This window comes from Pseudorca crassidens, chromosome 2 (genome assembly GCF_039906515.1).
Source record: "Pseudorca crassidens isolate mPseCra1 chromosome 2, mPseCra1.hap1, whole genome shotgun sequence".
NCBI lineage: Eukaryota > Metazoa > Chordata > Mammalia > Artiodactyla > Delphinidae > Pseudorca > Pseudorca crassidens.
In genome coordinates, this window is record NC_090297.1 from 20,507,048 (window position 1) to 20,577,260 (window position 70,213).

The 70,213-nt window shown below is 46.2% G+C and overlaps 3 protein-coding genes across 7 annotated transcripts; all 3 read left to right on the plus strand.

The window, feature by feature from the left end:
- The first annotated feature begins 16,042 nt into the window (after positions 1–16,042).
- LIN28A (lin-28 homolog A) lies at positions 16,043–28,166 on the plus strand. Its single transcript, XM_067711773.1, has 4 exons — positions 16,043–16,073; positions 16,539–16,723; positions 27,034–27,218; positions 27,950–28,166. Exons 1-4 carry the CDS (start codon positions 16,043–16,045, stop codon positions 28,164–28,166), a joined length of 618 nt encoding a protein of 205 aa, XP_067567874.1.
- A 4,414-nt stretch (positions 28,167–32,580) lies between these two features.
- Positions 32,581–61,000, plus strand: DHDDS (dehydrodolichyl diphosphate synthase subunit). Of its 5 annotated transcripts, XR_010940489.1 has the most exons (10): positions 32,581–32,715; positions 33,439–33,554; positions 35,600–35,716; positions 38,105–38,247; positions 41,004–41,120; positions 41,947–42,048; positions 48,330–48,444; positions 50,981–51,088; positions 58,699–59,014; positions 59,652–61,000. XR_010940489.1 is itself a non-coding variant. In XM_067724944.1 (9 exons), exons 2-9 carry the CDS (start codon positions 33,492–33,494, stop codon positions 58,936–58,938), a joined length of 1,005 nt encoding a protein of 334 aa, XP_067581045.1. In that variant the 5' UTR covers positions 32,581–32,715; positions 33,439–33,491; the 3' UTR covers positions 58,939–61,000. The 5 variants fall into 5 exon arrangements, 4 of the variants coding, with proteins under 4 accessions (XP_067581045.1, XP_067581051.1, XP_067581049.1 ...); XM_067724944.1 differs by having other exon boundaries at positions 58,699–61,000; XM_067724950.1 differs by having other exon boundaries at positions 58,702–61,000.
- A 1,131-nt stretch (positions 61,001–62,131) lies between these two features.
- Positions 62,132–65,903, plus strand: HMGN2 (high mobility group nucleosomal binding domain 2). Its single transcript, XM_067724952.1, has 6 exons — positions 62,132–62,341; positions 63,345–63,389; positions 63,592–63,621; positions 63,988–64,038; positions 64,472–64,567; positions 65,063–65,903. The coding sequence occupies exons 1-6, from the start codon at positions 62,327–62,329 to the stop codon at positions 65,096–65,098; spliced, it is 273 nt and encodes a 90-aa protein (XP_067581053.1). The 5' UTR covers positions 62,132–62,326; the 3' UTR covers positions 65,099–65,903.
- The last annotated feature ends 4,310 nt before the right edge of the window (positions 65,904–70,213 follow it).

Consider the following 70,213-nt stretch of genomic DNA (forward strand, 5'->3'; position numbering starts at 1 on the left):
TTGCTTCTGTTTTATGTTTTGGTTTTTTTGGCCACAAGGCATGTGGGATCTTAGCTCCCTGACCAAGGATCCAACCCGCACCCCCTGCATTGGAAGGCAAAGTCTTAATCACTGGACCTCCAGGGAAGTCCCCCATTCTATTATAAATAAATGAATGAATAAATGGAGAAGGAAAATCTCTTCTAACAAATGTAGAAAGATAACGTAATTAGAAAATCACATTTGGTAGACTTCAAAATAATAGTCAGTTTAGCCAAGGATTAATCAATGGATGCTAAAACGATGGGATGAAAGTTTGTGAGAAACCGGATCTATGTCATCACAATGTATGTCCCTACAAGATACTCATTGAATACAAAGGGAAAAAAAATAGCAACTTGGCAATGGAGGAAACTGACACCTCAACCAAGTGATTCAAGTTCAACATACAATGGTTCAAATTAATATCATTTATCCCCTGATATGATATACTGAGAAAGATATACCAGCTTCTGTGATATTCCTGCCAAAAATGCAAATTTTCAATCTAATCATGAGGAAACATCAGACAAACCCAAACTGAAGGATATTCTACAAAGTAACTGGCCTACTGGACTTCCCTGGTGGTGCAGTGGTTAAGAATCTGCCTGCCAATGCAGGAGACACGGGTTCGGCCCCTGGTCCGGGAAGATCCCACACGCTGCAGAGCAACTAAAACCGTGCGCCACAGCTACTGAAGCCCGCTCACCGTATCTAGAGAAAGCACGCGCACAGCAATGAGGACCCAACACAGGCAAAAATAAATAATAAATCAACTAATTAATAAAAAAAATTACTGACCTATTATTTTTTTACATGTCATGTCACAAAACACAAAAATCAAGGAATGATTCCAGATTAAAAAGACAGAGATGTGAGAATTTAATGGAATGGATGATCCTGGATTGATTCTGGACAAGAAATAACATTATTAGACCCTTAACAGGACAATTGAAAAAACTCGAGTAAGTTCTGTAGATTGTAGTGTATCATCCTGGCTTTGATAATTATGCTATGATTATGTTTGAGAATGTCCTTGTATTTTTATTTTTTTATTTTTAATTTTTTTTTTTGTGCTACGCGGCCTCTCACTGCTGTGGCCTCTCCCGCTGCGGAGCACAGGCTCTGGACACGCAGGCTCAGCGGCCATGGCTCACGGGCCCAGCCGCTCCGCGGCATGTGAGATCTTCCCGGACCGGGGCACGAACCCGTGTTCCCTGCATCGGCAGGCGGACTCTCAACCACTGCGCCACCAGGGAAGCCCCGTTGTATTTTTAGAAAACATTCTCTGATGTGTTTAGGGATGAAGGAACATTACGTCTGCAATTTACTCTGAAATAGTTGAGTATACATAGAGAGATGGGGAAGGGAGAGAGAATGATAACAAATGAGGTAACTTTTTAACAGTTGGGGAATCTCCGTGAAGGGTATACAGGAATTCTTTGATTCTTCTTGCAACTTTTCTATAAATCTGAAACAATCTCAAAATAAAAAGTTAAAAGAAAACATTTTACCATTAATTTTCTCATTGGCTTTTCATGTAGAAGTTAAAAGCGAAGGTCTTATTACATCCTTATTTTACAAATGTGGGTAACAAGGGTTTGGAGAACTGAGCGTACTGGCTCAGGCTGTTCAATTAGTGGTGAATCAGAGTTTGAACCCAGATCTCTATGCCTCAGAGCTTCTTGCATGTGGGTCTGAGGGATTAGTATGAGCTAGTACCGATGGGGATGTGCCCCTCTTTTAGGCTCTATCTATCCTAAGAAATTACAACATTCAAAGCATTCTCACCTCTCCCCGCCCATCTCAAAACACCTAAGCAACTCAAGTGGACTGGGCACCCTTTGTCTACAGCACCACCTGGGAAAGGGTCCATGGAGACACGTCTGACTCGGGACTAACACACATCCATGAAGTAGATATCAAAGCCACTGAGGCCCTTAGAGCTGATGGATGGGTCATCGTAATGAAGGAATGAACTAGTGGGTGAATGGACATTGGCATGCACACAGACTTTCATTTCAGCCTAAATACCTTGGATAGTTGAAGGTGGCTCCTCTTCTGGGGACCAGCTAAGGAAGGGCTGAGGAGGGGCAGCTCCAACGCTCTGTAGCCCTCAACATGCTTCTCCACCCCTCTTTCCAAAGGGCCCCTCCCTGGCATTCCTATAACCCATGAGCCATCCACCCAATGTGGGCCACAGGGAGACTGATCAAAGGGAGAGGAAGGATCCTGGGGCCAGTTAAGGTCTGGAGCCAGCAGTCAGGCTCTGGGGTCCCACTCAGGCAGATGCAGGTCTTATTGGGCCTGGAGCTTTTGCAGTTTAGGAGGCCCGCTTTAAGAAAAGAAATAAAAGATTATAAATATAAAATATATAACCCAAGTGAACATTTATTTAGAATGAGAAAAGAAGTCATGATGAATCATAAATTTTATTTAACATCATAAAATATATTTGTATTAACTAATATATTTGTATTAACTAATTGTCTGGCACTCCTCTATACTACTTTTTAACAGACTAGTGGCTGGTATTTCAGATTTCCAACTGTGATTAAATATCTCATTTGTGGGGAATTCCCCAGAGGTCCAGTGGTTAGGACTCTGCACTTCCACTGCAGGAGGCTTGCGTCTCCAATCCCTGGTCAGGGAACTGAGATCCTGCAAGCTGTGTGGCCAAAAAACAAACAAAAAAAATTAATTCATTTGTTCACATTTTATAAAAATATGTCAGCATATGACTTGGCTCCCTCCACAGCCTTGGGAGGGGCCCTGAGTTTTCAACTAAATCGATTTCTGTTCCACTCCTTCTGGACAAGTTTTGAGCTTAGGGAGGGCATGAACAGGAATTCTCCCTCCCAAGCTTGGTTACTCTAGAAAGGCCCCAGAGACCTGCTGGCTCTCACTCCTCCCCTTCTCCCCTGAAAATGCAGTTCTCAAGAAAACTGAGCCTTGGAAAGTTGAGGGCTCTAGCTGTGCGTGTTCCACAATAGAAGAGGTTAAACCTCTGACCAAAGCTGGATATAGCCACAAGGCAGGCTTCTTTCCTTCCTTCTGAAGGGGCCCTGATTTTTCCTGCTTCAGGTTTCTGAAGCACATTGTTCCATTTGTCTGAAACACAACCCCTGCACACCCCACCTTCACCTCTTTTCCACATTGTCACCTGGTCAAGACTTAGGCAACTGTTAAGTCTCAGTTTAAAGGGAAGTTGCTCAGGAAGGCTTTGTCTGATCCCCTTTCCCTTAAATTAAATCACAATAATTATCTATTCACTGTAATCCTACCCTGCCAGCACCACGAAGCCTAGGACCTTGTTTGTCTGTCCTTCCGTCTCGTTGGTGCCTGTATTTTTGCAGTCCATGGCGTACTGTCTGGTGCACAGTGCCTGGCACACAGTGGTGCTCAAACAGTATTTTTGAATGGGAGAAGGAAAGAAAGGACTTGACTCTGATGGGTGAGGAAAGGGGAAATGTGGGGACGGAACGCCCCCTACTGGACACGTGGAGTACCAGGGACCCAGGACTCCTCCCTGCACTGGGAAGAACAGTGTGGGGCGGTAAATTCCTTATCTGTGGGGTGGTCTTGGGAAGACTCCTACAGATTTATTCCCTCTCACTTCTATCAGCTCCACCACAGCTCTCCTCCCAAGCTTCAGAGCAGGGTCTGAGCTCTGCACCCATCCTCCCCGACACGGCAGACCAGCCCACACAGCTCCACAGGGACCATCCCCTGAGCTTCCCCAAAATTAATATCCCTCCCTCCTGGACATTTAGCTTCCAATAGAATAGGCCCAGATTCTTCCATCGATCCCTTTTTCTCCTCCTCCCTAATCAATCAATCAGGAGTGATTGGCTAGGGCACTGGGGTGGATGGATGTGGGAAAGGAATGGTGGGCAGGGAGCATGGAAAGTTGGTGGGATGGGGGTGTGGGTGGGTGAGTGTGCTTCCGAAACAGGGTCCCGCTAATATTATGGCCAGAACAATGGGGTTGTTCTTGGAGGGATGCGAGGGATGAGAAGGTACCTGGGATGAGATATTTAGAAAATGGTGAATGAGGAATTCCCATCGACTGCCTTGACTGAAAAAGCATAAAATTGCTCCACATTGGGACTTCCCTGGCTGTCCAGTGGTTCGGACTCCGCACTCCAACGCAGGAGCCGTAGGTTCAATCCCTGGTTGGGGAAGTAAGATCCTGCGGGGTGCAGCCAAAAAAGAAAAAGAAAAAAACTTGTTCCAGATTATACAGCACGGGGGTCGGGGAGGGAATCACAGAAGGAGTTTGGGCTAGGAGAAATATAGGGTTCCATTGAGGGAGGAATGGGGCTCAGCAACCGAGATGGAGGCTCAGATAGGAGTTTAGGGGTTCAGTGAGGGGAGTCAGTGCTAAAAATATGGGAGGAGACGGAGAGGGCAGAAGGAAATCTTGGGTGCCGGTAAGAAGGGGAAGAGGGTGGGGGTCAAGGAGAGATAGAGGTCTCGTTCTTCCTCTGGTGGGGAGGGGAGAACCGACCACACCTGTGTCTCTCCATAACGGTTCCCATCCCTGGCCCCTCCCCCAGCAGTGCCCCAAGTGGGGCTGGGGAAGAGTGACAGTTACTTAAGGACCCTGAGTCCCACTTGCTCTTCTAAGCATCCTGTGGTCACTGGAGGGCTAAAGGGGGCTGAAGCCAAAGCTTGGGTTATTGATCTCTGGCCCCAAAGGTCAGCTTCAGGGGCAGAGGGAGTGGAGTGGCCATAGTGGGAGCCTCCAGAGACCCCGCAACAGTGGGGCTGTGCTGCACAGCCTGGTTTCCATGTCTGCATCCTTGGCTTCCCATGATCCCCCAACACACACACACACATACACACACACACACACTCATACCTTCTCCATCCAGTCCTGTCTGACACTTCTGCCTCTGAGATGTCTCAGACTTTTTGTGTTTGGATTTTGGAATAACTAGAGAGTATAAAGCAGGGATTTAGATGGAATTATTTACTACTAATCCCACCCCCAAGACAAAACCCTAGGAGTCCATGAATGCATCAGTGAACTCAGTGGGAAAGCACCAGTCTGGTAGTCAGGAAGGATGGCCACAATTTGCAGTGTGGCCTCAGGCAAACCACTTAACCTCTATGGATGGATCTTAGTTCTGATGTATAAAATGAAGGGGTTTAATCAGATGAGCGCTAGCATTCCTTCCAAATAAACAATCTAAGATTCTAAGGAATTAACTGGGAACAGGGACAGTAGGGGTTAGGGTAGGAATTAGGTTAGGTTCAGAAGATGGTAAAAAGAATTCTTGGACTTAGAAATAAAAACTGGATTCTAATTTAGGCCATTATTAACTATGGAATACTGGGCAAGTCATTCATTTATTCATTCAACAAACATTTAATAAGCAATTACTCTATTCCAAGTTTTGTGCTGTATGCTAGCCACACAACAATAAGGCAGACATAGTCCTCATGGAGTTTACATTCTAGTAGCCAGTGTGAGATAAAGATAAATTAAAAAATATAATAAAGTGGGGGCAAACAGTCTGTTAAAGAAGCGCAGGGTACTATAAGAACACATGAGGGACTTCCCTGGTGGCGCAGTGGTTAAGAATCCGCCTGCCAATGCAGGGGACACAGGTTCGATCCCTGGTCCGGGAAGATCCCACATACCGCGGAGCAACTAAGCCCGTGTGCCACAACTACTGAGCCTGCACTCTAGAGCCCGCAAGCCACAGCTACTGAGCCCACGAACCACAACTACTGAGCCTGCGTGCCACAACTACTGAAGCCAGCACATCTAGAGCTCGTGCTCCGCAACAAGAGAAACCACCGCCATGAGAAGCCCACACACCACAAGGAAGAGTAGCCCCCGCTTGCCGCAACTAGAGAAAGTCCATATGCAGCAACAAAGACCCAACGCAGCCAAAAAATAAATAAATAAAATAAAAAATAAAAACCCTTCCCCCAAAAGCCATCGGGGAGTTTGGGTCTTTAAAAAAAAAAAAAAGAACACATGAGAGTGGTGTTGGGTAAGTGAGTGGGTGGAAGCAAGGAGATCCCTGGACAAAGTGTGACATCTTTGGAGCCTAAAGAATGAATAGTGATCAGCAAAGTGAGGTAGGAGAAATGGTGCTGCTGGCAGAAGGTAAGCATGGGAAATGCCAGGGAGGAGAGAGCAAGGCATTCGGAGGCCCTGGAATGCTAACTGTGAGAGGAGTGAGGAGCGTTAAGTTTGGAGGTAAGTCTGGTATTGGGGTCAGAGACCTGTCTCACCTGCAAAACTGAGATAACCACATGCCAGTCATGCCTCCCTCCTTTCCAGCAGCCCTGTTTTCCAGGGTCTGGTGAGATAATGCGTGGGAAAACACTTTGTGGTTGGAAAAGCATTGTGCAAAGTAACGCACAGACAATGGAAAGGAGCTATGGATCACTGAGGATCAAGCTAGGTAAATCTGGCTTTAGGCTAACTTCCACAGGAACGGTGGGAAATTAACCAAAACTGAGGCATTGAGCCTCCAGTAAATTTGTCCAAGGTCACACAACCGGGGAGGGCTGGGACTGGGGTTTGAAGAGAAAGCTTGACCCCAGAGTCTGCTCAAGAGGGAGGGGACTTGTTCTAAAGACCCCAGTGGGTAAAGGCTATCGACCTCAGCTTCAATTCAACGGAAGGAAGAACTTTCTAAGCGTCCTAAGTATCAGGGGATGGAGAAGGCTTCCAAAAGCAGTAAGCCCTCTGCTGCTGGCGGTTTGTAAGCTGAGTCTAGAAAATGGTTGATACTAAGCTTGGGATCTGGCAGGGAGTCAGCCGATCTGTAAGGTTACTTTTGGCTCTGAGAGACAGGCACTCAAGGATCCTGGGTCTCCTTTCTCTTTGTCCCACACCCCATCCTTTAACAGAACAGCAGTGGGGGCATCTCTTTGCAGAAACCTCAAAGTGCAGCTTGCATTCACGAGAGGCTGGAGGAAAGAAGGGACAGCTTCCATGCGTCTGTCCTTCTCTCGCCCGTCTTCCACCATGGCCAAACCACAGGAGCCCAGTGGTGAGGAGAGGGAAGAGGTGGTCCCCTGTTATCTGGAGGCTTTGACTCCAGAGTAGCTTATATGGAGTCTGGCTCTGTCTCAGATGTCATCACTGACATGAAGTGTGGCTTAGTAATTAGGAGCATAGCCTACAGCATCAGACACCTCCTGTTACCCCATTTGAAAATGAAGATAGGGCTTCCCTGGTGGCGCAGTGGTTGGGAGTCCGCCTGCCGATGCAGGGGACGCGGGTTCGTGCCCCGGTCCGGGAGGATCCCACGTGCCGTGGAGCGGCTGGACCCGTGGGTCATGGCCACTGGGCCTGCGCGTCTGGAGCCTGTGCTCCGCAGCGGGAGAGGCCGCAGCAGTGAGAGGCCCGTGTACCGCCAAAAAAAAAAAGAAGGTTGTTGGGGGATTATATGAGCTAATGTAGGGTCTTGACACAGTACCTGGCATGTGGTAAACACTCAAACATTTTAGCTCTTATTTTGTTGTTGTTACTTGCTGGGAGAATTTGAGGAAGTTATTCAAACAGTCAGAGCTTCATTTTTCTCTTCTGTTAAGTGAGGAGATAACATCTCCCTCATAGGGTGGTTGGAGGGGACTATGCTCGGCACACAGCAGAAGTTAACAGATGTTATTTCCTTCCTTCCACTAATGGACGGGAGTCAAAGATACCATGACACCTTTTGTGCTATTCTTGCTCTGTAATTATCACAGATGCAGCAAGTACGAAAATGCCTTAGAAATCATAAATCTGTACTCCCATTTAATAGATGGGGAAACTGAGGCCCAGAAAAGAAGAGATTTGCTCAAGGTCACACAGTGAGTTAGTGATAGATCTAGGACTAGAACCAGAACTTTCTTACCATACAATTCTATCTCTATTATTGACAAAATGTTGAATGAATGTGTGACTGAAGATTGAATGAAGGGAGTACAGGTCTCTCCAGATGTCTTCACAGGGACGGGGAGGACTTGCTGACGTGGGAACCAAACTCCGTGGCTGTTCACTTTCAAGCCTCCTTGTTTTCATTTCTGCTGTTCCTCTTCTCTGTAATGCCCTGCCCTCCCCTGGCTTTCAAATTCCTATGCAAGGTCCAGTGCAATGCCACCTCCCTCCGGGAAGCCTTCCATAACATATAAAATGAGTCAGCTTTCATTGTTTCCACAGTGCATTACGTATGTCTCTATTATATGTCCCAGCCACAATCTGATGGGATATATTGGGTTGGCCAAAAAGTTCATTCGGGTTTTCCGAACAAACTTTTTGGCCAACCCAGTATATCTTTTACACGTCCTTTCCACTAGTTTTCTCCCCACTACACAGACAGGGAAACCAAGGTACAGAAACCAATCCTGAATTTGAAGCCCCATTCTCTGACTGAAAAGGGGAATACTAGGAAACCTTAGTTTCTAGTTCTTATTATTAGCTAGCTATGGAACTTGAACAAGTCACTTGGACTTTAGGTCTTGTTTCCACATTTACAAAATAGGTTGGGAGAAGATAAAGTCTGAAGATACTAACTTATAAGCCTCTTCTAATAGAAGAAGTGAAGTGTAGATTATTGAACCTGAATGCTAATTCCAGAGTCAACCTACCAGGGTTTTAATCCTGACTCTCACTTACTCCGTGACCTTCAGGGAGTTACTTAACCCCTCTGTGCTCAGCTTCATCTGTAAGATGGGAACAATAACCATGTCTATCTCATATATTCGGTGTGAGAAATAAATGAGCTAATCTATGTAAAGCACTCAGCACAGTGCCTGGCACATGGAGAACCTTCGAAAAGTGTTAACGGTTGTAATTTTTTTTTTAATTTTTTTTAGTATTTATTTATCACTTATTTGTCTGCATCAGGTCTTAGCTGAGACACGCGGGATCTTTGCTGCTGCAATGTGGGATCTTTAATTGCAGCATGAGAACTTCTTAGTTGCGGCATGTGGGATCTAGTTCCCCGACCAGGGATCAAACCCAGGCCCCCTGCGTTGGGAGTGTACAATCTTAGCCACTGGACCACCAGGGAAGTCCCCAACGGTTGTAATTTTTATCCCATTGATACCGCTGGGTTCACAAGCTCAGCATCTAGAAAAGACATCTCCAACTTCGATATCCTCAAAGCAAGCCAAGTGTCTTTTTTCATTCTGCTAGGGGTCAGCAGAGCAGAGTGGTAAGGAGTATGGCTTTGAAACAATCAAAAAAGTAATGTTAAAAAGCAGTAGGCTCAGACTTGTAAGGTCCAAAATATCCCCCTCCCTTATCTCCTTTCTTTTTTTCCTTTTGTTTTTTTTTTGGCCATGCTGTGCAGCTTGCGGGATCTTAGTTCCCTGACCAGGGATCGAACCCGGGCCCCTGGCCTAAACACTGGTTCACCAGGGAATTCCCCCATGCAGCCTTTCTTAGGTGGTTGCTTGAGGATGCTCATCAAGTGTGAAGCAAGAAAAAAAGATCCAGGAAAGAGTAGCTGTATCCACTGTAGTGAGAGGTTGTGAAGGTGACAGCTGTGAAGCAAGTCCGGAGAGCAACCAGGAGGGAGGGCTTCAGGAAAGGGCTTAGTGGAAAAGATAATATGATGGAGCCCTTGAAAAAAGTTGAGGATATTTCAATGACAAATATTGTGGAGAGAGAGAGGAGGTTAGAGAGTCCAGGGAAAATAAAACAGAGTATAAGAAAAGAAACGTTGTCCTAGTATACTACTGGGCAATGCAGTGAACATTTCCATCCTCATGACAATGTAAACACTGGTCATCAATCTAGTTGAAAATGGTGATTTAACTGTACTGGGAAGAAGAGGAAAGGAGAGGTAGGCCCTGTACACAAGGTAAGTCCTCAACCACCACAACAGGAAATCAATAGATAATATCTAAAATTGATAAATCAGGGAACAGAGGTACATGCCTATTACTTAGAGACACGGAAATATCCTCCAGAAGAAATGACCTGTGGGAGTGGAGGGGGTAGGGTAGTCAGGGTACTGTTGGTTTTCATTATAATTCTTTCAATACGAATTGATTTTTTTAACCACATGCATTAATTACTTTAACTGCTAAAAAAAAAAGAAGAGGAAGAATATTTGAGTGAGTCGCTTAACTCCACTGAGTCTCAGTTCCCTCTCCAGTAAAATGGGATCATAGTAGGATGGATGAGGACAGAAAGAGACAATATACACAAAGCATTCAGCTCATACCTGGTATATAATCAGCTCTCAAACAGTAACTGCAGCATCAGGGAAGAATAAGTTAAGGACTAGGCTCAAGTTGTCTTGCAGAAATGACAGCACTTGGTGAGATACCCTGCCTTTTGCCTCCATGGTACGTGACAATCATTGGACACATGCAAATGGACACCAGGTGAAAGACAGCTGGCTGAGTTGTGATTCACAGGCCAGAGTAGAGTCACAGTGAGGAACATTGAAACGATCAGCAGCCATGAGGGAAATTACAGTTTGGCTTGGCAAGTTCCACTGCAGGAGGACACCTGGTGAGTTACAGTCTCTGGACAGTGGGCTATAGCAGGCTCATCATTTCCTCCTCTTGCTTGTACTTTGTGGGGGATATGTCAGAAGGAAAAGATTTAGAGGCTGTCAGGGTGAGGGTCAGAGGTCAGCTGGGGTCAGGAAGTCTATTTCACTGAGGTCACTCTAGTCTCCTTTCAAAGTAATGAAGCCATTATTGGTGAAAGCAAGTGCCTGGCGTCTTGCTCTGTGAAGCAAGGCCCACATGGGGAGCAGGACTGAAAGAAGGAAGGGGACTCCCTTGGCTCATCCTCCTTCTGCCAATTCAACAGGCCTAAGAGGTGAGAGGTGCACAATCCTGCTTGATGTAGGAAGCCCTGGTCCTTGGAGAGGGATGAAGATGACAGCATGGGGTGAAAACAGATTGTTTCTCAGAGCAGTTAAGAATGGGGTCTCTCTCTCTCTCTCTCTTTGTCTCTCTCTCTCTCTGTCTCTCTCTCTCTCTCTCTCTCTCTCACACACACACACACACACACACACACACACACACACACACACATCATATCACTTTAGAATGTCAGAAACGGAAGAAACATTTGTCTAAGAGCTAACCCATCTCCCTCATTTTACCCTTAAAGCATAAACCTAGGTGTCTTTCTTGAGATCACAGGACAAATTAACAGGCTGGAACTATATATATTATACATTTTACTTAATTATTTGTTTATTATCTGTCCCTCTCCTCTAGAATGTAAGCTCTATGAGGGCAGGAACTTCATCTGTTTTGTTTACTGATGTATCCCCAGTGTTGCAAACAGTGCCACCTGACTCATAATAGATGCTCAATAAATATTTGTTAGATGACTTAGTGAATGAACCGATGAATGAATGGAAACACTGCACACATCGTATTCCCTTCCTCATGAATAACAGAGCATACCACCATACTAAAGGCTTTACAAAGTCCTGTATAAGAAACCTACTTAACATACCATTTTCCAAATGATTTCACTATAGAGACTTTTTTAAAATGGTAAGATGTATTAATGATCTCATGGAACTAGTATCCTGAGGGACACATTGCGGAAAATACTTTTTTCAAATGCACACCATCACTCATATTAGCATATGGTCAAGGCTTTAATTCCAAGCAACCGCCCTGGACCTCACCACAGGGTTCTCAAAACACTTCAGAAATGTGAGCTGGATGTGGATGATTGCCCAAAAGAAGACCTGTTTTGGCTCTTGTCAGCTCTTTGATTTAGAAAGTCAAGGAGTTTGGGGGAGGGTGATCAGTAGAAATGGCAGACTAGAGCTCTGGCCCAGGGAAGAGGAATCACAAGCTTGGGTCCTATTTACTAATTATATAGAACATATAGTCTCCTCTCACAGCCATTTTGTTTGCACATGTCTTGTTCTTCATTGGTAAAATGGGGACAGTACTAGTCATGATAACAACATACTGGGACTGTGGAAAGAATGTGAGCTTTGGAGTTAAACATATGGGTTCAAATATGTCTCTGCCATGTATTAGCTGAGTTACATTAGCCAAGCTGTATTGATTCATTAGGCTTGTTTCCTCCCCTGTAAGGTAGAAACATTAATACCTATTACTTAGAGTTATTGACAGGCTTGAATTAGATAAGAAAAGTGCCTGTATTCTTGATAAATAATAGCTGTTATTATTATTACCTATCAGAATATAAGCTCCACAAAGGTGGGATTTTTGTTTGCATTGTTTACTCCCAACACTTAGAACAATGCCTGCCACAGAGGAAGTGCTCAATAAATATAAATATTTTTTAATGTTGATGAGTTATTAATATTACTAAGACCTCTTTCAACTCTTCCTTTTATGGAGATATGAGCCTACACAAGAGAAACTTAGCAAAGTACTATAAAGGGGAGATGTTCTTTGTGTTGATACTAGACAACTTTGTCTTTTCTAAAGCGCTCCCTTTTCTTCCTTTTACCTAGATAATATTATTCCCAGAAACCAATACACAAGAAATTTGCAATACTTAGCTATATCATGTCTTGTCCCCCTAACTAGACTGTAACTTCTTGGATGGCAGGAAATGTTTCTTCTTTACTTTTGGGGGTACATTTTTGGTCATTACACTACTTAGTGCATATTATGTATCTGATTCCTCCACCAAATGTGTGAGCTAGCACAATGACTGGATCATAGTGGTTACCTAATAAGTTTTCACTGAGATGGGGACCCAAGAAAGGGAGAAAGTTTAGTCAGGAGCCTCCATCTCCCACATGGAAACAACCCAATGCAGATGAGGAAACAGTTATGCTGGGAGCCATGTGTCCCTTCCTAAATCATCCTCTGCCTCCACATGTGCAACTTTATGGAGTCCTGAGCCTTCCTGGGTTTGTATTGCTTAGACTTGAGAGAGGCAGCCTAGAAGAATAAGTATTATGACTGTTGTAACAACGTTCATTATTTCAATCAAAACCTATTCAGACTGGTATATATAGAATGCATAAACAACAAAGTCCTACTGTATAGAACAGGGAACTATATTCAATATCCTGTGATAAACCATAATGGAAAAGAATATGAAAAAGAATGTATGTATATGTATAACTGAGTCACTTTGCTGTACAGCAGTAATTAACACAACATTGTAATTCAACTATACTTTAATAAAAAATAAATTTTAAAAAAACCTATTCAGGAAACTCTTCTTGGGTGTCTTCTGTGGGCCAGCCACTGTGAGAGATGTGAGAGAAGATGCAGATGTGAGAGAAGATGCAGAAAGAAATAACACATGAATGGTCCAAATCCTCAGGGGGCAAATGGTTCAGCAAGTTCTAGATCACAGAATCAGGTGCACAATAGCTATAATAATAGTAATAATTTTCATTGTTAAGAACTAACTATATGTCAGACACAATTTTAAAAGCTTTACTTAGATGATCTAACTTTATCCTCGTAATAACTCTGAGAGTTAAATCCTCATTATCCCCATTGGGCAGAGGAGGAAACTGAGGCATAAAAAAGATAAAGAAGTTGCCCCAGGTGTCAGAGCTATAAATAGATATTCAAACATAGACAATCTGATTTCAACGTCTGTGTTCCCATGAAAAGTGCTAATAATTAGAGAAATAATTTGAAGAAAAAAGATTAGTCTCTCTTCTAGTCTCATTTTATTTGAATCAAAAATATTATTTCCTCTTTCCTCACTCTCTATGGCTACTTGCATAGTTATACCCATTTTTCTGAAGGGGAGCTTGAGATACTTGCGCTGCTCTCACAGAATCATGTACGTCTGGAAATGCCCTCTCTTTAGCGTTCAGAAAAGTCTGTTCCTTCGTCTCAAATGTGTCAGGGTCATTGGGGAGTTGAGAAGAACCAGGTTTTCTGGGAAGGACTTGGAGGTGAGAACTCAAGAAGGCATTCTCAAAGCTGGGAGCTGGGAGCCAGGAGAGCGGGTCTCTATTCAGCACCGTGGACAGAGCTCCGTGCGCCTTCAGGACCCTGGACAGAGAAGCTGGTCGAGCCTGCCGGGAACAAGTCTGACTTGAGAGCAGACCAAGGGAAAGCAGAGCGCTAAATTCCCGTATTCCTTCTTTTCTTCAGCGAGACCTCAGTCACCTGCTCCTGAATCTTAGGAACAGGGGTACAGAGAGTGAGTATATTTTAAGGGGGCTAGTAACGGGAGGAGATAAGACTTGGGTGAGGAGTATTATATATATAAAAAATGGCTTTGGCTGATGTACTCCCACAACTCTTGGAAGATCTAAATCAGGGTCCTCAGATGGGAGTGTGGCATTGTGAGTGATATTTTTTAATGATTTGTATTTTTTTAGGCTGAGTAGCAAAGGGCCACTGTTGTCCTTTTTATCCCAAAGTCCTATCCCCCATCTCATACTGAAGTTTTAGTCTCTTGGAGAGCACTCCTGGCAGGAAAGACAGAGAAATAGTCTCTTCGCAGCCCCTTGCCCTCCTCCCCATCTTCCCGTTCCCTACCCCCACTCATCCCCGTTCTCTGTTTCTCAAGTATACTCGTGCGCGCGCGTGCGCACACACCCACACACACGTGCACGCGCGCGGGTGCAGGGTGAGAAACACGAGAGCTTCCTGCACACTTAGTGGAGACGACTGAATTCCGAGCGAGCGGATGCCCCCGAAAGCAGGCTCTGTCTCTTTAAATGGGTTGTAGCAGTGGGGGAGGGGAACTGGCCGGAGCTGGCATTGTCCAGTTTGAACTGAGCACCGGAAGTGAAGGGGCAGGGCCAGGGCCGTGCACTGAGCCCCGGGCCATTGTCCATCTCCGACCAGGGCACTAGCCACCCCCCTGGCCAACCCTCTTTATCTTTTAGAAGGGGAGGCTAACTCTTCAAATGAGGAGAGCCGCTACTCCAGTTCCCCCACCAACCTCACGATAGGGAAGAGAGCGCACTTCAGGATGGGGCTCAAACGAGGAGGGTCTGGGAACCTGAGAGTGTCGGGATCCCAGCAACGGATAGGGATAGGATGGGAATGGGGGCAGGATGAGGGCAGCTGGTGGAGAGAGGAACACCCTTCAAGCCTCTTTGGGTTCCTCCTGTTCTCTCAGGGAACTCCACGTGGGGTCAGTTTTAGACACAGGCAACAAGGAAGGATTCTTTACGAAGAATCAATTTAGGAGCGCTTTGAGAGATCCAGAAAAACTCAGTCGGAAACGCAGGGAGGCAGAGACATTCAGTTAGTCAGAGACAGACTTTGAGAGGCTGCACCTAGGTCAGGAGTGGAGATCAGCCCTGTTGGGTCTCCAACCTCCCCCCTGCTTCCCCATCCTAGGCTTCCTAGTGTCCTGAACTCCAGGTCTATCTAAGCACACGGAGGTGGGGGTGAGAGCGGGTCAGCGCTGAGCTGCCGGGTCAGCTCTGAGACCTGAAGGGGAAGGGAGGGGGAGGGGCGCTCAAGGGCTGGGGGAGGGGGAGGGCTCATCCATTTCTCCTTTGACAGGTGGTTTGTGTCTCTGATTGGCCAGCGCTGCCAGGCTCACACCTCCCTCCCCCAACTCTCTGGAATGTATAATTATCTGCAAGGGGGGTGGGGGTGGTGTGTGAGTGTGTGTGGGAGCAGTCACGTGGTTTTAAAACTACCCCCCCCACAGGCCCCCCACCTGTATGCTGCTTTGGGGACCCCTACTGAGTCCTTAAAGTGCAGGATCCCCAATTCCCGGGTACTCAAGACTTCTAGGGCTGACGGCCCCAATCTCCAGATGTGGGGGGGGCCGGGGGGTGTCAAACCTCAAGGTTCTGAGAAGGGACACCCCAGAGGTGTCAGAGACCGATGGGGCGGGGGTGGGGGGTGGGGGCCGGAGCTGGAGCCGGAGGGAAAGGGAGGGGAGAGGAGAGGGAGGGGAGGGGAGGGGGCTGCCCGCGGGGGGTTGGGTCATTGTCTTTTAGAATTTGGGAGCCTTTGAAAAGCCGTGGGCCCTCCCACCGCTATTGTGCTGGGGAAGATGTAGCAGCCTCTTCTCCGAGCCACCCCTTTGCCTCCGGACTTCTCTGGGGCCAGCAGCCGGCCGACCTGGGGCCCGGGGCCGCGGGCTCAGCCGACTACCATGGGCTCTGTGTCAAACCAGCAGTTTGCAGGTTCGACCTCGGGACTTACTGGGGACAACTTAGGCTGCAGGGGCGCCCAGAAGCCACATCAAAGGGAGGTGGGGGAAGTGTCCCCCAGGCTAGCCGAAGGACCCCAAGTCTGCGGCCTCCTGTTTCAGGGGGCGATCTCTGGAGCAAGGAACCCTGGTGTCCCAGTGCCGTGCAAGCTGAAGCTACGGGGGCGGGGGGAGAGAAGAGGAGGGGCCTGTCTGGCCGTCTGTCCCCGGGCAACGTGTAGTGGGAAGATGAGCAAAACTTTCGGGGCACCACTGGCCTCAGTTTAAGCTTGGGGAGCGCGGGAGGCAGCCGGGACAGGTATTTTCTCGTCGGCATCTTGGTAGCTGCAGCGCCTTGGGTGTCCACCCGCGGGCTGCACGCTCTGGTCTCCTTGCCGGGGTCTCTGGTGGGGTCCTCCAATTCCGTGGCCCCCCAGCTGAGCGCCCTCCCAATCTCCAGGTGGCGGCGCCAAGGCGCCGGAGGAGGCGCAGGAGGACGCGGCCCGGGCGGCCGAGGAGCCGCAGCTGCTGCACGGAGCCGGCATCTGTAAGTGGTTCAACGTGCGCATGGGATTCGGCTTCCTGTCCATGACTGCCCGCGCCGGGGTCGCACTCGACCCCCCGGTGGATGTCTTTGTGCACCAGGTGAGACCGACCCCTGTAACTTTGCCGCGGGAAGGGGATGTTGGCGCGCGGATCCAAGGGTGGGCAGACGGCCTCGGCTGTTGGGTTGAGGGAGATCAAGGGCCCTCATTGTGCGCTCCCATCTTTGCCGTGGCACCCCAGTTCTGAGTCCCCTTTAACTCCAGCGGGACGAGAGCTGGGGGCAGAGCCGAGTATCAGCACCCCTACCCCCCTCCGGGAACCCCTCTGGTTTACCACGTGTCTGTTACCTCTTTCCCCTGGGCAGGGGGCAGGGGGCAGGGGGCAGGGAGATGACCCCATGTGGCAGAACTAAGGTTGTATTGTGCTTGCCAGTGGGGGGAGGGCGAGCAGGCCGGCCAGGGAAGCACATGCCCGGTCAGAGCAGAGCCCTGAGCGCCCGCGCCTTTCACTATGGTGTGAATGGAGCTCCCGGCCTGGAAAGAGGGAGGGAAAGCACTTCGGGACCCAACGGGGTAAAGCTGAGAAGTCAGTGGGGTCTCCTCACCCAGGTGGTCACCCAAAACTCAAGCTCTGGGGCCTGGGTCGGTTTGGCAGATCCTTGAAGGATCTCTCTGGGGGCTTGAAAGTTCCTCGAGAACACAGTCTCAGGCACACGGTTCACTCGCTGGGCTTTTACTGTTCATTTCCTATCAGGAAAGAAAACCCAAGGAGCCCAGGCCTTAGATTCCTGGGCCAGGCTCGGAGGGAGTTAGGTTGCAACCCCAAGTTCTCAGTTAAAGCAAGGCAGCACAGTGGGGGTGAAATTCAGTGTCGCAGGGCAGAGGGTGGAGGGAGGCTAGCCTCTGGACCTATTCTCCTCAGCTTGGCATTTATGGCCCCAGACAGCCATTGATTGCTGTCCTAACATTCCCAGCCTCAAACAAGGAACCAGAGACTTCAGGTTTCCCTCCTCCCTGGCCACCCCTTCCTGAATATCTTAGAAGCATTTCTGTGGTCCTGGGCACAAGCCACACATAACCACCACGTAAAGGAAGTTGCTGCTTGTGTTCCCTCCACCTTTGGAGGTTTGGGGCTGGACCTGAGAAGAAATTGCTAATCCCAGGCACAGTAGGTTGACACCCAGGCCGGGCATGGAGGGGTTACTTCGGAGAGGTTGGCTTTAGGAGCAGTGGGGGAGGGGAAAGGAGGATGTGGGGATTAAGGGTTGGAGCCTGAGGGATGGTATTCTGGAGGGGGAGGGGTGGAGATGCTGGGTGGAGTAGTTGGAGGCAGCGGGGAAGTCTCTGAGCATGCCCCTCAGCGAGGACACAGAATGGGGGGAACAGGGGAGATAGAGGATATGGGGAGACGGGGGCCCACCAGTTAATGTTGGGGTCACTGGGCTACTAGAACATCTTTCCAGAAGGGTCGGCAGCAGAATGCTTGGCTATCCCCTTGCTTCACCCAGTTCCTCCACCCCCAACTTTACCCCCTCCCCATCAGACAACTAATTCTGGCTGGTGGCTTTGCCCCCTTCCCCGTCTCATTTACATATGTGAATGATAACCCACAGGAAATAATTGTGGGAAAAAGAAGGGAATTGGCCTCTTTAGATCTATTAAATCACTTTATTACAGGAACCAGCTTTGAATGGCCCTCCTCAGCGGGGTGGCCAGCTCCCCCACTCTCCCATTTATCTGATCACAAAGAGATTAAAATCTCTCCTGGTCTGGAGATGACTGGACAGCTTCCCCAATTTTGGAAGGCTTGGAATAAAAGAGTCAAACCCAACATTTTCTTGCCTCCCTTCCAAAGGCTGTTGAATAGGGAAGGACTGAGGGGAATGTAGCCCCTCTGAGGTTCTTTGGTGATACCCAACTCGCAAGGAAGGTTTTCCTGAGCAAATGCATCTGTGCCTCAGCCCACTTACCCTTAGGATCGAAAGCAGTTGGGAAATATTGGAGGGCATAAAGGAAAGCAGGGACCTTCTGGTTTGGGGAGTGGAGCCCGTACCACATTATTTCAGATGGGTTTGCTGGGAGATAACTGGACTTTGGGGTCTTGGAATGTCCAGGGACATTCCACAGTTGAATAAGTTATCAGGAGGAGTTGAGCTGGGATAAGGAATCAAGAATTTGTCTCCCTAACACCCCCTACTGACAGTCACAGAGGACAATGGTGGACATTCCCTGAGCCTCACCTGGTAGCTCTGTCTTTCGATTGTGCACTGCTGGGGCTTACGTTGATCCTCAAACCCTACCATAGCAGTTAGACTAGTGATTCCAGTCCTGCACTTGAGAGATTTGAAATCTCTCCCTGGGGATCTAATATAGAGGAGTTAGGTAGATGCAGGACAATCCTTAAAAATCCTCCTGCGGGAGGGGAGTGTTCCCAAAGTGGAGAGAGAGTGAGACATTTGAAAACCTCTCCTTTGGCTGCTGGTGGTGGGTACCTTAGAATTGCAGGGTGGGTGGTGAGCAAGATAACTGTCCTAAGATAACATCTGCTAAGGGAGGGGGTCAGGGAGCCCCTTTCCTAAGGAAAGAGGAGTGGGGAGCAATTAAACATTTTCTTTTCCCTTCCAAGTTTGGGCCTATTTGGTTCCCAACACGCTGTTCACTATTTTTGCACTCCCTGTCAAACACGCAGTGCCCCACAGGGGTGGATGAGTGGGAAAGAAAACCTACCTTTAGCTTTTTAAAAAAATGAGTAAATAAAACCCATAAAGCAAAGAGACTTCTGTAGCAACCCTTTTACTCAGCCACAGGTCTTATGCTAGAACTCTCTTCCTGTCCCTGAATTTGGGGGAATTTAAGAATCATAATAATGGCAGGTGGCCAGCCCTTAAATCAAGGTTTCTCAACCTCAGCACTATTGACGTGTTTTGAACAGGATAATTTCTCATGCTGGGCATCCCTCAGTTGCGACAACCAAAAATGTCTCCAGACATTGCCAAATGCCCCCTGGGAGGCAAACTCGCCCCCAGTTGAAAAACAGTTATACATCGCAAGGTGGAATAAGAAAGAGCTAACTACTGTCTCCTGGTTTCCTGAGGTTCACCAAGGATTCTCAATTCTCTATGGCCATTTTAAGAGTTTTGGCTTACCTCATGTTTTCCTGTGGCTCAACTCCCAAACCCCTTAGATTTGTAGAAATTTGAAAATGAGGAAAAGGTCCCCTGCTTTCTCCCACAGCTCTTTGGAACCCAAGTCTGTTTAAAATGGCTTTCTGGCTAAAATGCTGTATTACAAGGCTTGGAGGCCAAAGAAGAGCCCAAATTTGACCGAGGGACCAAGTTTGGGTTAGGAGAAGAAATTTCCAATACCGAGAAACTGCTGAAGCCACGTGGCCTGCTTTTTCTGAAAAGGATGAGTGGGGGGTAGTGAGAGCAACTCAGACCCATCTAGAGTAGGGCTCTTGGGTTTGGGGGCAGGGAGAATGTAAAGGGATCTTTCCCACCTGGTTTATAACCTCACTAGTGCCTCTGATTACCCACCTTATGTTTCATTTTTTGATGTACTTGTCTTAACCCCTCTTCTAACCTGTAAACTCTTTGAAGAGAGAGACTAGCAGTCTGGTTAGTTTTCTAGTATGCACCTGGTGGGCTGAAGAAATGAATATGGGTCCCCTGAGGAATCAGGAGTACACTAACAGTTGGGGATCCTTGTCAGCAGAAGTCTTCCTCCAGACACAAAAGGCTGGAGGTAGGGAGGGAATGTTAACTGATAGTTGCTGTCTCTTTCTGGACTAGGGCCTGAATAGGGCCTGGCACTCGGTAGAAACACCATGAAAGCTTGTAGAGTGAGTGTCAGTGGATTGCAGTTGAGCTCCCGATAGGATATTGGAGGCACGGGTTTGATGGGTCATTCATTAGTTATTTCATTTCCATCTTAATAGGAAACTATTTTTTAAATGAGTGGATTTTTTCAGGAAGTTGGCAGAGAAGCACATGAGTTGGTTTGAGCATTATGGGATCTTCTTGGGTCCTTCTCTTTCTGAAGAGACCTGCTTTCTAGACAGTGTTCCAAGTAAAGGCTGTGCCACCATCATGAGCAAAGCTTGTGGTTGGTGACACCACAAGCTTGCCATACAAGTGGTTGTCAGTGATTTTCTCCAGGGCAAGGTTGTTTCTGGAACATTCCTAATCAAACTACCTATTGGAATTTGCTGGTGCTTTTTTTTTTTTTTTTTTTTTGAGAAACAGCCCTAGGCAAATCACCCCTCCTTTCTTCCTGCAGGCAAGAATAGCAATTACTATCAGTGTTAAATCTGGGAGGGCAAAGGAGGTTGGGGGGGGGAGGAGAAAACTTTCAAGAATAGTACCGCACTTAGTACAGAGGCAGCTTGGAGTTACTTAATTCAGACTGGAAAGGAGAGTAAATGGCTTTTGTCAACAGAGCAGAACAACAACTGGGTTACTGGTTTAAAACTCCCGGACACTTTCTTCACTCCATGGGTAGGTGGGGGGGGGAACCACCCTGGGTTGGGTCCTCATCAGAGTTCAGTCTCCTTGCGACTCCATTTTCCTAAGGACCAAGGAGAAGACGCCCACCCTAAGGAGCTGGGAAGATCAATCTAGGTGAACACTCGCGTGCAGAGTTGAGAACCGCGGTCTCCTTCCTCTCTTCTGCTCCAGTCTCCCTCTGGCTGCCTTTGTGCCGCCTTGCTGATGAGCAGCACCATCTGGTGGAGAACTCCAGGCTGGAGCTCGTGGTCCTGGCTGTGTGTCTGAGCAGAGGCGATGTGTGTAGGGTTGTATGCTCACAGCCTTTGGTTCTGGACGGATCTCTTTCCCCCACCCTCCCTGACACACACATCAAAATAAACTGCTTCTAATAGAACACATTGGTTTCCTAGCGCCTACCAAACCCTACCTTCAGGAATGACGCTTGGGTTGAACTGCGAGGACACCTCGGAACCAAGTCATTAAAATTACTTTCACCTGCGGCTTTTTACTTTTTCATTGTGGCTGTTAGAAAGTTTTTAAACGGCTGTGCGTCTTGCATTATATCGCATAGTGCTGGATATAGAGTCCGGCTAGTTGCAATCAGCTCGGGGCTCTCACACTATAAATTTGGTCAAGGTGCTTCACCCCTCTGCCTCTGTGACCTCACCTGTAACACAGGGGGCATGATAAGGTCTACCTCACAGGCTTGGTGTGAGGGTCACATGTGTTACAACATGTAAAGTGCTTAAAACACTGCTTAGCCTATAGTAAATATTAGTAATAAAATTAAATCTTAGTCATTTTAGATAGTAGAGAACTTAAGTTTCTTCTACAAATGTTTGTGCACTTCTAGGCACCTAGAACTGAGGGTATAAACATGCACTAGGTAGTCTTGAGCTGGAAGGGCCCCGGGTTTTGCAGAAAAGCCAGAAACCCAAGCTGTGATCAAGTCTGATCTCCTGCTTTTACAGATGGTTATAGAAACCAGAACTTATTTATCCAAATTTCATAGAGCAAGTTGAGGGAAACTCGGGTTCCTGTGAGCTTTTTACTCCATGTGTCCTGAGTGACCCCTTAGGTCCCTTCTATCTCTAACTTATAAAGGCATACTTGATGTGGGGGAAGCTTAGAGTAGGCAGTGGTGAGGTATTAGGGGGGCGGAAAGACTAAGTACTGTAATTGGCCCAAGTCCTTCCTTGCCATCCAAAAAAAGAGAAATGCCTCCTGTAACTGTTTTCTGTCCGATTAAATGCCATCTTCCCCTCTCCCCACTATAGGCTGCCCACCCTCCTACCTCAAACAAATTGGGAAAGGAAGATGGGAGGCCTGCCTCCCTCCCACCTTTAATATAATTTATCTGAATAAATAACCCTAATTAGGTCCCTGAGTAAAAGGTTTGACTGAAAGCCCTGGAAGGGTGGGAGGGCAGGTCAGAAGGAAAGATGGCTGTTGGCAATGGTGACTTTGGCAGACCAGCAAGCTTGACTGGGGAAGAAAGGTATCTCTGTATCCGTTTCTCTCACCGTGACCATAACCCTTATGTGGAGAGGAAGGAAGGAACTGATGAATGCGGTGAATGTGGGGTGGGGGGGAGTCAGGGGGGAATCTGCAGCCTCTGGAACTCCAGGAATCTGACCACCAGAACCAGCCAGTGTCAACTCTTTGTTTCCCCGGAGCTGGGCTCTATTGGGGGAGCTCAAGCCTTGCCCCTCCCCCCCCAGGTCTTTTCTTTTTGGAGGGGATGGAGAGAGGGGCGGGGCCCAGGCCCCGCTTTGTGTGTGGCTGGGGGTGGGGTGGGGTGATAGCAAGAATTTCAGGCTCCTTTCCGATCAGGCCCTGTGAGGCAGGCTCCGTGGGGCTGCACGCCGATTACCTACCTGATAAGAGAGGAATTCAAACTATGTGTTTTAGGAAGGGGCGGGGTAGGCCCCCCACCCCCACCCCCGGGAGCCACCCTTGGAGACCACCAGTCTAAATCTTGACCTGTTATGGTGAGGTGCCTGCAGGGTTGGGGGTTTTTTGGTTTTGTTTTTTTTCACCCTTTTAAAGTCTTAAGCAGACCTCAAATCCTCCAGTGATGGAGTGGGTGAGCTGAGAGGGCTGGTCAATTTCATATGTCCCCATTTATATTATCCTCTTGTTCTCATAGTAAGCCTAGGAGGTATGGATGGAGGAGAGTGTTGTCCTCAGTAAACTGGAGCTCAGAGAGGGGATGTTTTTCTGAGTTTCCACTGCCAGTTAGTGATAAAAACTAGAGTTAAAATTCCCAGTCTCTTGACACTTCTTTCTCACTGTTACCCTGCCCTCATCCAGTCTGAAGAGGTTGATGATAATTGCCACTCAGGATTTATGTGTGGCAGGCTATGTGTTAACTACTTTTCATGCATAAACCCTCACAGCACCATCATAAAATTATTATTTACTCCATTTTGTAGGGTAGCACAGAAAGCGGGGACAGGCTGTCAGATTGTAAACCCTGGCTCTTAGTCACTTATCTATCTGCTGAATCACAGCAAGGACTGGGAGTGTTCCAGCCTAAGAGCCCACTAGGCAAATGGGAAAAGCTGGGTTTGCCTGGGTCAAGAATGCTCTTGGTCTGGCTCCTCCAGCACCTCCTGACTCACTGGCTTGTCCCAGCTCAATAAGAGACAAGTCAGATTTAACATCAAATTCAGTGTGGTTGTTACACAACGGGGAGGGGGAAAGATTTCACCTTTCTGAAATGTTTTTATTTTCTGCTTTAATGCTCCACATCAAGATTGGTGGGGGGAGTCATCACAATTCTGGCTGTTCCTGTGGGAAAAAGAAGAAAGGATCCCCAACCTTTGGAATATTTCATTGATATTTATTGAGTATATATTCCTCATGTTTCCCTGCCCGCGTAATCTTCATTAAAATCTTAGGCGGCTTCCCTGGTGGCGCAGTGGTTGAGAGTCCGCCTGCCGATGCAGGGGACACGGGTTCGTGCCCCGGTCCGGGAAGATCCCACATGCCACGGAGCGGCGGGGCCCGTGAGCCATGGCCGCTGAGGCTGCGCGTCCGGAGCCTGTGCTCCGCAACGGGAGAGGCCACAACAGTGAGAGGCCCGCGTACCGCAAAAAAAAACAAACAAAAACCAAAAATCTTAGGTAGGGATTTCCCTGGTGGCGCAGTGGATGGGACTCTGCGCTCCCAGTGCAGTGGGACCAGCTACGATCCCTGGTCTCAGATCTAGATCCCACATACATGCTGCAACTGAGATTCGCATGCCACAGCTAAGGAACCCTGGAGCCGTAGCTAAGGGGGCCCGCCTGCTGCGACTGGAGAGCCCACGCGGTGCTGCAACTGGAAAGCCGGCGGGCCACAACTGAGGAGCCCGCCTGCCACAACTAGGACCCAGTGCAACCAAAAAAAACAAAAAACCAAAAAAAAACCCTAAGGTAGGTTTTTATCCTGTTCTCTGAGGCCCAGAGGTGAGTGACTGACCAAGGTCACACATGATGCTGGAAATTAGTAGAAACAGCATTTCATGAACCAGGTTGTGTCTGGCACCTGAGCCTATGCTCTTAACCAATTACCTCAACGGAAGTTTTGTCTTAAGCAGTACCACCTAAATTAAAACAAAAATGTAAATGACTGAGGAATTGGGGATCGCATCTGGCAAAAGAGCATGTTTCACCTAAGTCCCAGTTTGAAATATCCACCCTGCCCCATCACTACCACCAGCAGCATGACATGCCTCAAGCCAGGACTGGGTGCACGATGATCCCTTTTGCTTCTGAACCGCATTTTCAATGAGGACTGCACCTTGTTGACATATTTGACGTGCTCTTTGGATGTTTTGGAAGCTATCTATAATGAAGCCTATTCTGGGCAGGGTCTGGGAGAGGCTGTCACTCCACTGATGTGTTGTTGACGCAGTAAGTGGCAAAGTGAAATGGACTGTGAGCTTCAAATCGGAAACCCTGGGTTCTTCTGACCCTGGTTTTGCCATTCAACTAGCTGTGTGAATAACTCCTTTTTTTTTGGTTCAGACATGCAGTGTTTTAGTGAGATCGTTCCACACATTCGAAGTCCTTTCCTTTAACAATTTGCTCATCTTCCCAAGTAAAATAATTAAAACCTACCTCCTTGTTCATTCATCCAAAATGTGCTAGGCATTATTTAGGTGTCAAAATGCAGCAGTGAACAAAACAGGGACTTTATTTACAAGTTTACATTCTTTTTAATGGCTTCATGGTATTTTTGTTTTCTGTTGTTTTTTTTTGAACGAGTGAGATACTGAACATATGTGTCATGCTAAATCCTCCTGCAAATTACCTGCTTATATTCTGTTCTGTGATTCTTTTTATTCTTTTTTCATTATTTTTTTTTGCGGTACGCGGGCCTCTCGCTGTTGTGGCCTCTCCCGTTGCGGAGCACAGGCTCCGGATGCGCAGCCTCAGCGGCCATGGCTCACGGGCCCAGCCGCTCTGCGGCATGTGGGATCTTCCCGGACCGGGGCAGGAACCCGTGTCCCCTGCATCGGCAAGCGGACTCTCAAACCACTGCGCCACCAGGGAAGCCCTGTGATTCTTTTTTCTTACTTACAGTAGCTTTTTGTAGTTTTATCAGTTTAGTTATCTGTCTTGATTTTTAAAAAAACTGTCTCAAAGTTTTTTCCTCTTAACACTGAGATATTTAATTCTTCCAAAATATATTTTGCATACGTATGATGCAAAGTGTAGATTTCTGGCTTCATTTTCAAATGGATAACTGTTTTCTCAATAGTATTTATGGAATTGTTTTCCTCACCTGTTGATTTCTCCACTTAATCTTGGATCTCCCAGTAGACTTTCCCTTCTAATCCACTGATCTGTCTGCTTGGGTCATACTGCCTTTTCCCTTCAACTTTCAGAAACATTGTTTTGATATAATTTCAAACTTGGGAAAAGGTTGCAAGAATAATACTAAAAACTCCCATATAACCTTTACCCAGATTTATCGGTCCTTAATATTTTGTCCCATTTGCTTTTTTATTCTTTTTCTTTGTACAGATAGACAGATATCAAGCATATTTAAATATTTCAGTGTTTTTTGTAAAATAGGGCCATTCTCTTACCTAATCTCAGTACAATGATCAAAATTAGGGAACTTAACATTGAAACATTTATCTACCATATGCAAATTTTGTCAGTTCTAATATTTTTTCTTGTTCTAAGATCCAATCCAGAGTCATGTGTTGCATTCAGTTTCTTTACTTCTCTGGGGTTTGTCTTTCATGACTGACATTTTTTAAGTGTATAGGCCTGTTACTTTATTTGTTTTTTATTTTTATTTATGTTTATTTATATTTAATTTTGGCTGCATTTGGGTCTTCACTGCTGCACGCGGGCTTTCTCTAGTTGCAGCAAGCAGGGCTACTCTTCCTTGTGTTGCTCGGGCTTCTCATGTTGCGGAGTACGGGTTCTATGCATGCGGGCTCAGTAGTTGTGACTCACCGGCTCTAGAGCACTGGCTCAGTAATTGTGGCGCACGGGCTTAGTTGCTCTGCGGCATGTGGGATCTTCCCGGACCAGGGCTTGAACCCGTGTCCCCTGCATTGGCAGGCGGGTTCTTAACCACTTCGCCACCAGGGAAGCCCCAGGTCTGTTACTTTATATTTTACAATTTTACATTGGTTGATTTCTTATAAATGCTATGTTTAAGAATTTTTCTTCTGTTTTATTTTTCTTAGAACTTTGAGACTAGCTGCAAAAAATGCTATGTCATCTGTTTAATGATTGTTCCTAATGTGATGTAGATATTTTGTTCTTCATTGTGATGACTCTTTGAGTCACAGTTTCTTTACCGATAAAATGGAAGTGTTCTTCCAACCTTAGAGGAACATGTGCATGCAGGTTTTTTTGGTTTTGGTGTAATAACGGAGACTAACATTAAAATCTACCATGCTTCCCTCCCCCAGAGTAAGCTGCACATGGAGGGCTTCCGGAGCCTGAAGGAGGGTGAGGCCGTAGAGTTCACCTTTAAGAAGTCTGCCAAGGGCCTGGAATCTATCCGAGTCACCGGCCCTGGTGGGGTGTTCTGTATTGGGAGTGAGAGGCGGCCCAAAGGGAAGAACATGCAGAAACGCAGATCAAAGGGAGACAGGTATGGATTGCAAGGCAGCTTGTGTGTGGGTTGGGAGGGACATGCTGAGGATGAGGAAAACTCTCCTCATTTTGCCCCTTTCTTGGACCAGATTGCCAAAGGTAAAAGGAAGCCTGCGGCCCCTGGATGTGGGAGGTGAAGAGAGGGCAGTATGTGAGGAGGGTACTTCATGACCTAGCTCTTCTACTGACAAGTAATTACGTTCTGTTAGCACTAGCCTCGATTGCTAAACGGATTTCATGATACTAACCTCACATGATTATTTTAGAACTAAAAGAGACCATGGATGTGAAAGTGTATGTGGTCAGGACAAGATGGTGTATCTGTACCTGTTGCTTCTTCACCACATCTCCAAATGGCTGGTTTCTTCCATCTTAGTTCTGTGCTCAAACAGATCACATAGTCTGGCTCCTTTAATTTCTATATTTTTATTGAATGACAGGTACTCTTTTTAAAGGTATGGTAGTTCCCAATTGGGGTCCAGAATTTCTGTTCTTGGTATTTTCAAGTTGACATGAATCGGAAGGTATCATCTAGACAATTGCGTATCTGGAAAGGACTCAGAGTCATCTAGTCATATTCCTCCTTTTGTAAGTGGGGAAATTGGTCTCTGGGAAGGGAAGTGGGTATAGTAACAACTTGAACCAGAGCCCAGGTGTCCTCTTTCGGAGGAAGGCTTGTAGTCTCTTCTCACTCCTTTCTCTCAACTTTACCATGTTGCTTGGTGCTAGGTGCTACAACTGTGGAGGTCTAGACCATCATGCCAAGGAATGCAAACTGCCACCCCAGCCCAAGAAGTGCCACTTCTGCCAGAGCATCAACCACATGGTGGCCTCGTGTCCACTGAAGGCCCAGCAAGCTCCCAGCTCCCAGGGAAAGCCAGCCTGCTTTCGGGAGGAGGAAGAAGAGATCCATAGCCCCGCCATGCTCCCCGAGGCCCAGAATTGAGCCACAGTGGGTGGGGGCTATCCGTGTGTGATCAGGAAGTTTTGAGGAACAGGCATCCATCGGCAGAGTGGAGAAAGTGGGGACAGGGTGGGTAGGGGGCAGCTGGCACTGCCATATTATCTCAGGCCGGGGGCCAAAGCGTCACCCCCTCTTTCCTCTTGGTGGGGGGGAAGGGGTGAGGCAAAGAAACTCCAATCATGCTCTATCCAAATGCACGTGAGGGCTTTGGGGGGTAACCCTTCCTGCATGCTTTATCTGAGTCTCCATCCCCAGAATCTCCAGCTTTTGAAAGTGGCCTGGATAGGGAAGTTGTTTTACTCTTCAAGAAGGATATGGAATAATATTTCCCGTGCCAGAGTGAAAAGATTAAGCATGAGACCAGATTGATGGACCCAACCCACAAGCCACTACATTCTGTGGGAGGAAATATCTCAGGGGTAAGGCAGGGTTTTCCACATCTTGTCTGCTCACAACCTCCTCCTGGGAGAGAGTGCTGAGAGAACTGTCCCAAGCAGTGGGTTGTGATGACAGGCAAAAGGGGGGTTGAGGGAACAGCTGCAGACCTGCTGCTTCTAAGCTCACTCCCACCCCATTCTGGGCCAATACAATTTTATTTATTTGCTCCCTTGGATGACTGTACCTTGGGTCCCACTTTCTTCAGGATGCCAACTGCACTAGCTGTGTGCGAATGACGTATCTTGTGCATTTTAACTTTTTTTTTCATAATATAAATATTCTGGTTTTGTATTTTTGTGTATTTTAATCTAAGGCCCTCATTCCTGCACTGTGTTCTCAGGTACGTGAGCAATCTCAGGGATAAGTCGGCGACAGCTCCGGGTCTGCACAGCAGGAATACTTTTTGTTGCTCTATCACCAGAGAGAACAACTATTTGGAGCGTATAGCCTATTGAACTACCTCATTTTTGCCAATTAGAGCTGGCTTTTCTGCCACAGTGTCCTCTTGAAACCCCTCCATCTTCAATGTTTCATGGGAGACTAGGTTTTAACTGGGTTGCCCCATGGCTTGGTCTCCTTCTACTGAAAGATTGGAAATTGGTCTGAACAGGAAAAGGTGGTACAGAGAGGTTAGGAGAGGCTGGGCCAGGTAAAAGGTGCAGAGAGGGGAAGCCAAGATTAGGCAGAGGTCATCTGTATGTGTGATAAAGGATTCCTGTTCCAGACCTGTAATCCCAGGGCATAGGACTCGCTTTACATACCAGGTCCATCCTTCAGTGGATTGGGCTAGGCCTAACATACACAACAGGGTGTATTGTATGTGTTTTTGTAAAAACTGTGAGTTGGTAAGGACAGGTTTTAAGAACGATGCCTCTGTACCCATCTTGAGCTGCCCAGGGATGGATATATGAAGCAAGGACAAGATCCTTAATCTTTAACAATTCTGGACTTTTCCTCCTTGGTTTCCAGAGAGACCATCAGTGATGGCTTCTTTGTGGTTCCCAGAGCCAGTGTCCTGCCCTGCTGCAGCAGTAATTAGTGTCATGGTAGCTAAAGGAGAAAAGGGGGTTTCGTTTACATGCTGTGAGATCACTGCAAACCTACCTCACTGTGTTGTAACGGGGCAAATGCAATAGAACGCATTGGGTGATGTGTGTCTGATCCTGGGTTCTTGTCTCCCCCAACTGCTGCCCCCCTCTAGTTATTGTATTTGTCTGGACTTCGTAGGACTTCACAAGTAGCTGATTTGGTGATTGCTAGGTGGCCTAGTTTGTGTAAATATAATGTGTTGGTCTTCTCCATGTTCTTTTGGGGTTTTATTGTTTACAAACTTCTTTTTATATTGAGAAAAATAGCCAAAGCATCTTTGACAAAAGGTCTGCACCAGCCAAAAAGATCTGAAACATAAACTTGGGGGCCCCTCTTCTTGAAGTGGGAGGTCTTGAACTACACTTTCTTTTGTGTTCCCCTTCCCCTGTTTCCTATTTCGAACAAGATTTTCTGTCCTAAACACTGTATTCCTACCCCCTCTTCTTTCCCCCTTCGTGCCCTCCCCAAAAATACTCCATACACCTATACGTTTAATTTGTGGGGTGTCTGTGATTAAATGATTTGTGCAAAAATCCTGAAGAAGCTAAGAACTCACCATCCCTTGTTCTCAATCTCCTGAGTCATGACCATTCCTTGATTTGATTCATTCCAAAGAGACTGCTGTCTTTGCATGGATTAAAACCTACTTTAATCTCTAATCCTAGGGTTAGAGGAGCAACGAGGGGGCCTTCCATGTAGAAAGTGGGGTTGGGAGACCACGAAAGGAAAGATGAATGTATAGTCAAGTCACTCAGGAACTTTTATGCAGGTGCAAGAAACTTATGTCAAAGTGGCCACAAAATTGTTTAATAGGAGACGGACGAATGTAACTCCATGTTTACTGCTAGAAACCAAAGCTTTGTGTGAAATCTTGAATTTATGGGGAGGGAGGGAGGGTAGAAAAGCATGTACCTGTTCTTCATCCCTTCCCCTCATTACAGAACTGCAGGAGACTGAGCCCCCTTGGGCTTTGGCGACCCCATCTGGGCAGTGTTTATTTGTTGGTTGATTTTGCTGTGCCAGGTACTTCCTTTCCCATTTGCTATCATTTTGTAACACATGCTGACCCCTTTCCCTTCCCCTTCTTTTCCTTGGGAAAATACAATGAATAAAGACTTATTGGTACCGAAACTGTCATCTCCTTGGTTGATATTTAAGGTGCTTTCTTCCTACCATTATTTCCACTTTCTTGGATTGGGACTCAAGTCACAAGAACCATTAAGTTTTCTGTTCAGCCATTTTGTTAGGAGTGAATCTTGAAAGTTCAGTCTTTTTAGCACCTCATTACAGTGGATTTTTGTTTCTAGTTAAGGCCTCTTGTCCTTTCCTTGGAAGCTGCCACATTCAAGAGGGGATTAAGGGCTTGGCATGCATAAGAATGGGGTTGCCTGTGCCACTGACTGGGATGAAAGGATGGGGCCACGGCTTGGGGCATGAGACCCTAATAATACTTTGTCCCTTGCTCCTCAAAGCCCTTTACAAATCTTAATTAATTAACCCCCTGCAGCAACCCAGGGATGGAAATACAGGGGAAACTGTTGAAATTGAGGCCAGAGGAGATACACTGACCAGCTATAAACACATGTTAACAAGTTCACTAGCCTGATGAACACTATTTTTAAACATCTAGCTCCCCCTAAGGGAAGGAGGGTTTAGAAAAGAAAGACTTGATTGGAGGCATACCAACTATCACCCAAAGTGCACCGAAACGTTAACAGAACAAGGGTAAGAAGTTTCATATATCCCTCTAGGGACTTCCTACCAAAAGTCAAAGCTGACCTTGGAAGATGTTAAAAGTAGCAAGCTACTACTGGACTTCACTAAATGGTTTTCCTGCAAAATTGAAGAAATCAGCTAGGCAGAAACTTACTAACCTACATGCAAAGCAGGAAGGATGGAAAAGCTTAAGAGACCATTCATGGGTGGGTTACTCATCTCTGGAGGGCATTCTTTGATCATTTCACTCTGTTAAAAATAACCCTTTCATCAGAAAGAGTGGAAGACAAAAGTAATGAATCGGGAGTCATGACTACAGCATCTCTTGCCTTGTTTCCTTGACACTGCAACCCAAAGTAAGAAACTACAAGAAGGTTCTCTGAAAATGGTAAAGTTTTTTTTTTTTCCCCTTCTCTCATTTTAAGAAAACTAAACTCCCAATATCTTTTGTGAGTTAGTGCCTCAAATTCCTGCAGCCCTTTTCTTTAAAGGTTTGGTACAGAGTGAATGCCCTTGATTTTTCTGTCAGGGTTAGTTGATGGCCTTTCTTAAACTTTAGAAGTCATTCTTAGAGTTCTTTCTGGCCTTAACCCTTTTTTGAGTTCTTTGGGTAGGTCCTGAGAATGCAAATCCCAAAATCTTGAGTGCCTTAAATCAGCACAAAATGGACTGATATTAAGTGCCCTCCCTGTGAGGCTAACTACGGCTAGGAACTTCGCAAACGATTAAATTCACTAAATAAGACAAAACAGTATAAAAACAGGATATTTAAGACTTCTACCAAAAAAACAAACAAAAAACACTTGTACCAGAGCTCTAAAGCCAGTGTAGCGGCCTTCCAGCTAGCAGGACGCCGCCTTGCCCCTTTTCTCAAAAGTCCAAACTGCCACCAGTGGCTAAGGAGTCCCGGCATTTCTGAGGTGGGGCTCCCCTAATTCTTGCCCCGTAACCTAGCCCGCCTGTCTACAGACTTCTCGGCTGTCCCAGGTGGTCTGAACCCCGCCTTCCCCAGCCGGGTCCCTCGCACGTGGCCCGGAGCCGGGCAGCCCGCGCGGTTATCCCCTTCACCCCAACGTGCCCCGCCCCTGGAGTGCGCACAGCCGAGAACTCTAGCTTAGCTCATCTCCGCTCCTCCTCCGAGCGCGCAGGCGCCGGCCAGGGCCCCGCCCATTCGGTGACGGCAGAAGCGTGTCCCAGCGCCCAACGATGACGTGTTCTTCCAGCGCCACGTCGTGAGGAAGTGTCGGTCCCCTCGAGCTGTTGAAAGGTGCCGGCGGAGCCTGTCAAGGTGCTGGATTCAGGGGGTGAATTAGAGGAGAAGAGGAGAGAGATGACTGAGCGGGAGGCAGCTGTGGGAGAGACAAAGGGGGCAGTGGAAGATACAAGTGAAGGAGTAAATAATTGGGAAATCTCTGGGGTAGGAGGTAACGGGTGCAGCAACTGAAGGGGTTAGTGACCCGGAGCCCCGAGAGTGGGAAACACAGCCTGGTGGAAGATGGAGAAGGAAGAAGGGGGAAGGATCAGGATGTAGGCACTACGATGTGACAGGAAGCAGACTTACATGTTCAGAAAAAGGCAGTGCAGACTCTGAGAAAAAAGGGGTTGGGAGCAAGGTCCACCAAGCCCATAGAACCAAGGAAAGGCCTCTGCGCCCAAAGGTCCTATTGGCTTATAAATTCTGGGTAGTGAAAGACTAGAGGCTTAGGACAGTGTCTTTTTTTTTTTTTTTTTGGCTCTGCCGGGTCTTAGTTGTGGCACACGGGATCTTAAGTTGCAGCATGCGAACTCTTAGTTGTGGCCTGTGGGATCTAGTTCCCTAACCAGAGATCAAACCCGGGCCCCATGGATTGGGAGCGCAGAGTCTTAGCCACTGGACCACCAGGGAAGTCCAGGGCCAGTGTTTTTGGATTCTAATGCTGGCTGATCTCTACCGTTTTGGTGAATCCCTGCAAGTCAGCCATAGTTGTTTGCAGGTGTGGTGACTTCTAATTCTCTGTCTTGTTTATACAAGGTTACCTGGTTGGTGACTAATTGTTCTGTGCTGCTTCTGCTGAGGCAAGAACTATGTCATGGATCAAGGAAGGAGAGCTGTCGTTTTGGGAGCGGTTCTGTGCCAACATCATAAAGGTGAGCAGTGGCCCAATGCACCAGTTGGCCTTTTGGTTCGTTGGGTAATCTTATATTAAAACCTGTTATAAAAACTGGGTAACCCATGATATTTATGGATTTGTAGTAGAATTTAGCAATGGTATCAAAGAGCCTTAGAATTGCAGGTAACTTCCAGGTCTACATTTCTGGCAGATTATTGTCCTAACTCTCACATTTTCAGGAAGCCTGAGACCTCCCAATATCATTGGGCAGCATAGACTGTTAGATCTTCCTGAAATTTGTTTCCCTAGAACTTTGATGTATTATTCCTAGTATTGTCCTCTGGGCTTTGTTTTGTTTTTTTAATTTATTTTTGGCTGCATTGGGTCTTCATTGTTGTGTGCGGGCTTTCTCTAGTTGCGGTGAGCGGGGGCTACTCTTTGTTGCAGTGCATGGGCTTCTCACTGTGCTGGCTTCTCTTTGTTGTGGAACACAGGCTCTAGGTGTGCTGGCTTCAGAAGCTATGGCATGCGGGCTCAGTAGTTGTGGCTTGCGGGCTCTAGAGCTCAGGCTCAGTAGTTGTGGCCCACGGGCTTAGTCGCTCCGCGGCATGTGGGATCTTCCCAGACCAGGGATCGAACCCTGTCCCTTGCATTGGCAGGCAGATTCTTAACCACTGCGCCACCAGGGAAGTCCCTGACCTCTGGGTTTAGATAAAATAACGAATCTTTCTTTGATGTGACAGTAGAGCATAATGGTTAAGAGGGTTCTGGAGGCAAACATGAATGAAAGTTCTATTCTGTCGTTTATTAACCGTGTGACTTTATATGGTGATTTTGAGGATTAAATGAAACTACATAGAAAACACTCAGCACTGTGTCTAGCAGTTTTTAATTACTATTATTGGGGCTGTCTTTCAATCATTTCAAGACTACAATCACTCTGTTTCCTACACTCCACTCCCTAGATCTTCCCTCAGCTTTTTCTCTAGGAATCACAGCAATGTTATATCCTCCTCACATGAAAGATTTGATATTGGAGCCAGTCAGCTTGGTTTTATTTTTCAGCCACAGGCTGTCAAGCAGCAAGTAGCAGTGTATTTATGAGTAAGTAAGCCTTGTACCCACACATACACTCACACACAAATGCCAGGTGATCTCAGGCAGTCCAGGAAATAGAAAAGCATCTCCTCAAGGAAACACTGCGGTCACATGTTGGGAAGAACAAGCTGCATGACTTTACTGGAATTTTTTTTTTTTATGGCTATATATGGGGGACAAAAGTAGAAAATGTTGGGAGATGCAGGGGAAGTGGTCTATGAAGAGCCCCTCCAGTGAGGGAAAATAGCCCAAGGAGTGAATTTTTGCTATGATAGACAACAAAGTCTGCTCTAGGCCAGGTAAGAAGTTTTGTTTGCCCCCAAAATGTCTTTTTTGTTTGTTTTCAAATGGCTCCTGACATTTAAATTTTTATAAAAATCTTGATTAGCTTCTCTTGTAAAATAAGAAGATCCAACAATATGAGGCCCCCATTCCTGTGTGACAGGACTCGGATACAACTGAGAAGTGTATGCCTCTTTTATGTGGAGGATGCCCTTTACATTTGGCCATACCCATCAATATCCTTCCTGTGCCTTCCAGTTGAAGGCTAACGAAACCAAGGTGGTGGTTAAAGGCATATGGTTAGGAGATGAACTCTGAAAGCACATAGACCTAAATTTGAATCCCCACTTTGTCTCTTCTTGGCTGTGTGACTTATGCAAGTCACTTGACCTCTCTGAGCCTCAGTTGTTTCACCTATAAAATGAAGATAACACTATTTACTTCATATGTTTGTATGATAAAAAATTAAGATGAAATGTGAAAAGCTCAGCATAGTACTTGGCATGTAGTAAGGGCTCAATAAACATATAAATAAAAATGAATAAAAGTGCTTAATGCTTATGTATTGAGCTAAAAGTACAGAATACCCAGTTCCCTTCCTCAGGGCTTTTATCATATAGCTCAAGCCTGTCAGCTTGGAATATTGTCTCCCTTTATCTCTGAGGAGTATGTGATGTGTTCATTTGTCTTCTTACTTCACAGGCAGGCCCAATGCCCAAACACATTGCGTTTATAATGGATGGGAACCGTCGCTATGCCAAGAAGTGCCAAGTGGAGAGGCAAGAGGGTCACTCACAGGGCTTCAACAAACTGGCTGAGGTGGGTGCACGTTGCAGAACCCAAGGTGAATGGTCTGTGGAGAATTGGATTATAGCTAGAAAACCAGACCCTGAGTTTGCTGTGGTTTGAGAGTGCTTTTTTATAGCTGTTTGTCTGTTTTATTGCTTGCTTGCTAGCCATAGATCTCATATCAACATTAACAGAAAATGAAGTCATCCAGTGAATCATCGCAAAATATTAGAAATAAGAACAAAATTGTCTCCTCTTACCACTTTAATCAACAATTTATGTTTTTCTGTGCCTCATCCCAATCCTTGTAATATGTTCAACATGACTTAACATTTATAAAATTACATCTATAGCTTTGATAACCTTATTTTTTTCTTGACATTTTGGCAAGTATTTTTCTAGGTTGATCTATGGCTTTCTACCTATATGTTTTAATGGCTGTGGAACATTTTTCCTGAGGATCTGACATAGTTTGTTTAGCTGCTCCACTATTATTGGACATTATAAATGGTACTAGTTTAGAATAAATTCTTAGAAGTGACATTTCCAGAGCAAAGGTAGAGGGTGACTACCCATCCTGAGGTTGAGGTGTTTCTCAGGACACAGGCCTTTAAGTGCTTAAACTAGGAAGAGTGCCAGACAAACCAGGACATCACTCCAACCAAACGTCATCAACGTTTTATGGTTTTAATGCCCACTGCAAATTGGGAAACAGTAAATTTATCAATAAGAATGGAATATGTCGATCTTTGTGAAACTCTGTAGCCCACGGATCCCAGCTTCTTGGCACAAGAACACGTCCTGAAGCCAGGGCAGTGATATTTTTTGCCTTGAATGAGTGGTTGTGGAGTTCTCTCCAACACTGAGGTCTTCAGGTTTGTTGATCTCAGTTTCTCTTTTGTGACTAAGAGGCAGGTTTTGCCTAGTGCTTAGGAGCTTAAGCTCTGTAGTCACTCAGAACTCATTGGCACCCCTACTCTGCCACTTCCTGGCTCTGTGACCTGCTACAAGTTACGTAGCTTCCCTTTGCCTCAGTTCCTTCATCTGTAAAATGGGGAGATTACATGAGGATTAAACAAGATGGCACAATGAAAAGCATGTGGCACAAGACCTGGCATAAAGGATGTGCTCAAAAAATTGAAGCTGTTGTTATTAGCCTATATTAACTGAGGTCAGTGGTGGGCTCCGACCCAGGTGTACCCACCAAGTTTGCTGCCTGGTAAGATCTTCAGGTCCCAAGCCTATTCAAGTGTCAGGTTTGCACTGGTAATTTTCCTGAGGTGGCAGTGAATGGGTTTGTATGTCTGATAAGGGATTAGAAAGGTAGCTCTTCAGCTTTATTTCTTCAGTTCTGTTTGAATGTCTTCTGTCCCTTACCTTTAACCTCCAGGCTCCCCATCTCAACACTGTTATTCTCATCTTCAGTTTGTTCTCCACCTTTAGTGGCACTGGGTTAGAGCAGTACCGTACCAAAGGACTGAGTTTAAATTTGAGTTTCACTTCTTTTTTTGTTGAGGTATAATTTCATACAGGGAAATGCACAGATTTGGGGTTTTGACAGTTGCATTCATCTGTCTAATCCACAGCCCTGTCAAGATATAGAACATTTCCATCTCTCTAGCAAGTTCCTTTGTGCCCCTTCCCAGTCAAACCCTGTCCTCCCTCCTCTTCTCCTCCCCTTCCCCCTCACCTTCTGATTTCCATCACTCTAGATGAGTTTTTGCTGTTCTAGAACCTCATATAATGGATTCATATGGTAGAGCTGTGGACTTTTGACTCGTCTTCAACTTTCTGAGCCTCAATTTTATCATCTCTAAAGTAGGCATGAAAACAATAATTCCTTTCTCAAGGGGTAGCTTGAAGAATCAGATGAAATAATGTATGTGAAAACCCTTTGCAGACTTAAATGATACACAGCTGTGCGATTGTTGCTTTTATTCTTATAACTCATCAGCCTCTCAGTCTATTGGAATAATGATGTTATGCTGTGAGTAGTAATACCTTGTGTGTTTATGTATCTTTAGCCACCTTGTGAGGGATGGATTGTGATCCTATTTTACAGATAAGGAGACTTAGGCCCTGAGAGGTTAAATGATATGCCTGCAGTCACATAGCAAGTGCTTGATGGAGTGAGAGACTGGAACCTAGATATGTATTCTCTCAGTGAAGAGCTCTTTCCAGTAAACCACAATAGCATCAGCATAATAGTACTCATTAAGTTCACATTTTTCAGTCTCTCAGGTGGTAGCTTTCTGCTTATTTGGTTCATTATTCTGAGAGAGGCATTGGTATTATCCTAGCTTTACCCAGTTTGGGGAGGAGAAAAGTCTGTCTCTCACTGAGTCGGGGCTGAGGCATCTCCTGTTTCCCTTCCTGCTCTTTCCTTGTACCCTAGCTCCTTGCCTTCTCCCCTCTCAGACTCTGCGTTGGTGTTTGAACCTGGGCGTCCTAGAGGTGACGGTCTACGCATTCAGCATTGAGAACTTCAAACGCTCCAAGAGTGAGGTAGATGGGCTAATGGATCTGGCCCGGCAGAAGTTCAGCCGCTTGATGGAAGAAAAGTAAGATGCTGTCAGAGGGGGAGCCTGTGTTCTTATACCACCTCCAGCCTTACCTAACCCTCAACTGTCTTTTCTGAGGCTAGTTAAGGAACTCTAAACCCTTCTACTGTTAGTTAGGCCTCTAACTGTTAGTTATGGCAAGCTAGTTTTCCTTCCTTCCTTCCTTCCTTCCTTCCTCCCTCCCTTCCTCCCTTCCCTTTCCTTCCCTTCCCTTCCCTTCCCTTTCCTTCCTTCCTTCCTTCCTTCCTTATTTATTTATTTGAGGATATAGAGGTATTTCACAGAATTCAAGGATACAGATAGCCAACCTCAGGCAAAACCGAAGCCAGGAATTGAAATCGATTAGGTAGAGCCTCCTCAGACATTTATTTCCTTTGCTCCACAGGCTAACTTTGTCTTCTTCAAGAGAGCTGCTCAGAATGAATTAAAACCCTTAATTGGTCCACCTTAGTTCAAATTTCTACCCCAGGACCAGTGAACTGTGACCAGGGAAGTAGAGTGAGAGAGACTTTGAAAAAGCCATTTTCTGCTATGCAGTCATCCCTAAAAAGTTACTGTACTTCCCTGCATATACCCTTGGACGGGACAGGATGATGCATAAAAGCCCTTTATGGGGATGAGTCAGTACTGTTCTTGCTATCACTAAGTTTACACTTAACTTAGGGAGCAAAGCCAGAATGGGGCAAAGTGGAAGTTTGGTGGAGATTATTTGTTTCACAGCGTGGAACCCTCTTCAGCCAGGACTGCCCCAAAGTGTTCATTACAACCATTCTCTGCCCAGCTCCTCCCCACACCAGGACCAGGAAGATGAGAGAACAGAGAGCTTAGAGCTCTAGTGGAGCTGGGCCTGGGACAGGTCTGTCATTTCCATCCCTGTGTGGGTCAGGGTGCGGGGAGCATAGCCAAGCTTCTCTCTATCCATATTAGTCTCTGGGCCACAGACATTACTCCTTCCCTTGTGGCTCAGAATTCACACCCAAGGGGCTGGGGACAGAGGTAATGGGGCCACATTCCAGGTGTTCAAATTCTTCAAATTCTTCTGTACTTCACACTAATCTTACCTTTTTTAAGTGCTTATACTATGTGTCAGACCCTGAGCCTAACATGTACTCTCATTTAAAATTCACATTATCCTGTGAGAAAGATATTATTATCCCATTTGTAGAGAGGAAGAAAGTAAAAACCAGAGAAGTTTAGGGGTGTATCCTGGGTCACACAGCTATCAGGCAGAGCCAAAACACACAGGGTCTTTCTGACTCTAGAGCTGAGCTGTTGTCTGCTGTAGAGACAAGAAGCAGTCTTAACACTTCTTGAAAGATCAAAATCCATGGCAGTAGAGGTGCTCCTGAGATTGTTCTAATCAGTCACGAGTAGAGAAGATGGTCTTAGGTTATTAAGTCCTAGGCAGAGCAAGAAGAAACCTTAGTGGTGGTTTTCCAGCAATGTGCCACAGAACCCCGTAGTTGTGAGGAGTGGGCATGCAAGGACCCAGAGGGAACGGGGTATACAGTGCTTGTTTGCATTTATCTATTTTATATGTTGGGCTTCTGTTTAAGATTTGATTTGAAGAAAGACTTGTTTGGCTAAAAGAAGTTTGGAAAACCACTGGCCTAGTTCAGTTTCATCAGTTGGGAAACTAATCCTGTTTCCCAACTGTGAAGAGAAGAGAAAGGTTTGCCCATGGTCACGCAGCTAGCTAGTGGCAGAGCCAGGCTGGGAGCCCAGATCTCCTGGCTCCTTGCCAGGGCTTTTACACCTCCTTACTCAGGTCATGTGCCTGATGTCTGAGAATAAGCACTTTCACAGTATGACAGGGGTGGTTATGCAAGGTCAGATAGTAATCGGTGGCACTAGGCACTAGGGCTTGAATCTAGGTATTCTTTTTTTTTTTTGGCTACACCACACAGCATGCAAGGTCTTAGTTCCCCGACCAGGGATGAAACCCGTGTCCCCTGCAGTAGAACCATGGAGGAACCGTGGAATTCCTGAATCTAGGTATTCTTATTCAGAGCAACATTTGAACAAAGTAAATTGTTCAAGATCAGACAGCTGGTGAGTAGAAAGCCAGAAATCGAACTTAGGGAGTTTGGTTCCAGAGCCTGTCTTTTTAATCACAACATTACACTGCCTCCATATATATATGTCTGATCTTGAACAAATTACTTAACCTCCCTGTGCCTCAGTTTCTTCGTCTGTAAAAGGGGAATGATAATGGTGTCTGCCTCAAAGGTTGATGTAAGGATGGAATGCATGTAAAACACTTAGACCAATGTCTGGCACTTAGTAAACATATAATTAATGTTAGATGTTACAAAAGTAACCAATAATACAACTCCTGCTGTTGAGGAGTTTATTCACCCATCAAAATGGGACAAACAGCACAGAACACGTGAAATGCAACTTGTTGACAAGGACACACAAGGCGGTGTAATGTGTGGTAAAGAGGTTTGGGTTCTCAAATCAGGCAAACCTGGGATTCTGTCCCGACACAGCACTTGATGGCTGTATGACCTTGGGCAATCCCTATCTAACTGTTCTATCTGAGCCTCAGTTTCCCGCTGTAGAACAGGGAGTGTAGTAAACTCCCTTCAGAGTTGTTGAGGGCATTCAGTGAAATAACACTTGTAGATCAGTGCCTGACACACAGGAAGGCACTCAAAAACTGGTAATTGAGTACCAGCTAAGCACTTTGCTTTCTCCAGCTCAGCAGGCGCTCTGTCCCACCTCCCAAACCTGCCTCCTTTCCCCCCGATCAGGGAGAAACTGCAGAAGCATGGGGTATGTATCCGGGTCCTGGGTGATCTGCATTTGTTGCCCTTGGATCTCCAGGAGCTGATTGCACAGGCTGTGCAGGCCACCAAGAACTACAACAAGTAAGTTTTCAGATTTCCCCTTAGGGACCTGTATTAATCTATGACTCCCTGCTAACTTTAGGGAGACGTCCTGGCCCTTCCTTGGTCTGCATTTGGTACAAGAGGTAATGAGGAGTTGGTTTTGGATGCTTGAGACTTCTTCCTCCATCTGCAGGGCAGACCAGAGGTGGTTCTGCAGCACCTTGTTTTATGTGTGTATACTCACACATACAGTTTCTTATCTTCCTCCTTCATGTGCCTTGCCCCCCATGTACATATGTATTTTTATATATATGTGTGTGTGTGTGTTTAATTGACAGGGAATGGGGTGGGAATGTAGCAGGCCTTATCCCTGTCTCTGAAGACAGATCCTTCAAGAAATTCTCTTTCTGTCCCACTGCTTTAACCAATAGAGGGGATGACCTTGGAAGGGCATGCAGATGCAGAGGAGAACAGTTTAATAATCCAGACTTCATTATGTGTGGCTTTGGGATATAATGCATATTTGGCAGTGGATTTGTTTCACATCAGACTTCCTTCCTATTCTTTGCTTGTTCTAATATCACAGTGAATTCACATCCTCTGAAAGCTGGGGGTTAGCAGAAGGGAAGAAGATTAGGAGAATAATAAGGGTCAGTTAGTATTTTTCTTACTACAAAACTAATATGTTTTTTTCCCAAGAAAACTTGGAAAACTCAAAAAATTAATAATCTCGCTTTTCAGAGGTATCCATGGTTAACATTTGGTGTGTGTTTGTTCTACCACAGAAGGGGTGCTCTGTAATAAGTGACTCCACTCCTTAGTCCTTGTCCCCCTTTGGTAAATTATTCTGTTCTTCCCTTCTCAGGTGTTTCCTGAACGTCTGTTTTGCTTACACATCCCGTCATGAGATCAGCAATGCTGTGAGAGAGATGGCCTGGGGAGTGGAGCAAGGCCTGCTGGATCCCAGGTATCGCAGTTATTGAGCATGATAGGGAAAACAGGCATACACCGAACCATAAAATCCCTCCTAAGTCATGTACTTGAGCCAGAAGTCAAATCGGGAATGTATGTGGAAAGATTTGAGAGGGGTGGTCCCCTGCACTTAGAGCTTTGGAATGACTTATTGTAGCCTGCTTCAGAATTTCTGTGTTCACCACAAACCAAGGAGCTCCAGAAAAAATGGCATGGCTTGTAGCAACACTGTGGCATTCAATAAAACATGATGCCCTGCTGGCCCTTTGGCAGAGTTTTTCTAAGAATGATTTTTCAGGAATGCAGCTTGTTGGGGGTATTGGCCTTTAGGCCTTTCATGTTACAGTTTCATGCAAGATCCAGGTATTTTTCAAAAAGAAAGTTGTTCATCGTTAGCAACACGGTAGAATTACTAGAGCTGGGAGAGACTTGAGAAGCCATCTGTCTGCTCAGTCCCTCTCCTGTTATTATTAGTGTAACCTTTGGTAATAATATTAGTAAACTAACAACAGCAGTAGTAAAATAATAGTAGCAAAAAACAAGCCAGGCAATGTGTTATGCTGTGTTTATTTGATTAAGTTAATATTCTCATGTTTAAGAGATTTGAGTCTTTTCCCCATTTTATAGATGAGAAAACTGAGCTCACATTGAAATGACTGTCCCAAGGTCATTCAGCTAGTAAGTGCCAGAGCTGGGACTTCTAACAAAAACTGTCTGATTCCAGAGCTTTTGTCCTTACCTTTATTATATATGGGATTGTGGGACCCAGGAGGTTTTCTGACTCCCTTCTTGGGTATAATTCGATTTTCCTGGGAAACTAAATTAAAAATGAAGAAGTTTCTCAGTGAGAATGAAATTAACATTATCAACATTATACAAATTAGCATAAATTTATAATGATGCTAAGCATGATAAAGGCATTGATGCATGGTTCAACAAGAATTTATAATAAGAGGAATGGACCTGGTAGGGAAGGCTCCCCAAAGGAAATGATAAATGACATAAGAAGGGGGTGAGAGGATAAGCAGTAACTGGGGAAAGAGGCAGTATTATGAGGAGCTTGTTGGTTGCACAAATACTGTTGGAATAATTCAAGTAGAGAGTACTTGGAAGGGAGCTTGGATTATGGTGGTGATGGTGGAATAGAGCAAACAGACTGCATTAAGAGCTATGAAGCAGATCAAATAGAGAGGACTTGCGCGGTGGTTGTGGGATGAATTGGGAGATTGGGATTGATGTATATACACTAATATGTATAAAATAGATAACTAAGAAGAACCTGCTGTATTAAAAAAATAAAATTCAAAAAAAAAAAATATTAGTGAGAGAGAAAAAAAATCGAGAGGACTTGATGGATTGATTCTGGGACAAGGATGTGTTATGGTGACTCCAGGGTTTTTGACTTATAAAACAGTGGACAGTGGTGCCCTTCGCTGTGCTGAGAACCCTGAGAGGCTGCAGTTTGAGGAAGAAAGTCAGGAGTTTGGTTTGGGATATATTATAGATGTTGAACACAGATATCAGGTTGACAGTAGAGAGAAGTGGGGACTGGAGATAGCAGTCTGGTAACTGAAGCAAAGAGAGAGCATGAGGAATCTAAGGGAGAGTCTAGAGTGAGAAGAGAGGGCCTAGGATGGAGTTTTGAGAAACTCGTAAGTTTTACTGGCTGGGTAGAGGAAAATGAGCCTTAAGGAAAAAAGAGAATCAACAACCAGAAAGGTAGAAACAAAAGGGCTGCCAGTATTACAGAAGCCAAGAAAAGAGGGTGTTTGTTAGCGCAGGTGGTGTGGCGGGTGTGCATTGGTGGGAGCAACAGTGTCAAATGCTGTAGAGAGGTCAATTAATATGTGGATCGAAAATTAGCCATTGGGGGAGAAACATTAAGATACTGGTTAAGTTGGCGGTATGGGGGCTGGGCAGGAAGATGAGATATAAGTAGATGAGGGATATATAAGTAGATGAAAGTTCTTGATAATTTTCTGATTCTTGGCTTGGGGAATGATTTCATAGTTCATTTTATTCTTAGTGCTTTACGATTAATCTTTTATATAATTTTTTGTATAAATTAAATAATATATTTAAAAAAATAAGGGACAAATGTTTATGCTAAAAAGAAAAAAAGCTATTTAGCAAGCAGATTTAATATGCATTCATGCCTGGAACTAGAACTCTGATCTTGCCTCTTAGTGCAGTGTGATTTATACTGATACCACATTGCAGTAGCCACTGACCCCCTGCTTCTTGCCCAGCTAGATTTCTCATATCCGTTTTCTCTGCCCTGCATGGTTTAGTAACTTGCCTGTGTGGGTTAGTCATGCAGACATGGTGTGGACTGGGCGGGTTGCTAGGGTAAGGAGGCTGATGTCTCAACCCATTAGCTCAGGAAGCTTGGTGTTCAACTCAGACTGGGCTGATCAGGGCCTGAGGCAGTGCTTTTTACATTATTCAGCTTTAGACAAATCCATATTTATAACAGAGAGTCAATGAGTTAATTACAGTCAGGCTCTACCCTTCCCATAACTGGAATTTTTCTATTCTCATCACCACCATCCAACTCCTCATTTTCCTTTCTTCCAGGGTAATATATTTTTTTCTACCAGTCATTTTAACAGATTGTTTTTTGAATCTCAAATTATAAAAGAAGGAATTAGATTTAGCATAAATGATAGTTAATAAACTCTCTTGAGCAGGTCTTGACCATCTGTAGGCCTCTGTCTTCCTCTTAAAACAATAGTGTTAATAATAATTGCCGGGCTTCCCTGGTGGTGCAGTGGTTGAGAGTCTGCCTGCTGATGCAGGAGACGCGGGTTCGTGCCCCGGTCCGGGAGGATCCACATGCCGCGGAGCGGCTGGGCCCGTGAGCCATGGCCGCTGAGCCTGCGCATCCGGAGCCTGTGCTCCGCAACGGGAGAGGCCACAGCAGTGAGAGGCCCGAGTACCGCAAAAAAATAAAATAAAATAAAATAAAAAATAAATAAATAATAATAATTGCTAATGTTTACTAAGCATTTACTCTGTGCCCAGCACTTGCTAAGTATTCCATGTACATTATTTCATTTAATCCTTAGGCCCTTTGAAGTAGATACTGTTTTTATAAATTGAACCTTGCTGTGAGGTTAAATAACTTGTCCAAGTTCACACAGTTGACCAGGATTTCCAACCTGGCTCCAGAGCCTGTGTTCTCTTTCACTATGGCATACTGACTGCCTTATAGGAGGGTTGAAATGAACAAAAACACAGTATAAAAATAAAAATTAATAACTAATAGTTATCAGGGACTTCCGTGACTGTCCAGTGGGTAAGATTTCGCCTTCCAATGCACAGGATGTGGGTTTGATCCCTAGTCACGAGCTAAGATCCCACATGCCCCATGGCCAAAAAAACAAAACATAAAACAGAAGCAATATTATAACAAATTCAATAAAGACTTTAAAAAAAAAAATGGTCCACATCAAAAAAATATACTAAAGGGGCTTCCCTGGTGGCGCAGTGGTTGAGAGTCTGCCTGCTGATGCAGGGGACACGGGTTCGTGCCCCAGTCCGGGAAGATCCCACATGCCGTGCAGCGGCTAGGCCCATGAGCCATGGCTGCTGAGCCTGCACGTCCAGAGCCTGTGCTCCGCAACGGGAGAGGCCACAACAGTGAGAGGCCCGCGTACCGCAAAAAAAAAAAAAAAATATATATATATATGTGTGTGTGTGTGTGTGTGTGTGTATATATATATATATATGTACTAAAAATAAATAAACAGTAGTCATCAGATCTTATTATGAGGCAGGCATGAGACTAGTAGGAGTTTATCATGCATATTCTCATCTAATTTTCATATAAGGTAGTGACTATTATTTGTCTTATTTTATAAGACCAGTTAACGAAGGTTTAAAAAGTTTCATTGACGGGCTTCCCTGGTGCTGCAGTGGTTAAGACTCCGCACTTCCACTGCAGGGCTGCGGGTTCGATCTCTGGTTGGGGAATTGAAATCTGCATGTCATTCCGATGCTGTGCGGCGCGGCCAAAAAAAAAAATGCAGACACATTTGAAATTCAGAGGGGTTATGTGGGGATCCAAAGTCCCACAGCAAGGTAGTGGGTCTGGAAATAACCTTTATTCCTCTTATTTATGTAGTGCTTTATAGTTCCCAAGGTACACTCAAATCTGTTATTTCATTTGATTTGACTCTCACAATAACCTATAAGTAGATAGGACAAATGTGCCATTTCAAAAATAAGAGAGCTGAGAAATTGTTGATTGCACAGGGTTTCACTTTTTTTTTGGGGGGGGGGGGCTGCTCCATGTGGCCTATAGGATCTCAATTCCCCGACCAGGGATTGAACCCAGGCCATGGCAGTGAAAGTGCCAAATCCTAACCACTAGACCACCAGGGAACTCCCAGGTTTCACATTCTTAATTAAAGAATTAAGATCATGCTATCAAGACAAGACTCAGGGAAATTATCAGGGAAATCTGAACCAGAGCCCTTCCTATTGCCCAGTCATAAGTGAATATTATTTACCATATGACGGTACAGAAAATAAAGCTCCCTCTGTGGTTTGCAAAAAGATGACTGAGAGATGGAGTAACTTACCCAAAGGCACACAGCTAGTAAGTGTAGATCCTTGTTCTGAACACTCAGCCCAGATCTCTGCTTTTTTTTGACTATGCTCCCAGGAAAATGTTCCCACACAGAAATTTTGTCTTCTAGACCCTTCCTAAGATGCAGCTGTTACCACCTGGAGATTCTGAATCCTGCCTCTGGATACTTGGCAGGATAGATAAACAGTATTCTTGGAACCACCACACACCAGTCTTGCAAATACCCTCTTTCCATGGACTGGAGAGTTTAACTTAAGATGAGTGCTGCCAGTCCCCATTCTTCCTTCATTCCGTCTCCTTTCTGAGTATCTGTCTGCTTGGGAAAGTAGCTCTTATCAAACACAAGAGGGCTCATCATTTTGCTGTTTTTTCAAATCCTAAGTAAAGTGGATGTTTTGCAGTGTTTCACGGTCCATATGACTTAAATTTAAGTTTTTTTGTTTTTTTTGTTTGTTTGTTTTGCGATACGCGGGCCTCTCACTGCTGTGGCCTCTCCCGTTGCGGAGCACAGGCTCCAGACGCGCAGGCTCAGCGGCCATGGCCCACGGGCCCAGCCACTCCACGACATGTGGAATCTTCCTGGACCGGGGCACGAACCGGTGTCCCCTGCATCGGCAGGCAGACTCCCAACCACTGCACCACCAGGGAAGCCCAAATTTAAGGTTTTAAAAATGTTCTCTATCATAAATTCAAACAATAACAGAAGTATATAAAGTAAAAAGAGATAGTATTTCCTTCTTATCCAACCTTCCAGAGGTAATCACCATTAATAGAATGGTGTATGCCTTTCTAGATTTTGTTCTTTGTTTATATATACATGTATTCGCATGTGTGAGTAAGTGTGTGTGTGTATTTTCCACACTGTATTTTTTCTGAAATGTGCTTTCTTTCATTTAATATTACATCTTAGACATCTTTCCAAGTCCATGCATTTAGATTTACCTCTATTAAAAACAGTTGCATAGGGGGCTTCCCTGGTGGCGCAGTGGTTAGGAATCCGCCTGCCAACACAGGGGACACGGGTTCGAGCCCTGGGCCAGGAAGATCCCACATGCCGTGGAGCAGCTAAGCCCGTGTGCCACAACTACTGAGCCTGCACTCTAGAGACCGCGAGCCACAACTACTGAGCCCATGTGCCACAACTACTGAAGCCCGCGCGCCTACAGCCTGTGCTCTGCAACAAGAGAAGCCACCGCAATGAGAGGCCTGTGCAGCGCAACTAGAGAAAAGCCCATGCGCAGCAACGAAGACCCAATGCAGCCAAAAATAAATAAATTTATTTAAAAAAAAAACAGTTGCATAGTATTTCATCAAATTGCAGAGTCATAGGGTGTATCCATTTTAAAAACAAGTGTTTTAAGTGAAGGACAACACATATTCTGGTGGGTGCATCTGGTTTTAGGCTGCAACTAAATGGCTTTGGGCGAACATTTCATCTTCTCTGAGCCTCAAGTTTCCTTATCTATAAAGTGAGGACAGAAGTACCTAATGTAGTTGCGAGGATTGAAACCATTCATTAATTTATCAAGCATTTGCTGAGGGCCTTCTACATACCAGGTAGTATTGGCTAATGTAGTTGATGGTATTCTGTAAACTGGGAAGCTTTATGTAAGGAAGTTCACCATGAGAATAATCCAAAAAGAGATGTGGACTTATCTTTGTCTCTTCCCCACTCACCTTAGCGATGTCTCTGAGTCTCTGCTGGATAAGTGCCTTTATACCAACCACTCTCCTCATCCTGACATCTTGATACGGACTTCTGGGGAAGTGAGGCTCAGTGACTTCCTCCTCTGGCAGGTAGGTCGTTTCCAACCATTGTTCTGTTTGTGTCGAAACTGAAAACTGTGACTGCACCCACAAAACAGATTGGAGGGTCAGCTAAAATCCAGATAAATGTCTCCAGGCTGTGCCTGGTAACTTTTGCTATCCCTTCCTCATCTTTCCCTGGCTTTGTGAGCCTGTGTAGTTCTTGCTGTCTAAAGTGCCCAGGGGAAGAATCAAGGCTATCCAGCTGTGGTGAAAGCTTTACTTGTACCTCTCTTCAAGGAACTGGACTTCTGCCTTAGGTCCCTGAGCATAAGCTTCTGCCCTGGTAACCTGCCATGTCCCCCAGCACCTCTGGGCTAGAACCTCGCCTTGCATTTACTAATTTCTCGCCTTTAGAATAAAGGGCGGCATCTACACAAGCACAGGCCACAGGAGATATAAACTGTATGCAGACTCTTTCTTCAGGGCCTGCCATTGCCTATCAGCTCAGTTATCCCAGTGTAGGTAGTTCTCTAAAAGCCCATATCCAAATAAGTTTGTCTTTGCTTGAAAATCTCCATCATCTGTTAAGTTGGCCCCTGAGTAGCACTTGGCTGGGGGAAATCTTGTTCAAGGAGAGGCTGAAGGGAGAAACTCAGCTTGGAAGCAATTCACATGGTAAAGTTCTGGAAATTTTAATGGACCATAGTCTTAAGAGTGAACTAACAAGATTTAGCTACTGAAGATACTTTTAGTATTTGGCTATATTGAAAGCAGTATAATGTGCAGCTTGTGGTTTTATGGCCCATTCTGCTGGTCAGATTATGTCTAGAGAGTTTACTTCTGGGCACTGGGTTTTAAGAGATTGCACTGGTAAACTAGAGGACTTAGCAAAAGAGGCCAGCCTGGATGGCAAGGAGTCTGAAGCTCATGTCCTATAAGGCAGGGGTCCCCAAGCCCTGGGCTGCGGACCACTACCAGCCTGCGGCCTGTTAGGAACCGGGCGCACAGCAGGAGGTGAGCAGCGGGCAAGCAAGCGAAGCTTCATCTGCCACTCCCCATCGCTCGCATTCCTGCCTGAACCATCCATCAATCCCCCCACCCCACCCTGTCCGTGGAAAAATTGTCTTCCATGAAACCGGTCCCTGGCACCAGAAAGGTTGGGGACCGCTGCTATAAGGAATGAGTGAAGAATAATGGTCTGGGAAAGAGAAGAATGGTAATAGTTTATTCTCTTGGGAAAAAAATATTAAGTTCCTCCTTTGTGCTGGAAATATGGCAGTAACCAAGTTAGAAATAATCCCTATTATCATTTATTTATTTATTTATTTACTTACTTACTTATTTATGGCTGCGTTGGGTCTTCGTTGCTGTGCGTGGGCTTTCTCTAGTTGCCGTGAGCGGGGGATACTCTTTGTTGCAGTGCGTGGGCTTGTCATTGTGGTGGCTTCTCTTGTTGCGGAGCACGGGCTCTAGGTGCGTGGGCTTCAGTAGCTGTGGCTCGAAAACTCTAGAGCGCAGGCTCGGTAGTTGTGGCGCACGGGCTTAGTTGCTCCGAAGCATGTGGGATCTTCCCGGACCAGGGCCCGAACCCGTGTCTCCTGCATTGGCAGGTGGATTCTTAACCACTGTGCCACCAGGGAAGCCCAATCCCTACTATCTTAAAACTTACAGTTTGTTGGAAAAGACAAGTGAACAAGTCATTACAACCTTGGGAACAGATAACAGGCAGTTCTAAGCTAGCCTTCAAATATTTGAAAGACTGTCACTTTGAAGAAGAAATAAAGTTGTTCCAGAGAAACGACCTGAGACCTTGGTAGGTGACATTGGTTTAACTTAATGAGCTATCTGACAGCTAAAGTTATCCCCCTTGAGGCACTGAATTCCTCACCACTAAAGGTGTCAAGCAGTGGCTGTCAAGAATGTTCCAAAAGGGAGTCTTATATCAGTGATTATTGTTAAAAGTTCACCCAGCTCTTTGCTCTGCTTTATGTATGTTATCTTGTTAAATTTTCACAGTACCTTAAAAACTAGTTATTCTTATTACCCAGTTTTACAGTTGAGGACACTGAGGCCCAGAGAAGTTAAGTAACTTGCCTGAGGTCAAGTAGATGGTAAACGGTGGAGCCAGAATTCAAAGCCAGGCAGTCGGGCCCCAGAGCCCATGCTCTTAACCATTGTCCCATACTCTGCTACTTAAAAATAACAATGACAGCTACCATTTGTTCATTGCTAACTTTTATCAGACACTGTGTCTCCCAGATGACCTCTAAGGGCCAGGAGCCAGTAACATAATCTAGATGTTATTTCATAGTCCTAAAATTGGCTTAGAAAAATCCTGGTGGAAATGTTGATCTAGTCTCGCTTTGGTTCTGCCTTGCTACAGGCAGGTGATTTTACTGCCTCAGATGACCCGTCCCCCTATTAGTGAGTGAATCCGGGCTGGCAGCAGCAGCTGCAGCTCAGGATGCCTGTCCAACCTCATCTCTGGGTGTGATCAGCCTGCTCTTTCTTTGGAGCCTGACCAGGGATGTGTTCCAGTAACATGTTATTAAACCATACTCTCTTCCTTCCCCACCTTTCCCAGACCTCCCACTCCTGCTTGGTGTTCCAGCCTGTTCTGTGGCCAGAATACACGTTTTGGAACCTCTGTGAGGCCATCCTGCAGTTCCAGATGAACCATAGCATGCTTCAGGTAAGAGTTCAGGGCTGGCCTGACTGGATGGAATGGAAGAAAAGGTTAGCATTGATGACCACCCACGGCTATATATGTCAGGCACTTGCTAATAATCATGTTAATGATGAGTAGCTACCACTTACTGAGTATTTACTATGTGTCAGGCACTGTGAACAGTTTATATGCACTATCTCATTCAATGTTCCCAAGAACCCAATGAGCTAGGTATTATTAGCCCCATTTGTGCAAATGAGTAAATCAAAATTATTTAGCTAAGGACACATAACCAATAAAAGATGGAACTGGGATTCAAGTTATAAATCTTTAATCTCTTTACTATGGAAACCCAGGAAAGGCTTCTCAGAGAGATTGGCCATTATTCCCTGAAGGAATTGGCCTAATAAAAGATTGTAGAAGTGGAAGTATACAAAATCCAAGATGCTTCCAGAGGGATTAAAAATGAAATAGCACTGTCTTTTTATGAAACTGTGTTCTACCAAGACTTGAAGTTCTGCTTTCAGTTTTGATCACCAGATCTTGAAACAGGTTTCATTAGGAGGCAGAGTCACCTACGTCTGATTAGGACTCTTAATAATAATGGCAGTGTGTGTGGTGGTGGCAGCTAACGTATTGAGGGTCTATTAAGGCACTTTGGTGTTTTCATGTAAGTTTTCTTATTTAACCCTTCCAGCAATCCAGCAGGCTTGGCGTCCTTGTTTTTCAGATATGGCAACAGAGGGGCAGGGAAACTGTCCCAAGGTCACAGAATTTTAAACCCAAAGCTGGTGATGCTTCTTGAGTCTGGAGAGATAATGGCCAGGAGGAAATAATGATCTAAGTCAGGGCTTTTCGGTCCCCTTGGCATCGCAGACTCCTTGGAGAAGCTAACGAAAGCCGTAGACCATCTCCCTAGAAAAATTGCAAAGATCACTCTAACACATGGCATTTTGCATAGAATTACATTAATCCCTTTAACACATAAACTACTTCTGGGGGTTCACATAACTCCTGAAATCTTTCCATGAATCCCAAGTCCAGAACTCCTGGAATAAGTCAATCAAATCATGAAGGTTTGGTCATGTGCTTGATCACTTAGTCTCAGAATTTGAAAAAGGAAGTTAAGTTCAAGTAAAAGGAAAAACAGCAAAGTCTCAATTATCCACTGTCAAAGAGGAATGAATATCAGATTTTTCCACATGACCAAGTCTCCCGTTAAGAACTAAAACTTTTTTAAATCCTATTTTGATAGAAAACGTTCTGAAACAGGTCTTGTGCATAATTCATTAACACCTTCTGTATACCAGGCACTTGCTAATAATGATGATGATTAGAATAATCACATTCTAATGATGCTGATAACGATAATATTGTTAGTAACTGCCCTCTTGAAGTACTTCACTGTGCAGGATGGCCTTGAAGGGTGGGACTCTTTCTCTAAGCTAGATTGTCCCAAAATACTTGGCTTTGGGATTTCTTGTATATGGTCAATGGCTAATTTTGACAGCATCCCTTCTTCCCTTCTCTTCCTATTTCCAGTTTTAAATCAGCTACAGGCAAGGAAACCAGGCAACCAAGCTTGTTAGAGTTGTCTGTAAAGTGAGAGTAAACTGGCCTTGCATGAAGCCCAGAGGATCTTGGTGCACGAGCTTTTGTGTATGGATATTCTTGTCTCTGAGTTGGCTGCTGAGAAGTCTTTTAGTAATTTCAGGTTTCTCAGATACTTTCCCACATGGCTATTGGAGGAATTACCTCAAGTTTCACTCATTTCATAAATGTCTATTACTGAGTACCTGGTCTGAGTCAGGCACTATGTTAGTATTAGGCACAAGAGAGTCAAGCAGTTAGTTGGCCAGACAAGATCCCTACCTTCATGGAGCTTGTATTTTTACTTGAGGAGACAGATAATAAGTAAACAAGTTTATACAATAATTTCAGATTGTAATAAGGCAATGAAGAAAATAGGGTGATATGCTAGAAGGTAATGAAGAGAGCAGGAGGTGCTGAATAAAGCAGTCAAGGAAGGCCTCTCTAAGGAGGTCTTTTTTAAGCCATTATATTAGAGATGAGAGATAGCCAGATGGGTAAAAATCCAGGGGGAAAGAATTATTCTCTGCAGAGGGAGCAGCAAGGGCAAGGATACTAAAGTTATAAAGTTTAGGTCTTGGAAGAACAAAGAAAGAGGTCAGCACACATGAGGGAGAAGGATGTGGGATGAGGCTGGGTAGGAGTCAGGCCTCTGATCACTGAGGGCCTTGTAGGCCATGATGACACATCTGAAGACTTTTGATCAGGGGAGTGACAGGATCTGATTTATATTTTGTAAAAATCACGCAGGATTTTCAGAGGGCAGGAGTCAGAGACCAAACTCCTACAGTAGTCCAGGTGGGAGAATGTGCCTCAAGGTGGGGTTGCAGCTGTAGAGAAGGGGAGGGCTGAGTGGACTGAGATGGAGGAAAAACAAAAGTTAAAACAGGAACAAATGAAACTAAGTTGATAGTATAACCCCCAGTGAAAGGGATTAATTCCAGTTACCTGAACATAGTTCTCTGACTATATATTTTTGGTGGGATATATTCTAAGGATAATACAAACTGGAAAGCTAACTTAAACATTACTTAGGTTTATTAATGGTAATGTTGATGATGTAACTCTGAAACTCTTTTATTCATCTTGTAGGATAAAACAAATGAGTAAAATGTTAATGTTATTAGGAACCAAAACATTTAGGTTTTGGCCTGGGCAGCTGGGTAGATGGCTCTGCCGTTTCCTAGGATGGGGTGGAACGTGTTTGAGGACAGCCATTAAGAGTTTCATTTGGTACCTAAGAATCATAATTTCAAACATTTATTGAGTTCTTACGTATCAGGCATCCTTTTACTTATATTCTATGTAGTTCTGTAAGGTAGATACTATTATTAATTGCCCCCATTTTTAGAGTGAGGAAACCAAAGTAATAACAGAGATGCTGACTGCCCTGAACCTTTTTTCAGCAGACCTCATAGAGGTTTTGGCCAGATTTCCTCTACCCAGGAGCCCTCAAACTCTGTTTCTAGAAATCTTAGCACCTCAGCAGAAGCACTAAGCGTACAATCCAGACTGACAACATCCTGGCCAGTTTGGCCTCAGACCAGAGAGCTGATCTTTCTAATATCTCCCTTGTATGTATCCTGTATCATCACCAAACTGGACTCTTCACAGTTCCTTGTTCCCAAACCCTTTGGTATTCTGCCTCCACATCTGTGTTCTTGACCCATCTCCCAAATTCCCATTGTTAAATTCTGAGCTGCTCTGTCTCTAAGCCCAGCCCAGTATGTCCCCATTCCCTGCAGGAAGCCAGGGCAGGGAGTTGGGTTCTTGATCTATAGTAGCTCACTGGGATGAGGGCAGCTGATGGATGCTAATGGAAACAGGGACTCAGCTACAAATTGTTGGAGGCTAGACCTTGGTATCTGAAGGGACCATGGCAGTTTCCAGGTGGTCACCCATCAGTCTTAGAGAATGGGGGCTGGCAAATGGAAGAAATCTCGACTATGACACAGTAGGACAGATAGAAAATTAGGGCAAGGAAGGGGTGGGCAGCAGTACAGAGCCACTGATCCTCAGTTACAGGCTGCATGGATGGTAGGTCCATGGGGGGGATCTTTGACAGAGATGAGGAATAAGTGTTCGGTCCACTTAATCTGTAATGATATAGAGGGAGAATATACATATTCCCACTAAACTTCCTTTGATGCATTTGTCAGAGGTTAAACGCCAGGGTGGAACAATCAACCATTTTATTTCTAGTGCTCTTCAGGTAGTCACTATCTTCTTCTCAAGAGAAGTTAATAACTTCAGCTATTGTCTCAGACATTCCTGACTTTGAGTCATGGCACAGCCTTCTAGCTGTGTGACTGACTGGGCAATTACTTAACCCTTCAGAGAATCACTTTTCTCCTCTGTAAAATGAGGGGAGTAATGATAATAATAATACCTGCCTCACAGGTTTGTGATAAGTCTTCAGTAAGCTAATACACTAAAAGCGCTGGAACAGAGTTCATTTTCAGAGACTGGTGGCCAATATCGTTCACAATGTATGTCTCTGGGCTCTTCAGACTTCATCTGTCTCCAGAAAAACCACAGACACTTAGCATCCCGCTCATCCCATCGCCAGTACAGTTCCCTTAGCAGGGAGACTCTGGGTGCTCGTCAAAACATCATGTTTCCAGCAAGAGGTACTGTCTCTAACAACCCTCAGAAATGCACCCCCCCATGCCACTGACCTGGGCATATTGATTGTGGCAAATGGGGACTTTTGGGAAGACTTGTCATTAGCTAATGAATGTTTTGAAACCCAAGACCTGCATCCTCTCCATGCCCCAGTGAGGTCAGAGGACTTGAGGGTTTATATACTGGAGGGGCTATTACATCTTGTTCTCTAATTCTGCTGAGGAGAGAACAAGAGCAGAGAGGCTTAATGCCCAGGAGAGATTTATATTAATAGGTTCAGGCCCCATTTCTCAAAAGGAGCTCCTTGGAGCCCTGACACCAAGACCACATAAGGTCTGCATAAGAAGTGTCTAAGGTAATTATTAACGCCCTCTCCCCTGATAGGTCATTATACAGGGAAAGTAGACAGTATGGTCAGGGAGAGAGAAATTGACTATTAGGACTTCCATTAGCCTAGATTTTCAGAGGCTGAGTACCTGAGAAGAACTTACAACACCTTTGAGATAGGGAGGTAGATCTAGACCATGTGGAGGTTGCACAGAGGTGCCCAGATGCAGGCCACTGGTTCCCCACTCCACCCCTAGAAAGTACAGCTTATCCAGAGGCACGAAACACATTTCCCAAAGATCTTTCACGAAGTTATCTTAGGGCTTCCCTGGTGGCGCAGTGGTTGAGAGTCCTCCTGCCGATGCAGGGGACGCGGGTTCGTGCCCCGGTCTGGGAAGATCCCACATGCCGCGGAGTGGCTGGGTGCGTGAGCCATGGCCACTGAGCCTGTGTGTCCGGAGCGTGTGCTCCGCAACGGGAGAGGCCACAGCAGTGAGAGGCCTGCGTACCGCAAAAAAAAAAAAAGTTATCTTAGTGGAGAAACCAAGGGAACTTCAAACCACTGTGTGACCTAGGCCAGGCCCCTCCCCACCTCAGCCTTGACAAGGACCAAGACAAGGACCTTGGTGTCCTTGTCTGTACAATGAGAAGGCTAGAGCTCATGGTCTTTACGAGCTCCCCTGACTCTGTCATCCTAACAGTGAATCGCTGATTCCTGGCAAATTAGGGGCCAGGGTCTGCTTGGCTGCAGCCTCCCTGCTCAGCACTCAGTCTAGGGCTGCCATTTGGAAAAAGCCTGAGCCTCATGGAGCAATTTTAACCAGCTCCGCATTTCCTCCTTCTGTGGCTCGGTGCCCTCCTCCTTCCTGTTCAGCCAGGACTTAGCCTACTTAGCCCTATCCACAAGCAGTGGTGACAGAAGAAGGGCTAACTGTTAATAGCCAGGCACCAGATTGGGCATTCATTATCTCATTTTTCCTCAAACCACCCAGTGATGTGGACACTATCGTCCCCATTTTGCAGATGAAGAAAGAGGTTTGGAGAGGTGAGGGAGTCCTCTGGACAGAAACTTCTCAAACCCAGTATTCCAGGCAGACTCACACTGGCCTGATCACGCTCTTTGATTTCCTGAGTGATCTATAGTAGCCCATTATTCCCCCGCTGATATTCTCCTCCCCCCATACACTTTACCTTTATCTGAATCTTCCCCGTTGGTTAAAGCTCAGCTCAGATTCTGCCTGACCATGAGATTTCACTGCCCCCTTGACCTTCATCAACCACAGTTTCTTTCCTCTGAACTGCATGGCCCTTTCTCTTACCTCCATGATGATCCTTACCACATTCCACCTTGTATTATGGTATTTGGGTACATCTCTGTGTCCTACTCAGCCTGTAGGCACATGGATCGCGGTGACTATGTCCTGTGCATTTCCATACCCCCAATAAAGTCTTGTATGTAGGACCCAGGGTTCCTCCTGACTAAGGCCAGGAAGAAGCCCTTCTAACAAGATGAAGACCCTTACAGCAACTTTTTAAGCTTGTTTTAGTCTTCATAGCTCCACATGGGAGTTCGTTATCATAGCAGAAGAGTATCCTTGAATGCCTTGGATCATTCAACAGCCTGGAGGGGGGATTTTCCAGATTTTTCATTTGTCATCTTTATTCATGCAGTAAGTCTTTATTGCTGAGAGACCCTAGCAAATCACTTCCCTACTCTGAACCTCCATGTCTGTCTCCAGCACCTCCGTAGCTCTTTTGGGAGGGTCAAGTGAGACAACAGATGAAGTGCTTGTGTACATGTAAGATACTCCTTAAAGGATTAAAACAAAGCAATCCAGGTGTTCACAGGCTGAGTAGGACACAGACAGGTACCCAGATACCACAGTACAAGGTAGAATGTGGTAAGGGTCACAAAGGGTATAGGATACCAAATCGGCAGCAAAATGGGAGTTTCTCACACATGGAATAGGTTTGGCAGGAGGGACTCTGGTGCTAAGGTTCTGCAGCCCTTTAGAGTGGCAGGAGCAGAGCATCAGTGAGGCACAGCAAGGCCTTGGTTCTGCTCCAAAAGGGTTTTCCCCTTCTGTGCCAGGAGCATCCTCCTTGTCCTCCTGGGATCATACAGTCAGTGTACTGAGCATTTCACATGTACAGGGTGCCCCAAGTGCCAGAAAGGAAAAGCCACAGTCTCTGTCCTCTAGGAGTTTATGGTTTGTCTGAAGACACACACAGGGTATGAGAAGTGCTGCCAAGGAGTATAATCACTTACCTGGTGTCAGAACTGGTTCCAGGAGCCTGAGGGCTCCACTGAGCCTTCAAGGGTTCATTTTTCTAACAGAAAATGTGGACTGTGGACACTAATGCCTATTCTAGAGGCAGGATGAAGTAAGTGGCTTAAGAAAGCTGAACCTGCTTCTCATAATGTTCACAGGAGGGCCATTTGCTGCACGAGTCAGCCTGGTCTCCATATGAGAGGCAGTTCTGGATCCAGACTCTGAAAGATAACTTTAGGCAGTTGGGAGGATGGCACCCTTAGAGTGACCTGGGAAACCAAAGAAATGACCCACTGCATATGCCCCAGGCAGGAATAGAACCTTCCTTGCATCAGAGTGATAACTTGTAAAATTGCTGTTTCTGTTTGAGAGCCTGCTAATATGCTGGAGGGGTTTTGCATACATTATCTCTAATCCTTAAAACCACTCTTCAAGGTAGGCACAACCCCGCTTTACAGATGAAGAAGTGAGGTTAGGAGAGGATTTGCCCAAAGCCACAAAGCTAGGTGGTGGGGGAACCAGAAGTCACACCCACATTTGCCTTGTTCCCTTCCAAGTGCAAACCTGAGAAGAATTTCAAGAAATATAGAAACTCCCACCCAAAACAAACCAAGATGGATCCAGAACTGCCACTGCCCTGCCTATACAACATGGGCACCACCCATTGCACACCTACTCCCAAACCTTTCCAGATCTGCTACAGACTTCCCACTGTTCCACTTAACTTGGCCCGTCCTGTGCCCCACCCTTACCTCCTCCATCCCAATTCCACCCACGCCTAAAAATGATCTCCCCACCCCAATCCCCACTTTTCTCTAGCAGAAGGCCCGAGACATGTATGCAGAGGATCGGAAGAGGCAGCAGCTGGAGAGGGACCAGGCTGCAGTGACAGAACAGCTGCTGCAAGAGGGGCTCCAGGCCAGTGGGGACGCCCAGCTCCGACGGACACGCTTGCACAAACTCTCAGCCAGACGAGAAGAGCGGGTCCAAGGCTTCCTGCAGGCCTTAGAACTCAAGCGGGCTGACTGGCTGGCACGTCTGGGCACTGCATCAGCCTGAGTGAGGCTGGCCTCCTGCCACTTTGCCCTGCCCTCTGCCTCCAGGGCCCCACTCCCCTTTCTTTTCTTGGTGAAAGGTACCTCCCTCCTGATGATGAATTGTGTTTCCTTTGCTTGGCAAGGGAGCCCCAGAGGCCAGGTTTGCTGGCCATAGACATCTTTGGGCTGCCTGGGACAGTGCCCCTGGAGAGGGTTGAGGGTGAGAGTCTCTCACAAGTACACTAAACCCAAACTCTGATCCAGGTCAAACTCTGATCACAAATAGGTTCAGAGAGCAGAGGGCCCCAGCTCTTCCATCTTTGCCACCTCTACCTGTACTCCTAGGTGCACTTTCTTTTTCCACCAGCACATCCTTCAACACAAAGAATTTCGGGGAAGAGTTCTCCCCAAAACCTTAGCCCTTTACCCATCCATCTTAGTCTTCACAAAAGATGTGGACCCACCTTGGATCTGCTGGTAAATAGCTAATAGGCAGCCAGCGTTATTTAGGCAAGGAAGGGGAGGGAGAGACAGAAAGAAAAGTTGCCCATCTGCTGCTCCTCCCCCTTGGCTGTCCACCTGGGATTTGCTATTGAATCTCTACCCCCTCCCACCATACAGTGCTGACTGCTCACTGAAAGCAGCGCCCCCAATGGTGCGCGGAAGCCAGGCGGGTGATTACAATCCAATTACCTATTGTCGACTCAGCCCACACAAGCTTTTCTCCTCTTGCAGGGCATGGGGCCAGGCTCCACTCCCCAGTGAGACCGGTCCCCTCCATGGCTACAGAGTAACAGAAGACCTATAGGCCCTGGTGAATCTAATCCAGCACAGGCCACCTTCCCTGGATCACATCAGGACCAAGAGCACAGAAACAAGCACTTCTCCCAACTGACTGCCTCCTGCCCTCAGCATCTCGGACTCTGCTTCCCACCTCAACAGCCTTTGAGGCTTTTCTCAGCTTTTGACCTGTCCCCCTAAGTAGACCGTGAGATGATTTATTCCCAGCATGGCAGAGTCTCAGCTTGTGAGGGCCAAGGTTGCCCAGCAGGGAGAAGAGGGCCAAGTCAAGGGCCGTGTCCTTTTCCTTACCTCTCCCTGCCAGGCCTCGCTGCAGAGCTGCTGAGAGGATTAGTGCCTTTGAAGAGCTGTCTGAGCAGCTCTGTGCTTCAGGTGCCCCAAAGCAGCAAGCACCAGCGGGTAATACCAACCAAAGGCTACTCTGTTTAGTCTTCCCGTTTTACTTTCTGCAAACTGTTTCCCAGCACCTCCCTCTAGGGGAGAGGTAGGATCTTGCAAGCAGTGCTAAGAGCATATTCTTTAAAACCTGTAACTTCCCTATACGCCAGTCTCCTCCCCTTTCTGTGCCTGGATACCTGGCACAAGAGACCCTTTGGGCATCTTCCCTGCTCCCAGAATCAAACATAAATGCCCGGCACTGCGATTGAGAAGCCAATCAATGCACCCTTTGGCAAGTCCCCCTCACACACCTGGCACTACCCACTACCAATCCCTGGCACGGGGTTCCCAGAGAGCAGGTGCTGTACATTTTCCAGCTTTACAAGGGGGCTGTTGACAGCCTTAATTAGGGAGGCATGAATTAATGCGGCTATAATGCAGAGCCCTACAATTAAGGCGGGAATGAGGGGCTGGAGGCAGCAAATGGAATCTGCCCTGTGAGCATGGTTGTTGAGTCCTATCTCCTTTCTGGGTCTGACTTTCCCTACTATGATTGGGGTACAGCAGAGGTGATTAATGGGGCTGGTATCTTTGGCCTGAGGTCCTGTATTCTGGGAAAGGTACACAGTGGGGAGGGGTGAGGAGTGGCTGCCTCTAAGGGGTGGAAAGGAGAAGAGGCGGAGGGATCGCTGCTGCTCAGGAACAGGGGCTGCAAATAGTTGATATGAACTCACAGTGATTGCTTTCTACCGGTGTGATTTGTACAAACCAGCTCAACCCTTGCCTCAAGAAATTAGGTGAGACCTATTTAAATGTCTTCCCACCTGTGAGCCAACCCCCCCCCCCAGTTGAGGATATTTATCGTGTTGCGTTCTCTCGGGTGTCAAATAGAATTTTTAAAATTCTTAGATGTAAAACTTGTTTGCGAACAGTGCAACAGAAAATCATGTTTTGCTGCAGCAATTGTCTACCTTCCTCAGGTGCACTTGGCTACCTCCAGGATCCCTAGCTTTGGGGACGGGGTGGGGGAGCCACTGGAAGAGGCCTTTTTCCATCGCAACCCCTGTACCTCTACTTGTTTCCTAATGCCCGGACGCTTTCCTCCACCCTCCTTTTCCCTCGCGCAAGTGAAAGGAAGCCAGCCAGCCTGCCAGTGTGGAAGGAGGGATTTCGCCAGCTGCGTCTGCAGCGCCCAGGGTTAGAGGCTGCATCGGGTGGGGGCAGCTGAGCTTCATGTCTCCGTAGCGGGTAAAGATTAGAGGGAGGGGAGTGCTAGTAGGCCTTCTTGGCGGCCACTCTCCGTCATTCGGTGGCGGGGTTCTGAGGTCCAGGAATACAAGGACCTAGGAGAGCCATCCACCCGACAGGCTTTGGGGGGGCTTCGTTGGTGTTTGGGGAGGCGGCTGAGCAACGGGTGCTGAAAGGACAGCTCCTACCTGCCCCACTGCACCCGAAAGGCACCTCTGCGTGTAAAGTCTCCCCCTGGAACCCCCACCCCACCTCGAGTGGACCGCCTTCCAGGTGAGGTGCCCGAGAGGCGTCCTCCGAGTGGCAGCCTGGAAGGATGCACGTCCGGCTGCGCCGAGCTGGCTTGCCCGCTCTTTCCCCACTTCAGCGTCAGCCTTGGCCCTGGGAACTGCAGCCTGTGCCTCCAAGCCGCGCGCTTCCTCCCGCCTCCGGCGGCGAAGGGCAGTGCGGCCAGGCCTAGCAAACCCTTTTTCTGGGGCCCCCAGCGGGAACAGGAAGGAAAGCGGCTGAGATGCGCCCTAAGTGTCGCATGGCTTGGAGAAGTGGGTAGCTCGGTTGCATAAGGTGGAAGGAACTTGGTAGTTTGGAAAAGCCAGCTCTTGGCGGGAGCCGAAACCCAGAGCCCGCCGAGTCGCACCACCCTCCCTCATTTATTGCCCTCGACGCGCGCCTCCCCCACTGCGCCCCCACCCCCTAGGCGCGCCGCCGTCTCGCGCGCCCTCCCCCCCATACCCCCCTCCTCACTCCCTCCAGAGGAGGTGAGTTTAAACCCCGCCCACGTGACCCCAGCTGGGCCAATGAACGGCGGCGGGAGGTGAAATCCGGTTCTAACCGGTCCGGGGCTCCCAGCGCTATAAAAACTTTATAAACCCCCCGGAGCCCGAGCAGTGTGAAGAAGAGGCGAGAGCGACCCTTGGACTGGCCAAAGCCGCGAGCCACTGCATCCCCGTGTCCAGCGCATACGTCCCGCCGCCGTCGCCACCATGCCCAAGAGAAAGGTACGTGGCGCGAGGGCCCCAGGCGCTGGGCCGCCGCCGCCGCCACCACCGCCGCCACCACCACCACCACCAATGCAGCAGCCGCCGCCGCTTCCCCGGCTTTGGGAAGCGCAAATCAGCGGCGAGCTGGAGCAGACTCAGCCCCCCGGCGCGGTAGCTCGAGGCGGTGTCAGGCGGCCCCGGGCTAACCCTGCGCTGCTTGGCTGCCCGCGGGCGCCAGAGGCCATATTGGAGGAGCGGCGGCCGCGGCGGGAGGAGCCATGTTGGCGGCTGTTTATCCCGCTCCCCTTGGGCTCGACGTGCCCGCCCCGCGTCCCCTCCCCCCATCGCTAGCCCCCCCCCTTCCCCGCGGGCGGGCAATTCAAACCCGAAAGGGCGGGAAGGCGGCATTCGGGGTTGGCGGGCGGGGGAACGCGCTGCCGCCAAAAAACCGCCGCCGTGAGGGGGCGGGGCCTTCTTCCCTGGGGGCGGGACTTCGCAGTGTGGCCCCACCTCCACCGCGCGCCGCCCACGGCCCCCGCGCACGAGACTCGCCCCGGTGCGCGCCGCTGCCGCCCACGAGTTCCCCCGGCTGCGTGCTCCTCCCGTCTCCCGCCCTCGACGGCTGCCATGGCAACGGCGCTCGGGCCCCGCCTCCGGAGGGGTTTGTTTGCTCCTAGTACAGCTGTTGCTTCTGCCTGGCGCGGCGGCGCGGGCTGCGCTTCGCGCGCCTCGCTCCAGCTTTGCGCGCGCTTCGCGGGGCCCCGCCGTCCCTGCGCGTTATGAGCCAGACCGGGTGTGAGGCTGACACATAACAGCGTTCCTAGCGCTTTCTGAGCATTTCGGGGATTTGCATAGGAGCTGGGGATGCTACAAACTGAGGATTTGTATGTCTTAGGAAAGTTGTGTGCAAGATTCCCTTCGATTTTTTTTCTCCCCCCTTTAGGACTTCGTTAAGTTTACTGAATCATTAAGAACTGCTTCAGAAACTGCAGCTTTCTTAGCTTTTGCTTGTTTTTTATAGGCTGAAGGGGATGCTAAAGGAGATAAAACCAAGGTGAAGGATGAAGTAAGTCTTATTCTCACTGCTTTTGGAGTCTCACAAAGCCTTGGGCTCCTTTAGTGGTAATTAACCATATTCATAGTCCTGAATTTGCCTCAGTAAGCTCTCTTTACTTCCTATAGTCTAGAACAGTTCAGGTGCAAAACTTTTTTGTATTTAAGTGGTTCAACTGTCCTATTTGTAATTTTCTTTATTTTTTTTTAAATAGCCACAGAGAAGATCTGCAAGGTTATCTGCTGTAAGTGTGTCTGCTTTTAAATTTTCATATTATTCCCTGAAACTAAAAAGCATTGAAAAACGGTTCCCTTTGCTTCCCATGAATTACGGTCAGTGGCTGGTATTGAATGACTTACTCTGCTATGGACTCTTGCCCATTTGGAATTTGCTCGTTCTGAAATTGTGATGGCTGTAGCCAAAGTGGGACACTTCCGAGTGTTACTTGAGTGGGTTTCTGAAGATATGAAGTTCTAATGGAAAGCCCGCCACAAACTTTACAAAGTAGGAGAAAGTTCTATGCCAGTGGTGCTGTGGTTTGGTTGTGGGTTGTTTTCTTTGGTCCATTGTACTGATGTTCTCTGCTTTCCTTTTCTCCCCCAAATAAAAGAAACCTGTTCCTCCAAAGCCAGAGCCCAAGCCTAAAAAGGCCCCTGCAAAGGTGAGTAGGACGGTGAGACAAACATGCATCTAGGATTTACATAAAAGCCTGAACAGTTTCCCATGTTGCTGACAGGGAGACCTGCTATATAACAACTTCATCTGTTGACACAGAGTTGAGATTTGACAGAGTTAATAGGACTGGTCCTTAACCAAGAACTCTGTCTTCAATTTACAGGAAACTGTACACTTGGGTATTAAACAAGTGCAAGTGTTTAAGCTGTCTTATTCTATTATTTACATTCAGATAAAGAATTCCGTGTATTGAAGACCACAGTTTGGCCTTGTTTTTATGAATGGGGGAGGGTATGTAGTTTATTTGTGTATCTTATATTTGATCAACAACCCTACTTTGTGCAGAGCTTTGTAGACTTGTATCCCGGTGATATGAAATGAGGAGAAACAGCTTTTTTCCCCCCATCCCCCCATTTTAGAAGGGAGAGAAGGTACCCAAAGGGAAAAAGGGGAAAGCTGATGCTGGCAAGGATGGGAATAATCCTGCAGAAAATGGAGATGCCAAAACAGACCAGGTACAACTATTTTCACTTTATGTTAAGTCTGCCCATTCAATCAGTTAATGATCCCAAAAGCTTTTATGGCCTTTTTCTTACATCTGTATCACTCCAAGTGCACCTTTTAGTCTGGAGTTTGCTTGTGGTTTTTTCCTGTGAGTTTAATCTGGATTCTTGAAGGCTCTGCCGTCCAATAAAGAGAGCTGTGGTATGAGCCTTGTCCTGTCGTTAGGTGTCGCGCTCATGCTACACCATGGTTTTCAAGTTGGGAATAACCTCAGATCTTGTAATACTGGTGTGCCCCCTTCCCCAATTTTACAGTAAGGTCCAGAGGGGAAGTGACTTAGCAAAGTTACCTGCCAAGTCATTTTCAAAAGAAGTACTGAGTCTCAGTGTCAAAGTACTTAAAACCTGAACTTTGGCCTGGGAGCAAAGTAATGCTATAAATGAAATATAAATGAAGATAGTTTCCACATCTATATATTGTATTCATCTGTCTGTTTTTTCTTTTAGGCACAGAAAGCTGAAGGTGCTGGAGATGCCAAGTGAAGTGTGCATTTTTGATAACTGTGTACTTCTGGTGACTGTACAGTTTGAAATACTATTTTTTATCAAGTTTTATAAAAATGCAGAATTTTGTTTTACTTTTTTTTTTTTAAGCTATGTTGTTAGCATACAGAACACTTCATTGTTTTTTGGGGGAAGAGCACATGTCACTAATAGATTGTCTCTGAAGCTGGATTGACATGGGAGAAAAACACCTTTCCCGTCTGGTTTTGAGAGACTTCCTCTTGGTTCCCAGGAAGGAGGGGGTTCCTTGATACTGACACACAGTAGCCACCTTGGCACAAATGCCTTGTGGTGTGGAAACTACAGTTAGTTTTTATGTTCTCTTCTCCCTCTCCACCTTCAGCATAGACTTGACTCCCTTAAACCCAGAGACCTGTTGGAACCTGACCCCCAAAAATTGGTTACCAGTGTGTCAGGCAATCTGGACTTTGCATTGTCACCATTGAGATGGCGTCCCTCAAAAGAGCAGCGGTTCCTTTTTTAGATTGTGGATCTTCAGATTGATACTTTTGCCATTTTCATTTCCTGAAAGTCAGGGTCGGCTTGTGAAAAGTTGTTAAACAACATACTAAATGTGAAATGTCAACCCTCACTCTAAACTTTCCCTGTTCAGAGCATCACATGAAGACTTCATGGGGTTTTATAGTGGCTTTCTGATTTTGGTAGTCCATTGCAAAAGGGAGTTTGAAAGTTGTATACTGTTAACGATTGTCTGCCCATGTCCTGCCTGAAATACCATGATTGTTTATGAAAAGTATCTTTAATAAAGCTGGATACAGTTTGACTTGGAATGCTGCCTCTAATCTTTTCCCAGGAGTGGGGGAGCCTGGTTTCTCCAAGTCTCTTGGGACAGGATGCATTCTGGTGTGAGGTGTAGAGGTTCCATGTACAGTCAGTCTTTATGGTCCATCTGTAGAACACAGTGCTACGTGGACTTGGGAAAGATCCCAGGAGTAGACAGGTGGTGAGAGGCTGGGAGCAGAGAAGTGGTTTCTGTACTTGGTTATGTAGCACTACCTGAAGTGTATTTTTAAATGCAGGTATTTGGTAGATCTGAGGTTTGGGCCTGGCAGCTGATGGTACAAGAGCCTTTCCACTTCATTCACATTTAAGATCTCTGTAAAATTAGCACGTTAATAGATAACGGCTGTATAGTCCTTGTGTGAGAAGAAAATGCCTGTGTGTCTACACGGTTGGCCATAAGATGTGTAAGGCAGATGGCGCCCTGCTGTTGAGCAGACCTGCAAATCTTCTGTGAATTGGTTAAATTCTTGTCCTTGTTGGTAAACTGCTCTAGCTCCGAAAGCAAAGACATTAATGGGGACTTTGCTGATTGCCTTATTCTGGAGACCCTTCAGAGAACCCCTTTCCTCTAGGGAAATAGCAAGAAGTTACGTTAGGAAATAGAACTTGTAATAAATTGATGCTTGCAGTTTGAATTTGCTTTCATGGGTCACCTGTTGTTTGAGAGGAATAAAGTAAATTGGAGGCTATTTTAAAAAAAAACTCTTACATTGCTTTGTTTATCCCTTTAGTCAAAACGGTAGAGCTTTCATATCAGTTAAGCTCTTCATTGATAAGTTTTCTGTGTATTATCTCCAATCTTCAGTTTTGAGATAGTTGTGTAATGCAAGTGTTTAACACCCTTTTTACCGATGAGGAAACGGCTCACATGAAGAGACTTGTTCAAGGGTATGTGTACATCTAAAGAGAAGCAGTTATGAGTACATCTAATGAGTAGCAGAGTCCTGGTTCAAACCGCCAACTTTAGTCAAAAATAATTTCTGAGTTCGACTTTTAAGGGGCACTTTTTGGATAAAGTAACGTTTACCCACTTGGGCAATTTCCAGGCATTTGCTTCCATTATTGCTGAAACAGTTCTAGGATGTAGGTTGTTAATTTTTATTCGGGGATGGTGTCATCTTCCGGAGTGGAGCCTGATACAGCTGTTAGGAGTGGGGGTATGGCAACTTGTTACTTGCACAGAAGTTGCAGGATTTGAGGAAAGCCACAGTTGGGGTTATCTCATTAGTATTTGTTAAGAGTTCAGGTTGTCGAGACGTGTTGAGCCATGGACCATGCTAGAAGTTCGGCCAGATGCTCTCCTTTAATCTTAGGGTCAATCCTGTGTAGGTATTACCCCCATTTGATAGCTAAGAAACACATTCAGATATGAAGTGACTGGCTTGGGTTATACTCAGTAGTAACCATTTTTTTGTGTTACCTAGAAATTAGGATGAGAAGAGTGAACTTGAACTTTTTTTTCCTTCCCAGAAAATATTTGCCGATTTGACTGGCTGTGGACCATGAGAGTGCCTGGGCTTAAAAATCAAGAAACCAAATGTGAAAACCTGGTGAGGACATTTACGACAGCCATAATAGTTTGATCAGTGGCAGTCCTGACCTGAACTAAAAATAATCAGAATATAAAAATGGATTCCCTTCCCCTTAGTCCTGTCTCCAAGCCCATTTGGGAAGAGTTACTGGCGACTGTGCTTTGGCTCTTTAAATTAAAAAAAAATCAAACGGCTAAAACAGGAGGATTTATTCCCTAAGAGAAGTACTGAGGTAGAGTGGTTCTAAGGACCCGGGTGGTTATTTCCAACTTTGCTGCTCTGCCGCTCTCAGAATGTTGTCCACCCACCTCAGCCTCCAAGTCAGCTGCTCCAGACCTCAACTTGACACCAGTGTCCAGAGGCAGAAGACTGTTTCTTTTTTTCTCCTTAAGAAGAGTGAATTATGCAGGACTTCCCTGGTGATTCTTGGCCGGGGAACTGAGATCCCGCATGCTGCTTGGTGTGGTAAAAAAAAGAATAATGAATTATTTCCCAGAAGTGCCTTAGTAGCTTGTGTCTAATTGGGCAGAAGTAGGTCACCTGCCCAGTCTTAAACCAATCGTGGCAAGAGGGATGAAACCACAGAATCTGTTTCGGATTCAGCCAGAATTATTGAAATTGAATTGGGAAGGGATAGATGATGACAGAAGAAGGGTTGAGTGGACAATCACTGCTGCACTCGGTTCCCGTGATGTCTCCAAGCCTCACCTTGCGTGGCTTGAGTGCAGTATTTGACACTGCTGAGCACAAGCCTCCCACCTTTATTTTAAGTTGAGAAATAATTCAGACACCATGAAATTCACCATGTCAAAGCCTGTAGTTCAGTGGTTTTTAGAATACTCACAAGTTGTGCAACAATTACCAATAATTCCAGAGTATTCTTAGCACTCCAGAAAGAAACCTCATACCTATTAGCAGTTGTTCCCCATTCCCTCTCCTCCCAGCCCTAGGCAACCACTAATCCACATTGTCTTTACTTTTTAATTTTTTTTTTTTGGCTACGTTGGGTCTTCGTTGCTGCGCACGGGCTTTCTCTAGTTGCGGTGAGCGGGGGCTACTCTTCACTGCGGTGCGCAGGCTTCTCATTTCGGTGGCTTCTCGTTGTGGAGCACAGACTCGTGCAGGCTCAGCAGTTGTGGCACACGGACTTAGTTGCGTCATGTGGGATCTTCCCAGACCAGGGCTTGAACCCGTGTCCCTTGCCTTGGCAGGCGGATTCTTAACCACTGCGCCACGAGGGAAGTATGTACTTCATTTTATTGCCAAATGTCCATTGTATGGATGATATACCATATTTTATCCATTGATGAGTTGGACGTTCAGGTTGTTTCCACCCTTTGGCTATTACGAATACTGCTATGAGTATTGTGTACAAATTTCTGTGTGAACATGTTTCCAGTTCTTTGGGGTATATACATAGGAGTGGAATTGCTGGGCCATATGGCATCTCTTAACTTTTTGAGGAACCAACAGTTTTCCAAAGCAGCCGTGCCATTTTACATTCCTACCAGTGATGTATGAGGGTTCCAGTTTCCCCACATCCTTGTCAACACATACTTTTCTGTTTTATTATAGGCATCCTGGTGGGTATGCAGTGATATTTCATTGTGGTATTGATTTGCATTTCCCTAATGACTAGGATGTTGAGCATCTTTTCAGGTGCTTATTGGCTATTTGTGGGGTTTTTTTTTGCCACATGGCATGTGGGATCCTAGTTCCCTGACCAAGGATTGAACCTGCAGTTGGAAGCATGGAGTCCTAACCACCAGACCACCAGGGAATTCCTTTTTTTTTTTTTTTTTGAGAAATGTTTATTGAAATCCTTTGCCCATTTAAAAATATTTATTTATTTGGTTGCATCGGGTCTTAGTTGCAACATGCAGGATCTTTAGTTGCAGCATGTTGGATCTAGTTCCCTGACCAGGGATTGAACCTGGGCCCCCTGCATTGGGAGCATGGAGTCTTAGCCTGTTTTATTTTTGGTTGCTTGTCCTTTGGTGTCATATCTAAATCCACCATTGCCTAGTCCAAGGTCATAAAGATTTACACTTATGTCTCCTAAGAGTTTTAAGTAATTTTAGCTCTTAAATTTAGGTTTTTGAACCATTTTGAGTTAATTTTTGTATATGGTGAGAGGTCCAAGCATTCCCTCTTTTTTTTTTTTTTTTTTTTAAATTTTCTTTTGCGGTACGCGGGCCTCTCACTCTCCCTTTGCGGAGCACAGGCTCCGGACGCGCAGGCTCAGCGGCCATGGGTAATGGGCCCAGCCGCTTCGCGGCATGCGGGATATTCCCAGACCGGGGCACAAACCCGTGTCCCCTGCATCAGCAGGTGGACTCTCAACCACTGCGCCACCAGGGAAGCCCAAATTTATATATATATATATATATATGTATGTATATATATATATATTTAATTTTCATTTTTGGTTGCGTTGGGTCTTGTGCGGGCTTCTCATTGCGGTGGCTTCTCGTTGCAGAGCATGGGCTCTCTAGGCGCGCAGGCTTCAGTAGTTGTGGCACATGGGCTCGGTAGTTGTGACACACAAGCTCTAGAGCGCAGGCTCAGTAGTTGGGGCACATGGGCTTAGTTGCTCTGCAGCATATGGGATCTTCCCCAACCAGGGCTTGAACCTGTGTCCCCTGCATTGGCAGGCGGATTCTTAACCACTGCGCCACCAGGGAAGCCCCCACATCTCTCTTGAGTTTAGTGTTTCCACCAACTTCCTGTGCAATCCCACCTAGACATACCACAGGAC

What these genes read in the sequence shown, in the direction of transcription:
- DHDDS (XM_067724944.1), top strand. Translation starts at nt 33,492, where the DNA reads ATGTCATGGATCAAGGAAGGAGAGCTGTCGTTTTGGGAGCGGTTCTGT. An exon ending in TCTGTGCCAACATCATAAAG is followed by an intron (nt 33,555 to 35,599) that starts GTGAGCAGTGGC and finishes CTTACTTCACAG; the next exon opens with GCAGGCCCAATGCCCAAACA. An exon ending in TGAACCATAGCATGCTTCAG is followed by an intron (nt 51,089 to 58,698) that starts GTAAGAGTTCAG and finishes ACTTTTCTCTAG; the next exon opens with CAGAAGGCCCGAGACATGTA.
- HMGN2 (XM_067724952.1), top strand. An exon ending in AAACCAAGGTGAAGGATGAA is followed by an intron (nt 63,390 to 63,591) that starts GTAAGTCTTATT and finishes TTTTTTAAATAG; the next exon opens with CCACAGAGAAGATCTGCAAG. An exon ending in GAGATGCCAAAACAGACCAG is followed by an intron (nt 64,568 to 65,062) that starts GTACAACTATTT and finishes TTTTTCTTTTAG; the next exon opens with GCACAGAAAGCTGAAGGTGC.
- LIN28A (XM_067711773.1), top strand. Translation starts at nt 16,043, where the DNA reads ATGGGCTCTGTGTCAAACCAGCAGTTTGCAG. An exon ending in TGGATGTCTTTGTGCACCAG is followed by an intron (nt 16,724 to 27,033) that starts GTGAGACCGACC and finishes TCCCTCCCCCAG; the next exon opens with AGTAAGCTGCACATGGAGGG. An exon ending in CGCAGATCAAAGGGAGACAG is followed by an intron (nt 27,219 to 27,949) that starts GTATGGATTGCA and finishes GCTTGGTGCTAG; the next exon opens with GTGCTACAACTGTGGAGGTC.